This window comes from Juglans regia, chromosome 1, assembly GCF_001411555.2.
Source record: "Juglans regia cultivar Chandler chromosome 1, Walnut 2.0, whole genome shotgun sequence".
Taxonomy (NCBI): domain Eukaryota; kingdom Viridiplantae; phylum Streptophyta; class Magnoliopsida; order Fagales; family Juglandaceae; genus Juglans; species Juglans regia.
This window is the reverse complement of record NC_049901.1, coordinates 13,020,973-13,093,061: the sequence shown is the minus strand read 5'-3', so window position 1 is coordinate 13,093,061 and position 72,089 is coordinate 13,020,973. Positions and strand designations below refer to the sequence as shown.

The window sequence follows — 72,089 nt, the reverse complement described above, 5'->3', positions numbered from 1 at the left end:
CAAAAGATAAGATCCATGCATCTGCTGGGTCTTGGTTTGTGGCTTCATCTTTTGGATTGTCATACTTCCACGACCAAGCTCCCATGTGATCCTGAAAGTTTTTTTGGACTGATTTGATAAACAAAGTAGGGATTGGGTGGACTTGTTCATGGATTACTTTGTTTCTGAGATGCCAAATGGAGTCCATGGCAATGGTTGCAAAGATTTGGAAGCTACGATGCTCAGTTTCAGGAATTTTTAGGGTAGTTCCTGGATTAAGGATGATTTGGACCCAATTTGTGATATCTTGACTAGCTAACAGAGTAGTATCAATCGGCCAATTGGATTGCCTCCATAGGATTTTGGAATATAAGCACTTAAGAAAAAGATGCTGAATATCTTCTTCTTCTGAATTGCAAATAGGACAAAGGAGCTGGTCATTTTCTAGGGGATTGACCTTGTGGATCAAAGATTTTGTGGGTAGAATGTTGTGACAAATTTTCCACAGAAGGAGTTTCAGCCTGTCTTGCATTTTCAGTTTCCATAGTTTCTTCCGGTTTATAGCATTTGTCAAAGGAACGTCATCGACCCACCATGCAGTCCCGAAAATATGAATATACGAAAGGACGTCCCTGATCATGTCCCTCTAAACTTAATGCAGTAATCATTGCTAATTACCACATTAATTACTTGCTATATATATGTGTGTTACACAACTAAACTTTTGATTATAAGAAAACTTCAAACTAACGGATGGAAGAACGTACCCCATGCTAAGGGTAGTAATATGTGACATGAGTCGTGAACTTAATAAAAACATGATATAAAATTGGTGGCTTTGAGTTTGATGTTAACGGGTTTGGATCAAAACAGGTTGATCCGTTACGACACGACTTATAAACGGATCAACCTACTTAACAAGAAATCAACTCGTTTTTACAAGTTTAGAATTTATTTCAAAATTAAAATTTTATTATTGTTAAGTTGTAATATTAGTATTTCTCAGTATGCTTATGTTTTTATTATAATTTTAGACATATGCTCATAATTGTTATTGTATAATTTGTGATATTGGTTTTATTACATGTTTAAATTTGAAAAATATTGATATACATTTTTTAAAATATTGTGATTATTAATAAATATAGATTTTAACTTTTATGTTAAATTATGTGAGGTCATATGAGTTATGCGTTTTAGTTCAACTCATTTACAAGAAATAAACGGGTTTAAATGAATTTTGTTAATATATTTATAATTAAATATTAAACCAGTCAAAATGGGTAACATGACACGACCGTTATCTAAATAGTTGGATTGAGTTAGGGTTTGGAAGTTTGACACGTTTAGCTTAATGGATTGGATTCGGGTTGACCTATATAATCGAATATTCATAACTTGACACGATACGAATACGATCTAAAAATACGATTTGCCACCCCTACCCATGCGTGATGCATGTAAAATTAATAATCGATCAATCTCGTTTTAGTAAAATTGAGAAAACTCACCAATCCCCTAGTAATCTTGAAAATCCTCCTCTAGCTTATTGGCCACCCTCCAAAAATTCAAAAAACCCCATAACCCACGGTACTAGAGGTAACCCTCATAATATTTATAAAAAAAAATACATGGCGTGTTATAAAAAAAATTCTTAAATATATGTCTTTTATATAATTAATCCTGTACTGTACTTGTTATGTGCTTTTTTAATAAATAATTTTTAATCATATATTGATGGTTTCCCAGTCAAAAAATTAATTCTTTTCAACTCAATCTAAAAAAATTACAATTATTTTTAGATATAAAAAACTTAGCCCGGCCAGAAAAATCCCAGGAAACCAAAAAATATCTGCAATATATATATATATATATATATATATATATTAGATTAATTGTAGATGAAGTTATAATTAGTAATTAGAATTTATGATATTTCAGTACTAGATCAGGTTGATTTCAATCAGTTGATCTCTTGTTATGCAAATGAATGGACAATATATATAATCGATTATGGCAAATAAATAAACAAATATTGCCCGTCGTTCACATTTTAACAAGAAATATCCAGTGATTATTACTGTATGTAAGCCTAACTCATTTCTTTATGTACAAGCAAAATATGAACTATAATTCATGAATTAAATCGTATAGGTTTCTTCATTAATGCACTAGTACTACTTATTCCAAATCATGAAAATATCATTCCCTATAATATATATATATATATATATATATATCCTTCTAAATTGCATGGTATTTAGCCAAGTATTCTACCTGTAAGGGGGTTTTCCTCTTTATCGACCCATTTAGCAAGCCCACAAAAGAAGCAAGTCAAAGAACCTAGCCAAGTCCAGTCAAACCCAACGACATGCCACTAAAAGGAATTAGTGAGCTTTTGCAGAGTACTCGGCCTAAGAGCAAAACCCACCCACGAAGCAATCCACACGTAGGAAAAGCAGACGACAGGGGCATATGAGATTTGCTCCCCTGACACCACCCCGATGACACCCTACTCTTGGGAACCTGCGTAGGCAGGTGGACGAAAAATATGCAGAACCCTTGATCCCCTGACAGCAGGCATTGAGGTGCTTAACAGGGAGTGTCCATTGGGAAAAGTGAGTCAGAGAGCCACACCGCATTAATAGCGCCACTCCTCGGACTCTACGCTGCATTAATGATGTCGCCCTAGAAGCCATGCCGCATTAATGGCCCCACTCCCCAGACTCTATGTTGCATTAATGATGTCGCCTTAGAAGCTATGCTGCATTAAATGAATCTGACTAAGCGAACAGTTGAAGTGACATAGACTCCCCGAAACTAGGTGTGAGTTGTCCCCACCCAGTATAAACGCCGACCCCCAGGTACAAAGAACTCTCTCTGATTCCCTCTAAGTTTACGCACGAACCACCAAGGAGATATATTAACTTTAACTTCGGAGACTCCCTGGCCTCCACAAGGCCTCCCACTCTCCGCATTTTCTCAATTGTGCAGGTGAAAAACTCAAGACCTGAGTTGTTGGAACTCAGCCTAAAAGCGTACAAAACATGAAGTTAACAATGGCGCCGTCTGTGGGATCTCTATAGACTTCACATATCCTTCGTATGCATGTGACAATTGTTCTCAGACAACTCGGGGATAAGAAGAAGCGGCATCCACAAACATGGAAGTGAGGCTCGTTGCGATGAAACAACTGGTAGGAAAGCTAACTACCGAGGTGGAAACCCTCAGAAAAGAGAACGAGACGCTCAGAGTAGCAACCAACGAGCCAAAAAATGAAGCAGAACCAAGTAACAATAAGCACGTAAAATCCAGAAATGCAGGAGGAGGAGTGACGCGGAGGAAGAAAGAAAAAATATGCAGGACGAGCTGAGTAACCTTAAAGGGAAATACGAAGAAATGGTGAGAAAGATGGGCACACTGTCATCAATAAAGCAATTGCTTACAATACGAGCCTGCCCTACAACAAGGAGGTGATGGTTGTGCCCCTACCACCAAAGTTTCGGATTCCCCTCATAGACATGTATGATGAGACTAGAGACCCCCTTGAACACCTGGAAACCTTCAGAGCTCACATGACTCTGCATGGTTTCTCGAGAGAAGTGGCTTGCAGAGCTTTCCTACTAACTTTGAGGGGGCTGGTGAGAATATGGTTTGGGTTTTTGGCACCCCGGTCCATAGACAGCTTTAGATAGCTGGCCCACCTGTTCCTTGCTCAATTTATGGCGAGCTAGAGAAGAAGACGTCCTACGATATACCTCCTCACCATCAAGCAGGTAGAGGACAAAAGTCTGTAGACATACCTATCTAGGTTCAACAAAGAACAAATGACTACGGACGAGAAGTTAACTTTGGCGGCGCTTTTAGGAGCAGTGTGGCCCCGATCCCAGTTCATGGCAGAATTGGCAAGGAGAACTCGCGCCACTTTGCGAGAATTAATGGATCAAGTCGACAACTTTATTAATGTCGAGTACACACCTTGGGCCTTGATCGAGTCGAGGAGGAAAGAATTAGAATAGACGAAAAAGAAAAGGAAAGCACCGACAAGAGGCAGGGCTCGCGAGAATCTAGAGAAAGGGCCACATGACAACAAGAGAGAAGAGGCCCCTACGAAGGGCCTGGGGTTTTGATTTGACCAGTCGGCACTCGCCATCCCAAAAAGCGACACCAACCCGCCCAAGAAGACGACTACAAGAGCATTAGCTGCCACTATTGCACCTAACATCAGTCCAACACTCATAACATCGAATATTGCCTTTCCTTGAAAGAGGAAAAAGAGCAGGTTGGGTGGCTGAGGCCGCGATACCCTCTTGCCCGGAGGTCAGAGAGAGAGTGGAGGAGGAGATCGCAGGAAAGAAGTGCGGAGAAAGTTAGAAGGCCAAGGAAGGAAGGGAGCCTGAGGCAAAGGGTAGCAGTGAAGGGACCCCAACACGATCGCTCTCATGCGCCACATCAAGAAGGGCTACCAATGGGGGATATCAAAACCATCGTGGGAGGATTCGCTAGCGGGGGCACTACCTCATTTAGTCGGAAGGCGCATGCCAAGCGAGCGAGATATAGAGAAGTGTATTCGATAGAGTGCCGCCCCACCAAGTACAGGAGAAACGAACCGGCCCCAATCATTTCATTTAAGAGGACGAGGAGGAAGGGGTCCTCTATCCGCATGATGGCGCCCTAGTAGTGACTAAGCTGGTCACCAACGGATCCTTATAGACAATGGCAGCTCCACAAACATCCTATTTTGGAAAGCCTTTACCCGGATGGGGATAGATGCCACTCGACTCCAACCAGCACCCATGCCACTAAAAGGTCTCTCCAAAGACATGGTCCAATCGGGCAGCGCCCCCTTGACGTCCTTTGTCATGGTCTACTTCCTGGTGGTAAACGCTTCTTTATCATACAACACCATAATCAGCAGATCCACCCTCAACAATTTAAAGGCGATAACGTCGACCTACCACTTGAACTTGAAGTTCCCAACCTCTCAAGGGGTGGAAGAAATTTGAGGAGAACAAGTCCTAGTGCGGGAGTGTTATGCATAAAAAATGAAGCCAAGGGATGGTAAGGTGCACATGGTCCACGCCCATAGCATGCTGAGCATCTACGGAAGTTTTATGGCGAAAGAACTTTATGACTTGTAATTTATATTTCTATGTCGATAGTGTAAATTCTATTAATGAAAATGTGACTTTTCGAGGATAAAATACGTCTCACCTATCTCAACTCCTTACTCCAACAACGATATTTCCATCAACGTAATCGCCATCAACATAATCTCCATCGATGACTAGTTACCTCCCTGTGAGGCACCAAATGGAAGAGTTACACATAAGGCTGTTTTATCCCTCTCACGATAGAGAGCGGGCCAGCCCATGACTGCCTGACATTTATCTTTCTCATGAGCGTCAATAGGTGGGAGCGGGTCCAATCCCAAACTGCCTAGTAACTTACATGTGCCTTAAGGCCATCTCTCCCCTCCCACGACAAAGATCGGGTCCAGCCCCTCGGCTGCTATAAAACTTACCCCGACCTATGCCACGATGAAGAGTGGGATCAACATTAGCTTGACCCAACATTTACCTTCTTTGTGGTATCAACGGGCGTGAGTGGGTCCAATCCTAAACTGCCTGATTACCTAACCCCCCATTAGGGCTAAAAGTTGGGTAGGCGGCCCAACCTCCCTCACAGGGAGAGCAAATCCAGCTTCTCAACTGCCTGACAACTTACCCTGCCCCCATCACGGCAAAGAGTAGACCGACTGCTCAGTTGTCCAACACTTACCTTCCCATGATGTACCAAAAGGATGAGTTACCCCTGAAGGCTGATTTATCCCTCTCGTGGTGGAGAGCGGGCCAGCCCTCAATTGCCTAACACTTACCTTCCTCATGAGTTTCAACAGGCAGAAGCGGGTTCAGTCTCAAACTGCCTAGTAACTTACCTCCCTGTGGGAGGCAAAGGGCGATATGCGCCTTAAAGCCATCTCGTCCCTCCCTCAGCGGGAAAAGCCCATCGGCTGCCCGTCAACTTATCCCAACCACCACTATGACAAAAAGTGGGATCATCGCCGGTCTGACCCAACAATTACCTTCCCTATAACGTTAACGAGTGGGAGCAGGTCCAGTCCTTCCCGTGAGGATCAATTGGTGGGTAGGCGGCCCAAACTATCTCACATGAGAGAGCGGGTCCAGCCTCGTGGCTGTTCGACAACTTACCTCACCCTTATCACGGTGAAGAGCAGATTGACTTCTCAGCCGTCCGACAAATTACCTCCTCAAAGGACTGAAGATGCGGGTTTAGCCTAAGGCATCCCAACCCCTCCCCTGGTGGAGAGCAGGTCTAGTCCTTCGACTGCCCTACATTACGCCATCTCCAACAACGAAATGCGAAGCGAGCAATGCCTCAGACTCCTCGCCACACTCAGTCTCCACCAAACGAAACTCCAAGTGACTAGCGCCTCATAATTTTACACTCGTAGATCGAGGATGAGTTATACTAACTTATTTATTTTGTCCAAAGATATATGAGACATCTTCTACTCACCTCACGGCAAAAAGTGGACCAGCTTCTCAACCTTCCAACAAACTACCACCTCCGGGTAAAGGGGGCAAAGGGACGGGCTTGGCCTAAGGCATCCCGACCCTTCCCCCAGTGGAAAGTGGGTTTAAACCTTTGACTGCCCGACATTATGTCATCTCCAACAATGGAATACCAAACACGTAGTGCCTTAGAACCCTCGTCGAACCCCTCCTCCACCAAATGAGAATCCAGAGCGAGACAACTCATCAACTACATGTTGACTCACGCCCCTTGGGGAGATCCAAGGGGAGGGCTTAGCCTAAGGCATCTCGTCCTCTCTCCTAGCGGAATATGGGCCCGTTCTCTCCACTATCCAAGTTTATGATTGTAATAACATACAAGTATTACTAGTTGTTGATCATCACACAAGCGGTATCACCCCTACACTACTCGCTTGGTGGGCTCCCTGACGTGTGCGAATGAAATGCTAAGACCAAAGAAGAAAAATGCTAAGACCAAAGAAGAAAAATAAGAACCCAAGAGGAGAGAAAAACGTGTACGAGGAACTCCATGGATATTATTGCAAAGTACACTACAAACATAAGGAAAATAAATACATCGATACAAGATGGGAAATGCTCAATTGGCAGGGTTGTCACTGGAGGGGTGGTCTAAGAGTGCGCTCGGGAGTTCTTGCACATTTCCCTATCAAGGCACCACGCCTTAGCGCCGTTGGGTCCGGAGGGAGTTCTTGCACCTTCAGTGCCCCCTAATTGCTACGGGGATCCTGGAGTACGTAATCTCTCATTCTATCCAAACCCTCCAGATAGTCGTGATACCAAGTGAGCCAAGTGTCGTGTCTCCGAGGACTTGCCTCAGTCTACGAGGCCGATGAGAAAATCAGGGGAGCCAAGTATCGTGTCTCCACAAACTTGCTTTAACCCTTACCTCCGTCTACGAGGCCGATAAGAAGACAGGAGATCCAAGTATCATGCTTCCAAGGATTTTACTTATCCCTCGAATTAGGTCCGCCAAGCTGACAGAGGAAAAAAGTAGAAGAAAAAGAACATTAAGGAAGAAACGAACAACTAAGGCCAAGCAACAAAGAGAAAAGACAATTTTATTAATATTTAAACGTATACCAAGTGTGAGCAAAAGGCTGCAATGATGTATACTTGGTCAGAGGTCGTTACAAGGAAAGAAAATAATGTGCATAACTTTAAAAATAGAGAAACATTAAAAATAAATAAATAAGGCACGAGAGCGTAAGGATCTAGCTCAGGAGCATTGGGGTCTGGCTCAGGCGCATTAGGATCTGGCACGTCAGAGTGAGGAGGGAAGGCGTCAGGAATCATGTCTCTGCCTAGGGTGTAGCTGTGCTCGAGTGCATCAGGGTCTAGAGGGAGGTCACGAAGGTCAATGGCTCTTAAGTGTGCCTTGAAGGCTCCTTAGTCTACCTGAGGGTTCTCCTGAATGTGGTCTCACATCCTCTTGAGGCCTTCAATGTATCCATACAACCAAACCTGGTTGCGGACAAACACAGCCGACCTTAGCTACCCCTCTAAGCAGGGAACAACTTCCTGAACTTGAGATAACTCACTTCGCAAATCTTCAATGATCACCTTCTGAGCGACTAACCTTTTCTCAGCTCCCTTTAACTCTTCAGATGTTTGGTCGGCCCTCCTATTTTCTTGGTCGGCAATAGCCTGGGCAACAACCAGAGAATCTTCCCATCCTTTCAAGGCTTCAAAAAGGGACTGTCAATTTTTGTCCAACTGCTCAAGCCGCTGAGCCTCAGAGTCTCAACGGCACCTTAAGTCGGCATTCTTCCCCTGCAATTGGCTCATTGACTCCTCAAGAGTCACCACATTCATAGTTAGTTTATCAACTAACCCCTTGGCCGAGATCCTAACCTTCGACTCAGTCAAGACGTCATTGCGAGCCAACTCGGCCCGCTCCTAGCTCTTTTCATGAGCAAGCTGGGCTTTCACTAACTCCACCTCCAGACGCTCATTCTCCTCCCTTTCCCTTGGGTGCACCACAGGGCCTGTCATGCCAGTAAGCGGAAGGCCTGGTTCTCCCCTTCAACTACTTCTTGACAATCCACAATGAAAGCAACCAATAGACATGCGCCATGTTGCCAACAAATACAAACACGAGATTAGTTAGTATAGGACTCCTAATCGATAAGATGGTAGAAAAGAATAAAACAAAGCAAGAGACCTTGGAGAAGAAGTCCATCAAAGACTTGATCACCCATTCGAGGGACTCAGCCTCCCACCTCTGATCGAGGAATGGCCTCCCTTGGGCTCTCTTTGAGAGATGGTCACCTCCACACCTTCAACGGCGCCCACAACCTTCTCTATAGGGCTGATGGAGGGCAGTGAGAAAAGGTGGCCCTCAGTGGCAAAAGAAAGTTCCTCACCAAGACTTTTAGGCTCCCCTCTCTCACTGGGGCTCCGCTAGTTCTCTCCCTCGGTCCTTGCGTTCACAGCCATCTCAATTTCAACATAGGTGACCTTGCGACAGGCACGGGAGAGAGAGCATTGGTCGTCTTCTCAGCAACGAGGTCAAGAACCATGACCAACTTTGGCTCCACTCCTTCTCCTCCAGAAGCTCTCCCAATAGGTTCCTTAGTCGAGGCCACTGTGAGCTCGATGGCGGTGATGGCAAAAATAGGTCCCTCTCATGACAGTTGGGCGTGAAGGCACTCGAGGGAAGACGTCCTCTCCACGCATGGGTTGGAGCCTCATGTTAAATCCTCAGTAACACCCTCGAAGAGTTGACCTTCAATGGTGGATTGAGTTGTGGATGGTGAGGAGGGGATCATCTCCACCTTGAACTCAGGAGTAGGTTCTACCAGTGTTGACCAACGAGAAGCCGGTTCCAAGAAGGCCCCATAGAAGTGCATTAAGAGCATGTTCGCCCCCTAGGACAACTTGCGCGGGCCCCATAAAAGTGCGTTGAGAGCATATTGCACCGCAGGAACCGCGACTGTGACAGGCTAAGAAATCAAAGTGGTTGCAGAATCAAGAGCGACTGGTGCCTCTAGGATGGTATGACTCTCCCTTTTGCCTCCTTCGTGGATTAGAGGATGGATAGATGGGGCTAGCCTTGGGGTAGGCACAAATGGAGGGGGTGCATACCTTAATCAATGCCGAGGATTGCCCTAAAGGAAATCTAAAAGGGGACACTGGGCTGTTGTCGGCCCTGACAACTTTCATGTATATTTTCTTCCTTTTACTTGCGAAAGTAGGACTTCGGGAACGCTTCCAAGCAGGGGTGGCTTTGGGCTACATGGGAATGGTGTGGTAGTAAAAAGTGGTGTGACCAAGGGGAGGTAAAAAGGCCCTTATATTTTCCTCTTAAAGGAGCACCTCCAAGAGGATATTGAATCGGTGATTTTGTACCCATTCTTTGACCAAAGCAATACGATGTACTTCTTGGGAGAGGCCTTCGGCCGTATCGCTTTGTTGTTGGGAACCACCCCCATATGGCCTGAATGGGGTACTCACGGTGATTCACCTACCCGATAAAAAATTCTCACTCTCGACTAGACATGAAGAAAAATCTAGGGGTCCAATCTTTGACCTTGTGATAACACGCTTCCAAAGAAACGAGGGCATGCACCACCCTGAAATTGCAAATGTTCCCCTCACATTTTATGAGGTTGTGGGTCAGGACAAACTCGCGGCTAGTAAGGTCAACATGCTATGGGTTTGACTTCAACAAAGCTCGCCGCATGAGGACACAACAACACATCAAGATCCTTCAAGTATTTGGGTGGACTTGAGAGGAGGCCAGAGATGGTCCAGTAGGTCGTGGATAGGATGAGGGAAGGGCAACCTCAGCCCTTAAGAGAACATGCTGGGGAAAAGGGCAACCTTCGAAGCATAACCCTCATTGTCAACAGCCCCCTCCCGCGTTCCAGGAACCTCAAAAACCACATTCTCTGGGACATAGAAGGTGGAAGCCGGTGACAACAAGAACTCAGAGGTGACATTCAAATGCCAGTTGTGGCCAATACATAATTGCTCCGTTGTGCGAACCTCGGGCTGGTCTAGTTTCCCGAGAATCTTGGGTTGAACAGTCTTCTTGGGAGCCATTGAGATTAAAGTTGAGAAAAGCGATGGAGAGGAAGAGGAGTCAAGCAAAGAGAATGAGAAAATTAGAGCACAAATAGACGAGGATGTGGTAAAAAAGGAGGGCAGAACCGAGTTTATATAAAAGGGAGGTGATGGTTGGCCTTTCATACCAATCTTTCAGACAGGGGATGTGAAAGGGTTCAAATCTTGTAAAATGCGTGACATGATGCAACATGGGCTCCAACGATGAAGGGGGAAAATCAAATAGACCCCGACGACAATTAGCATCCTAAAGTCTTGGGAACAAATGTGCCCCACGAAGCTGGCAAGCCGTGCATGCATCCCGCGGCATGTACTAAACGATGCGATGTTGAGAGAAAGAGTCACCTATCACCATCAATGGTGAGGGAATTGGAAAGGCGCAATCAAGTGTAAAATCAAACTGTCAAAAAATGTGCCAATAAAGTCGAGAGGGGAACCATCGCCTAACGTCATTAAAATAACGAAAAAGTCACATGGACATAATCTAGAGCCCGAAACCTAACAAGTAGAAGAGTCGAGAGAGTAATAAGCACTCATTACTAGGGAAGAGGACCTCAACTGCAACGACTGCGAGAAAATATACAGCATAAAGATGAAGGCAAGAATGAATTCCTATCGAACTAGTCCGATCAAAATTGGCGAGGTAACTGTAAGGGGGTTCCCCCCCTCTATTGACCCGTATAGCAAGCCCACGAGGGACCACGGGGGAAGCAAGTCAGAGAACCCAAACAAGCCCATTCAAGCCTAATGATCCTCCATTAAAAGGAGTCAGAATGCCTCTGCAAGATACTCGGCCCACGAGCAAAACTCACCCAAGAAACAGCCCACGTGTAGGGAAAGCAGACGGTAGGGGCAGATAGGACTCGCTGCCTTAACACCACCCCGACGACACCCTACCCTTAGGAACCTGTGTAAGCAGGTGGGCCGAAAATATGAAGAACCCTTGATCTTCTGACAGTAGGTATGGGGGGCTTAACAGAGAACGTCCGCATGGAAAAACAAGTCAGGGAACCACGCCGCATTAATAGTGCCACTCCCCAGACTCTAAGCCGCATTAATGACGCCACCATAGAATCCACACCGCACTAAAGGACTCTGACTAAGCGAACAGTTGAACTGACATGGACTCCCCAAAGCCAGGTGTGAGTTGTCCCCATCCAGAAGCCTAGTACAAAAGCCGACCATCAGGTACAAAGAACTCTCTCTGATTCCTCTAAGCTCACAGACAAACCACTAAAGAGATATATTAACTTTAGCATCGGAGACTCCTCGGCCTCCACCAAGCTACCCCACTCTCCGTGTTTTCTCAATTGTGCAGGTGAAAAACTCAAGACCCGAGTTGCTAGAATCTGGTCCGTACGAAACACGTCATTAACACTACCCTCCGACTCTATTCTTTTGTATCAATGGCGCGCATTTTGAATTAGAAGTACTTCAATGGCTAATTGCATCCTTAGAGCATTAGCATTGGTCTATGCATATACATATGCAAAGTTATATTTGCATAATATGGTCCTAAAATCCTCCACATTGGCTTATGCATATCCAAATATTTAGCTACCTATGAATAGTGCTTATCCAAATTTGGATAACTACTATTCACCCTACAAATCATATTTTAATAATTATTTATCTCTCCTCCCACTATTTTTCACACAATCCTTTCATTTTCTCCCTCCTTCAACAACAAAACAAATATTCACTTGCACATTCATTTTATTATTATAATATATTATATTTTTTTTATTATATTTTTAATATATTATTAGAATCCGACCATTAGAATCCGATCACACTGGCTAAAACATGCATATATATATATATATATATATATATATATATATATATATAGTCATCCAAATATTCTTCTATCTGAAAAAATCATTTTACACTCAAAAAGTACTTTTCCTCGACTCCTTCCCAAACATACAAAAAGTCACCTTCTTAATTATATATATTCCTCTAATTTTTCATTAAAATATATAATTATGTTAATAAAAACAAACATTAATTAAATAATAAGCCTTATAAAAACATTAAATAAATTCATTATTTATATATATTAATTAAGGCGAGATCCACATTTACATAAATCTAATGAAAGGCCGTCATGGCACCGCCTTGTTAAAGAAGCATGAATTAATTCGTCAAAGCTAGTCACTTCAACTCGGATTAAGTCTTCCTTTTTGTTAATTTTCAAAAGGTGAAATGCAAGCTACTTTTTTATTAAGAGAAAGAGGGAAAGAAAGAACACCTATTAATTGGATGGATACTTTCTGTCATGAAAAGATAAAGCAATTTGAAAATAACTCCATTTTGAAAATCTTGATCATCATCAATTAATTCCTAATTAATTGCAAGCCACACAACATAATATGAAGAACCATAGATAGAGAGTACTGTGAAAGTAAGAATTAATATCATGGTCGCCATTGAATTTATAACCTGGCCTGCAGCTCCATCTTGTAGCTCGAAAGGAAAATACTTTTTGACTGCATTTGATGAGAAGCGCAATAAAAGAAGGAAGACTCGCTCTCGATCGATCTCTGATCACGCATTACGTACACAGCAGAACCTGCTGTCTCGATTTTCGATGCATGATACTAAATCGATCATCAATGTTTTCAAAGGATAATTATTGAATAATAAAACATTAATAATGAAGATTCCTATATATGAAGCTTTTTTAAGGTTTTCTAGTCAAACTGAAACTCTTTATCATTCCACAGCTCAGTACTCTGAACATCAGTACGTACAGCTTTGTTACAGTTATGTTAGCAAGCAAGAAAACTAATAATCCAGATTTTTCAGTAGTCCTTAAGGAAGAACATCTATCCATCCGGCCATCCTCTACTACTTCAAATTAAACTGGGATAGAGTGCTAAAGAAAAATCTATCAATCTTTCCGGCCAGGATGGTATTAATAAATCGTTCACCAAACTAATTAACTATAAAATGAAAAAAATATAGGGAAAATCGGGTGGAAAATGAAAGAAAAATAAAGATGAAATGAACTTCATCATCATCATCCCAAACCGTGAAACATAAAATGAAAAAACCTCAACGTCTGTTACTGATTATTAGGCAAAGCAAGAAATACAGTCTCCATTTTTCCTACAAAAAGTACTAAATTAGTAAAAACCATCTATACACAATTTTGTTACTGGATTAATCAATCTTCTAAACTAAAATACCATTAATGTTTCCGGTATCTAGCATTCATCGGTTTCGTCTCCGTGTAAATACTATCAAGAGTTCGATACCTCCGCTTCTTCGGCCGGCACTGCATGATGACCTCTTCTTTCCCGAAAATCTCTTCAATCACTGCCGAAGTTATATCGCTTCGGCTCTGATCAACCTCTTGATCATCATCTGCGTCCCTCTTCTTGTTGTTATTGTTGCTATCTTCGTCGCTAAGCTGCATGAGCTTCTGAGCCATGGCAATGTCCGACTCAGTCATGAGGAACTTCTTGGGATTTTTCTTACGTTTAGAAGATGATGCTTCTGCCATTGAAAATGCTGAAGGTATTGGCACAAGAAAGAGGGAGAGATGAATCAAATCTCTCTCTCTCTCTGTTCTCTCTTCTCTGTTGCTTCCCTCTTATGGTTTGAGACGGTTATCCTTCTTTAAAGGGTTTGGCGTAGAGCGCGTTTCGAGGGTACGTGTTGTTTGAGTTTTGAGAAAGAAAGAGAGAGACAGAAGAAAGAAAGGAAGAAAATACGACGTTGGTTCTGTGAAGATGGCTGGAAGATGTACCATACATATGCAAATAAATTAATCCCTTGACTCCAGTCCTACATTAAAAGATTGTTCACACGTCTTATAGTCCGTTTGATTTCCATCAGTGAATACGATCCTATGGTCCATCGTGCATGTACTTCCCGTCCTTAAGGATGGGTCCCATAATCTTGGAAATAGTCCTTCTTAAATCAGATAGCATCCATCACCTGCATCAATTGCGCCTGACAAGTAGGGCTCCACAAATCCATATGTTGGATTTTGAGCCGTTGGATATATATGAATTGTTCTTGATGCGACGAATCTGTACGGTCTGAGATCTGCAGAGGTACGTACACATGTTTCATCATTGTTGTGTCTTTGGTTTATATTTATAAAATCGACCGGTCAACAAAAATTAGGGTTGACCCAGCTCATTAATTGACATGGATATCAGTTCTATACACATTCCTCTCTATTTCAACAAGTCTTGCTTTTCCTTTTGGTCTTTTGGGAGTATGATTCCTCCGTCGTATTGTACTATTATTGAAAAGAATGGATGGCGTTTTCATCCCTTTAAACAAATCCATATTCTGCAGAAGAATGCAAGAAAATCGTGTCATCCTATTCTTTTCTCCCTTCTTTATTTTTCTTAGTGGGAAAGATTGGAAAATTGTGGACACGGACGAGCCGAAAAAGAACATTTTTATGACATTACCAAGCACTTACTTTATTATTATTTATTTATTTATTTATTAATTTATTTATATTTGTATATAATTGCAGATTCGAGGGTATTGGCCGACGTCATCTAGTTTTCATGAAGTTAGCTATAGATACTTGTAACGCCCCAATGGAAGGCCCAAGCTACATGACTTATACTTTAAAAGGACTAGTCAATAATACAATTAGAGCTCCATTAAAACCTTATAAAGAGCAAGAACTTCTCCTTCCCAAATAATGTGGGATCTCATACACCACCTACCATTATCCATATCATATGGGGTATCACAATCTACCTCCCTTAAATTCCCGACGTCCTCGTCGGGCCTGTCCATTGTAGGTGGCACGGCTCAAGTCCCATATTTCTGGTTGGGATAGGCTCTGATACCATTTGTGACGCCCCAATGGAAGGCTCAAGCCATGTGACCTATACTCTAAAAGGACTAGTCAATGATACAATTAGAGCTCCATTAAAACCTTATAAAGAGCAAAAACTTCTCATTCCCAAGCAATGTGGGATCTCATACACCACTTACCATTATCCATATCATATGGGGTATCACAATACTAATGCGAAAACCTAGAGAAAACAGTATTATGGAATTCACGTGGTGGATAAGCACGAGGATGCACCAGTACTCCTCTTGCACTGAAGCATCAAAACATGTGTATATATATAATTATATAGAATAAATATAGATAGAAGTTATTATTGAGAGAATATTCATTTTGTATACATGATATGACATCATCTAAACCATATATTTTTCCAAATAAATGTTGAGAATAATCAATTAAAAGCAACCCGCAATAAATACAAAATGTATACTATTATAATAACTTTTCTCTAATATTACTCAATTATATATAATCCCACAAGCCAGACAGAAAGGCCAAAACTCAAATTTAAAGTATTCATTGACCAGTCAACGAATGATCCTTCCTTCATTTTTCCCCCCTCTATCATCCACAAAGTTGAAAGTCTGATGAGAAGAATTAGAAATTGACTCATAGGGTCAACTCTCGTTAACATAAATATGTAGTTGACTTTAACGTAAATGATCATGTTGCAGCACCAAAATGCTAGAAAGAAAAATGATAAGGGGAAGAAGGAAAGAAAAAGGAAATCTATATCTAATGGTTTGCATATGATAACTTGATTGTTTACTGTCCATTGCGCCACAGAGTACCTAACATAGATTTTGTATTTGATGATTTTTTTTTTTTTTAACGCTCTGATCATCACACTTGCGAAGATTCTAATAAGTATCATCTACGATTGGGGTTTTCTGCCATATTGGTGAGGATTCCACATCTTCTATTGCTGAGATAACATGTTGTCCATCTTATTCCAAGGTGAAAGAATTTAGTTGAATAGAAGATGCTAGTTGTGATGCCAAGAGTGTAGCTGTGTGTTAGCAATTACGAGTATTGTGGTCTAAATTTTTTATATCCATATGTTGGTTAATGGTTATCAAGCCTTTTGAACTACAGCAAACTACTGAGGATATGGAAAACGAGTCCCTGACTACTACATCAAACGAAATGCTTCATCTATATGGGGGCGGTGGAGTCCAGACTACGATAAGATGAGTTTGAAGCTTTTGTCCCCATACTTGTTTATAGGCTTGGAAAGAGTTTTCAAATTGGGCACCAGTAGTCCACAAAGAAGGTTCTATATGATCATGGAGTATTTCATTTCTACGCTTCTAGAAAAGTCAACTGCGTTGACTCCATAAAATCTTAGAAAATGCACTTTGGTTGAAGAGATGAAACAGTGATTCTTCTTCACAAACAAAGAGGGAGCACTTCTTCATCTTGGAGATTAGTGAGAATATTACTTATCCTCTCTCTGGTTGGAAGGATTTTTCAAATGATTTTCAGATAAATAATTCGTGACGGTTGCGGATTTTTAACTTCCACATTTTTTCAGTACTTGGCTTGGAAAGTTTTGCAATGGGGCTGAAAAACTTTTTGCTTCTAAATGATTTGTTTTAACAAAGAATTTCTCAGAGTGGTTTGGAATTTCGGGAATGCTCTTTGGTTCAAACAGGGATTGCAGTTTTTGGGTATCCCATTTTCTTTAGGCAATGGAATGTCTCATTCACTTGTTGGGTCGGTCTTGGTTTAAAATTATTCAGTGTGGAAATCCAAGGATTAGATCAAATATTGACCAAAAAACCATTAAAGATTTGGTAGCATTTACCTTTTAAAGTAAATCTCTAGTCTTTAGAATCTCTTTCCATAGCCCATGTTTTTGGTTGGGTTGTCGAAAAGCTTGTGGAGTTGAGGTATTTTGAGGAGAGTAATGTGTGCCAGATGCTACCGGTTGAATGACTAAATTCCCAGCCAGTTTTTGCCAATAATGCTTTATTCATACTTTCTATCCTTCTTAAACCAATACCACTTGAACTTTTTGGTTGATAGATGGATTTCTAGGATCTCAAAGTCAAGTTTTTCTTTCGGTCTTTGGAGAAGCCCCACCAAAATTTTTTGAAACTAGTGTATAGAGACTTGCAAACTGATTTTGTTAGAAGAAAGAATGGCATTTGACAAGAGGGGGGATGGTGCTTACCACGGTTTTGATTAGCATTCCACTATCCGCTTGCGAGAGTAACTTTGATTTCCAGCCCTTTAGTTTCTTTTAAAAATTTTCCTATAATTCTTTGAATGAATCTTTTTTTCTTCTACCAAATGATGTTGGTAGTCCAAGGTGGTGTTTCGAGTGATGAAGATCGATGACTTATTTTGGTAGATCTTTTGACTTGACCATTCCTGTTATTTTCTTATACAATCCCAAGTTTCTTTTGCATTCCTTTTGTTAGCTTTCTCAAAAATAATTAGATCATCTATAAATAACAAATGTGAGATTTAGGGGCCATTTCCATGTAGACGAACCTTTCAAAGGTACCTCTCAATTCAACCCATGCTATCGTTCTAGAAAAGGCTTCCGTGCATAATATGAAGAGAATATGTGACAAAGGGTCTCCTTGTCTAAGTCCTCTTTGTGCCGTGAAAAAGCCTCAAGGTGATCCATTTATAAGAATTGAGAATGGGGCTGTGGTCACACATTCCTTTACCAAGTTCATCCAAACATTATTGAAGCCCAAATTCTTCATCATCAAAAATAGAAAATCTCACTCAATGTTGTCGAAGGCTTTTCCATATCAATTTTGATTACCATGAATCCTTTTTCCCCTGTTTTGTTTTTTCAAATGATGAAAAATTTCATAGGCAATCATTGTGTTTTAAACATTGTTTGAAGCTGGAAGATGATATTGTGGAGGGTAGATTTCAAACGAACTGCTAGGATTTTTTATATGATTTTGTATGCAACATTTCTAAGACTTATTGGGCGGTAATGATGGGGAGCACTTGGATTGGAAATTTTGGGATCAAGAGTTTTCCTCGAAGAAAAAAATTATGCACTGCGGCTATGACCTCTTTTTTTTTATGATATTCCAATAATGTTTGAAAAAAAAGAGCAATCATTCCATCCGGACCCGGGGCTTTGTGAGATGGAATTTATTTAGTGCTTCTACAATCTCACCTTCATTTGGTACAACACAGAGTTGGTCATTGTCTTCATCAGTTATTTGTCTCTCAAACTGATCTTCATGGTTTTCAGGAATAGACGGACTGCTTGTAGTATATATGGACTGAAAATTATTTATAAAAGCTGATTCAATAATATATTGGTCCATAGTCCAGTTACCTGGTCCCTGTTTGAGGGTGTCTATATCATTCATGTGCCTTCATATTGTTGTTGAGAGATGATAAAATTTTGTCTTGAGATCCGTTTTTATAAGCCAAGGGATCCTTGATTTTTGCCGCTAAAGTGCTTCCTCATTTCTAAATTGCTCCTGAAGACAGTTTTGAAGGATTTTTTTCTCCTTTTTTATTCCAAGGAGATGGAATGAGACATTGGAATTCCAACAGCTCCTTTTCTATTTTTTGGATATGGGTTTGAATTTCTCCGAAGTGGATTTTGTTCTAATATTTGAGAGCTTCTTTGGTAGCTTTGATCTTCCTACAGAAAAGATATGCAGGCGAACCACTGTAGTGCTTACTCTATGCTTCCTGAATTATGATATTGCTAAGTGGTTCCTGGGTCCAAAATTCTTCAAATTTAAAAGAGCATGGTCTTTGTTGTTGAGTAATTGTATCTAAAAGCAACGGGTGATGATCAAATGTTGAGGAAACCAAATGATGCAGCTTTGCATCCAGAAATAATATCCTCCATTGGTGATTGGTTATTCCTCCATCTAGTCTTTCTCTAATGAATGCACTTCCTTGCTGTTGTTGGACCATATAAATGAGGGACCTAAGAACCCAATATCAATTAGTCCCCTCCTACGGATGAGGACAAAATTGGACGGCCTCCGAATCTTTCCGATTGACTTAGGAGGGAGTTGAAGTCGCCTATGCAGAGGAGTAATGATACACCCACAAATATACCCCTCATTTAACACATTGTTGTACAATGTGTTGTAGCTAAATCATTTTCCTTCCAATAAAGAGATTAAATCCGGACTATATTTCCTAATATTTGCCCTTATACTACAAATTGCCTTGGGTCGAGCTAAGCTCCTACAATTCCATACAAGTACTTTCATATTGAGGGTGGAGGTTGAGTGGAGCCCGCCTCTTTAGCTTTTTTGGATTGTTCAGTGGTGGTTGTTGGAGGTGGTACCTTGTGGTATGGAGTTGGTCGGTTTTGAACTATTGCTTTCTTAACCTTGCCCGAGGAACTTAACTTTATTTCAAGGAGCATGGCTGGCTAGTGTTGATTCCTCAGAGGGATGCATGTTTGGATCGACAGCTTGCATAGGTTCATCTTCAAGTGCAATTTTTACTACAGTAGACAGTTGGGAAAAGTGTTGAAAGATTTTTTTTTTTTTTTTTTCTTGAGAGGTTTATTGTTCTCTGGTGGCAATGAGAAATTCTGCCTCTTTGTGGGTCGGTTAAGTGCTTGAGGTGTTGTTGGTTTGGACACAAGCAGGAAATTTGTTAGATTTATTAGGAACGACTTTATGGGCTTTGGCTTGTGGATGTGTTCTTCTTCACTTTTCTGTAAACAAGGTGGTGTTTGGCTCCAGATCGTCTATTAGAAAATTTTGGGTGAAATTCCATGCTGCTTTGATACTAACATGCATTGCAAATTTGTTTAAAGGACGAGAAGCTATTAGACGACCAACCAGGGTAATGTTGGATGTTTTCTGTGCTGCTTCAAATGCTGGTATGAGATTGAGATCTTGCCATGATAATGCCTTCGGTTTGTTTGTGTTATCAGAGATTCCAACTCGTGCCTATTTTGGTCCATTGAGAATGTTGGTAGTTGTTGTCTGATGTTGTAAGAGAAAGTAGCAGTGGAGAAGGTCTACTAAGAGGGATTTGGGAGTGAGTTTAACAGTCTGATGTCAGAAGAAGGAAACTGAAAGGAAAAAACTACATTGGAGGAAGTAGAGAAGAACACTAGGGAGTGATGAGAGAGACTAGAGAGAGAGAGTGGCTATTTTTTCCCACACTATTCACGAACTTCGTTTAACAATGCGAGTCCGTAAACTGAGTTTGTACCTCTCCAATGGCTTCTTAGTCCACATTGAAATTTAACTCTTAAAAGGTTGATAGTTCAAGTAATTGTTCATCCATGATGAACAAGTTTTGTGGTCAAGTAAATCCCATTCGCACATGCAGAGACTTTCTGCTGATGTGGAATTAATTTATTCAATGCCTCCATTGAGAGGAATTTAGCAAGTAGAAGTCTGGCATTATAGGCATGGAAGGAAGAAAACAAGTGAACAAAATCCACTATATACTTGGGAACTCCAAATGAAGAACATACATGATGACAGTTTACTGAGTATGATAACAACCATACAGACATTTGAACTAATTTACGACACCTATATATATATAAGAGACATTCCCACTTAAGGGAATAAATTATGATTCAGTACTCTTTTCTAATACAGATACTGAAGAATTTAACCCTCAAAGAAGCCACATGAATGTAATAAAAGAATCGATGAAACCCTATCAAACATATGTCTCTATCCAAAGAACAAATGATCTCTTCTGCAACACCGTAACTATCCTGTAAAATTGTAGCCGCTGCGAAGAAACTAAAGCTTTATTCACGTATCCTAATCACAATCCAACCCACAAACTTCTAAAACAGGACCATCTCTTGACACAAATGGATTGATTCGAACCCACATAAGAGTTAAGATTGAGGCCAGCAGAATAGACCAGACCAAAACAATGGTTGGCATCCGATCTTGTTTCCCGAGTAATCCCTTGAGGAAGGGGTAGAGGTGGAGAATGACCCATAAGGCAAAAAATAGCCTACCAAAAAGTGGACCCCAAGAATCGTACCCGTTATTGATGGCATCCGAGATCCCAACCACCACCCCAACTATATTTATAATCAACAAAGTTGTGGGCGGGATTAACAATGATGTCCACTTGAAGATGTAGAGTTCTGAAAATTCTCCATCATCTGCTGCTTTTGAGGTAACTGTGAAGTTTGTGCTGACACCGGCCAACACCTTGAGTAGACCCTGGATGAGGGCAAAAAGATGCGATGAAACACCCCCAATAACCCAGAACTGCTCATTTCTCCACCAGTCATCTATCCCAACACCACCCCACTGCATCTCGAGGATTCCAGTTGCAGCAATAGATATGAAGAGAGCGATGAATACTAGGCTTGCATAGTTGCTTATCTGTACATTGAAGTAAACGGCCCTCAGTTAGCACAAAACTGGGTAGAAAACCAGCAGTTAAATCAGCCACGTGAAGAACTTAATGTTTGATTAAAGTATATACTCAAGGGGGCTCAAATGACATGACAAACAAATCTAGTCAGCCTTAACCAAGCCAGAAGCACACTTTCCAATCCTTTTAATGAGAGACTAAAACCACAGGAACCCAGGTGGGGATGATGGTGGTAGCAATGGGGAGGACCAAGGGGAGGGAAGGGAGGGAGGTGATGTGGAGGTGGAAGAGAAATGGGGGGAAAGTGGCAAGTTGGAGCTGGTGGCAGTTTAGATTGTGGAGGGGGGAGAGCGGAGGTGGCGGTGGCAATAAGGAGTAATGAAGGAGAGGGGGGAACAGATGTAATGGTGCAAAAGGATGAGAACCAGGAGGGCAAGGTGGTGGTAGCAGTGTAGAGGAATGAGGGAGAGATCTTGGAGAGGAGATAAAATAGAAGGCCGCATTTCAGAAAATGACCGATGCTTCATCCCTTTAGATGCAATTTTCAGTTAATCAATAAAATACTTTCATTGATTAGTAAATCTCAGTAGCACTGAACATAGGAAACACAAATATTCCCTCCCAAAAAAAAAACAAAACAAGTTGAGCATTTATGTAACCCAACTGGATTGAGATCCTATACAATTCTCCAACTGGATCGAGATCCTATACAATTCTCAGTCAAAAACATTTTCTGCAATTAGGATAAACACCACATGTAGACCCCACAATATTTAATATCGTGGTCCAAGCACTGCCCATGAGAAACACCAAAAACTGTGGGTCCGCATGCTGTGATTTTCTCATCAAATTGCAGAAAATGTTTGGGGTAGATAATTGTAGAGAATTTAAGTCCAACCCAACTTCCACACCTCATTTCATAATTGCTGGTTTTTTCAACATGCTGTTAACAGTAGATGAATTACAAGTTACGGCAAATAAAGTAACAAAAATGAGCAGAGGGGCATTACCTCAGGAACGATGAATTTCCCAGTGAGAAGACAGATGGCTGGTAGAGTACAGTAAACAACCAAGGGAATGGATGTCCAAGGATAAACAACAGAGTTTATATATGAAAATCGTTCCAACCATTTCAACCCGCCGCCATAGCCATACCAGATTGGACAATGTCTGCTTAAGAAAATTTCCACGGATCCAAGGGCCCACCGAAGAACCTGGTGTAAACGATCTGAGAGGTTGATAGGAGCTGACCCCTTGAATGCTGGCCTCTTGGGTATGCAGTACACAGACCGCCAGCCATGGCAGTGCATCTTAAATCCAGTCAGGATATCCTCAGTTACAGAACCATATATCCAGCCAACCTAGTTTATATGTTAAAAAATTTAGAGGGCAATTTGTTGATGAAGGGAGAATCTAGAGAGTGCAAGTCCTGAATGACTTTTAGAGTTCTTTTTTGCTTACCTCCTTTCCCCATTCTGATTTATCCTCAAATCCACAGCTGATGACTTGGATGGCTTCTTTCAAGAGTGATGCAGGACTGACATTCTGAGGAACTCCACCATTTTCCAGAAGCGTGGAGGCTATAAAAACTGGAGACTGCCCAAACTTCTTCTCCAATTTCATTTGCGACATAATGGATGACTTTTCAGTGCTTGATTCTGCAATTGAAACATGGTTTAGTCTTACTCTCCTGAGATTTTCCTTTATTACATAACAGTTGTCACAGAGATTTTCCTTCAGACTCAAGGTGGCATATAGTTCTTAGTCCCTAATGAATCCTTACCATTCATTCCCTCTTCAATATTTTCAAGTGCATGTATCTGCTTTGATGCTTCCCTGTGCTTAGGTTTCTTCTTTTTCTCCTTTGTCTTCACATTCTTGTTCTTTCTAAAGCCACAACATAGGCAGCACCATTTTGGCAAACAGTTGCAGGTTTTGCTAGGGGGCTTCTTCTTGGCAGGTGCATCAAATCCATAAAGTGCTTGCTTTCTGAAAACACATCCAGTCCCAACATATATGGGTCCTTGTAAACCATCTAAGCCTTTCATGTTGATCTGCTTTCAGTGGAGAAGTTAGACTTTGCAATAACAAAGAAGTGCATAAAAATATATAGTTAAACAAATAGATAGATGGATGGATACAACACACAAATAAGAAGAGTACACATACATCAAAGAATACAACATTCCGGTTTGAGTATCTATCATGACGATCAATCCCGTCAAATCTTTGAGGAAACTGCACATAGCAAACCTTCTTTCCCAATGTGGGGTCCATCATGAAACACATGGCTTCTCTAAGTGCCTTGCTATTGTTAATATAATGATCACAGTCAACGTTCAGAAGATAAGGAGCATTTGAGATAACTGCTGAGACCCGTACCTTCAAAGATTATCATGAATAAACTAAAGTCAAAATTGTGGATAATGCACTATTTATTTATTAGAATGTACATGAAGGAGAAACAAGAAGAATAACCAAGAAGCATTATCATAGACATCAGCCTTACCAGAGCATTCATGGCCCCAGCCTTCTTGTGGTGTTCAAACCCAGGTCTCTTTTCACGGGAAACATAAATCAGACGAGGTAACTCGTTTCCTTCCACATCACAAACATCACTATGGCCAAGGAACACCTGCAGAAATGAGATTTCATATTAAGTGGAATACATAAACATCAGAACCCCAAATCAAACCACATCCCCTCCCTTTACCCAAGGTAACCTCTTATTAGTATTTTTACTTGGGAAGCCCGCAACTACCCTTAGACTAACTAATTGCCAGTCTATGAAAGCCCAAGGAACACTGACAATGTGGCACAAGGAGCATGCATCTTGGATGCAAAATCTATGCACATAATTAGCACCTAATAGTACCCCAGATAAATCTTTCCAAGTGTGTCAATCTCTTTTAAAGGGAATATATGTGCATAAGAGGGATGATATCACCATAAGTGGCAATTTTGAGAATTCAGATTATAAATCACCTATAAGCAGCTGGAAAATTCAAGCATAATGGTCAAACCAAGTCCCCAGAGAGAAAACATGTTGGTAAGGACATTTCATCAAGGGCCCATTTATGTTTAACATAGATACTTTACAATATAGCCAACAATTTTTGTAGAAGCCTCACCTGAATCATGCCAGGATGGTCCCGTACATTGTTTCCAGGCCATGGAGTCCCATCCTGCATTGTCCAGCCATCCTCAGGAGCCTTTTGTGCTGTGGCTACCAACGCATTTATTTTAACTTTAAATTCTTCATATTCTCTCTGTACCAACAAAATAGAAAAGTCAAATAACATCATTCATCAGACGCTAATCATATCTAACCTTTAAACCATGAAATTAAGACAAGAAAATTATTTAAAAAATTATATAAGGTCTTAAAATGATTTGGTAATCTCAATATTATTTTTGAACTAAAAGGTTTTCAATATAAGAAACTACAGGTAGAGAAGCCAATACCTTCATTGCACGCCTTTCTCTAACAAATGCTGGATGAACTTTATTCTTCAGATAGTCCATCTTCTGTGAAAAATACCACTCGGGGGCTCTTGGCTCAATATTAAATTTTTTACAGAAAGGAACCCATTTCCTTGCAAATTCAGATGTCTCAGAAAGCGCTTCAAAAGTAAGCATTGCAGCACCATCATCCGAGACATAGCAAGCAACCTTATCTACTGGATAATCAACCGCAAGAATGGAAAGAACCGTGTTTGCAGTAATTAAAGGAGGCTCTTTCATAGGATCAACTGTACTCACAAAGACGTCTACACTGGCCAACTCAGATGGCTTCCCTTCTTTTTCATACCTGAGAGAAAAATTAATGTTCAATCGAAAAACTCGATATGAAAAGTTGAAACCACAAGACTGATGATGATTAGGGCATATGAAACAAGGCACTAGATAAATTTTTAAACAAGTCCTATTTACCTCAATGATAGCCTGTCAAGGTATGTTTCTCGTTCTATTGGGTACCACTTTGGGAACTGATCCAGAATCCATGATACAGCAAACCATATTTCACAGATAACTGATGTCAGCCACAAGCCATATGCATCGTTAACTGGATGAAGAAGTCTATAATGAAAAAATAAGCCAAGGATTACAAGGCGTAGTATTATAATCATTCTGTACGGATTTATCTTGCTTGAAGGGATGGGTAATTTCCTCGAAAGGGGCTGCCTGCCTTCATCCATCCTGATATTTATATACACACATATCAAGAAAGTTAGTAAATAGTCCAAAAAGTAAATCAATAAGCCAAGAAAGGCACGGTACAGAAGTTGGAAAAAATAACACTTTCAAGCTAATTTCATACCACCATAATATAGTATATTAACACTTCCACGAAATGCATCTGCACTGAGTACTACATATCAGATAGAAAATTCATGCACAGTAACAACCCAAGATGTTTATATTAACCTAGAAATGTAGATATATAAAGAGTGTGGACGGAGAGTGATCACAACTCATGCAAGTACATAGGATTCCATAACAAATGTTATATTTCTCACTGATAACCACAGATCCAGCCCCAAAGCCGAGGCATGTAGAGTGTCAAAGCTTATCACAAGAAAACCCATATATGCACCAAGGTAGTTCTAAAAGCACACACCTGGGCACCTAGGTAAGTATATCACGGGTCAACGGGAGCATTTTTGTGAGGAGAATGTACAGAATGCAATTAATTTAAGACAATCAGCTGCCGCCTTGACTAGGTACATATAAATGCTACTTGTAAAAAACAATACTAGGTATAATTAAAGCAGTGGTCGATTTACCAGCAAGCTGGACCAATCTTCATACTTGCTCCCAAATGGCAGCCGCATGGAAGATGATTCCTTTGTGTATTGCGGCACATTTGGTTGGAAAGGAATGAGAGGTGTTTTAATAATAGGGAATGCAATGTAGATGAACTCTGGGAATTTTTTATAAGTTCTTTACTTAGTTGGTTTTCTGCTATTGTACTCAATGGAGGGGCTGTCAATTGAGTTTTTGTCGTCACTTTTTTAGTTTTAGAATGTAACTAGGTGTTTCTTTTGTATACTTCATGTGTACATGGGCTTCGCCTATTACATTTTGATGAATAAAATTTTTACTTATAAAAAAAAAAAGGTATAATTAAAAGCAAGCAACTTAGTTAGCAGAAATACTTTTTATCTCCCCTTTATTTCCATTCTCTGTTTGAAAAGGAATGGAAGAACTACGAAAGGTCTGAATACACCCAAATATATCAACAATTGAGATCTACAGTAAACAGAATGCATTTCATGGGCTCTCATGTGTGAAGGATGTCGTAGCAAGATCCTTTCTTACCATGTACATGTTTATGGGAATTTCAGATCAAAGAATGCTCCTTCTCACAATGTGAATCAACTTTATTCTTGACAAAAAGTACTCGTAATTTTTTTTTTATTTTATAGGTAATCAGGAAGAGGAAAAGTACTCATAATTGAGACAGCATTGTTGGTTTTTGGTCAAAGGATAGTAACATGCCATGAAAGGGGGACAAACAGAGAAGAGCCACTTACATGGGCAAGTCAGGATCATCATCTAGTTCATTTCCACCAAAATTTCCACCATCATTGACTCCTTGGTGCTCTACCACCTGAAGTTTATCATTTTGCCTTTTCTTCCAGTCCTCCATTCGGTCCTTCCAAGCCACACTCCCATACCCATATACTGCAAGATCTTTTTTAGGAACCATTGGTCTGGGTTGCACTGTGACACAGACGTTAAAAGGCTCTAAGCTCACTATCTAAGTAAAACTGAAATCTAAACCAATAGGAAAAAAATATGGAAAAAAGGATGCAACTACTTCAGTGAAAATTACATGGTACATATGGTTCAGTATAAGGCACTGAATGGATTCTGTTTCCATGACCCATGAATGGGGGTACAATAAGAGCATGCTGATCAGCAGAAATCTCAGAATCCTAAAACAGAAAAAAGCATCATTACAAGGTGGTCGTCACATCACGCATATCTGCACCCATGATTACATGAACATAAACATTACAAGGGCGAGGAATAAGATTTGAATTCATACTGATTTACCTCTTCGCCATAGGTCAATAGAGGGATATCAGAACTAAGGGGAGAGGTCTCATGTTCTGCGTGTGTAGGTATTCTAGATGCATTAGAGTGATAGCCACGGCCAGTGTTAAGGCGTGCAGAGAGCATTGCCTCTGAAACTTCTTGTGAACCAAGACCGTTGAGGTTTCCATAATCAAACTCATTGTCCAAATCATCAATGCCATCTTCTTCATCATCGCCTTCAACCCTAGCACTACCTGCAATTCACATCACTAATTTGAGAAATTCTAAACATTAAGTGTTCAATAGATAACTAAACAAAAAAAAAATGCAGAAATAATCTCACCTTTGATGCGCTTGAACCTAGTTTTACACTGAGGACAAGCCTGATTGCCCTCTCTTCTCTCATATTCATAGCAAGGCCTGCACACAGGGAAAGCACACTCGTTGCAGGCAACAAAGAGCTCTCCGTCTACTGTAATCTCCACCTCATCCCCACAAATCTGACATATTTGTCCACTAAATTCTTTCACAGACCTAATCTGCAATGACCCAGAAACCAAAAAATCAGTGTGACATGCACCTGATTACAGGAGGGTGCAGCTTCGGCAGGATAACGTAGATAATTAAAGGTACTGGAAGTTTAACTTGCCGCTTACCAAATCAAATAACAAAAGACAAAAGAGAGAGTTCACTTTGCTGAATCTTATTAAATTAACATGTTCCTGAATTAGACTAAATGCTTCCCAAATAAGATTCATAAGTCCAATTAGACCAAGCACGCCATCCTCCTTTCCTAGTTTTTATAAGATTATCATTTTTTATCCTTGACTTTTGATCACAGTATGTTATGAATCCGGAATAACAAATGATTCAACGTATCTTATTTGAAATATGTAAATCAGTATTTCCCACGGCATTCCCAATTATTTCACAATCCATAGTACACGACTTATCCAACAGTCACAAAGATTTTAGAGATACCGATAAAACTTGACAGTCGGGAAGGGTGAAACACCAAAAAAACCCCCACCAAATTCAAATAATTAACTTGAAGGACAGGAACCTTAAAATGCACAGATTTATCCTGGCCCATGTCAAGAAACTAACTGATTTAACAACAGAAAGTTGTTATTACTCAAGACTAGGGACTCCCTTTTGGATACAAACAGTAAATCAACATCATAGGCCAAGAATCTCATCCAAAGATAAAATTCTTGTAGGAGTCGAGTCGATATTATTTATCATAAGTGAAGCTGAGTCCAAGTTAGACAGAGATATACACTGGACTGAGTATACCTAAACCATATCAAAATGTGAGTAAGAAAAGCAAAAGGCACAAAATCAATTATCCATTAACAAGCACATCAAGCAAGTCAGAAGCAAAGAAATCCAAACTGCATCAAAATACCAGGGAAAGCCCCGCCTTTTTTCCCATTTCCAACAATCCCCAAATTGAATAAAAAAATTGAAAGAATGGTATCCCCCAAATCAAAAGAAAAATCAAAATAAGGAGTACTCTTAGAGTCTTACCCTTTCATTCTCATCTGCATTGATCAGAATGAACTCATTTCGATTATGAGAACCAGCAATGAGCCGACCCCTCGTGTCCATCACACACACAACAAGGCCAAGCAAATCTGAAACACTTCAAACCCACAAAGCACAGCTTATCATATCCCAAACCTCAACGGGGAAACCGATCTGGCACCGTTTCTCTCGCTCTAACTCGCCCAAAAGATCCAACTTTGCGCTCCACTCGACTCCGGTGAGCACCCACGACGGGAAAAGCAAACTTCGCATACAAAATGGTCAAAAGAAAAGGGTAGGGGAAAAAGATGGGAGGGAATTGCCAAGAATAATAAAGGTGGTTTCTTCTAATTTGAAGGGGAAAAAAAAATAAAAATCTTTGATCTTGATTCCTCGACAAGCCAAGTCTGCTCTATACCTGGCTGGTCTTGAATCTTGGAACTCAATGAAGGGTTTATAGAGAGGGGAAGTCCTAGGGAGGAGCGAGAGAGAGAGAGAGTAGAGTGTGTATGTCTGGAAAAGCAGACGCGTAAGAGAGAAGGGAGTGATCGAGAAAATGGGTAATGTAGAAAAAAGAAAAATGAAAAGGGGATCTATAATGAAAAGTAGGACCCAGATGGTGGTGGTGGCTCTGGGTTGTGCCCCCACCGGAGGAGTTTGTACTTTGTAACTTTGTATATATAGAATATAAGCAAAATGAAAAAAAGAAAAATTGTTAATTGATAATACACAGCATGTGTTTTAGATTTTGTAAATGGTGATCTGTGTCGTCTTCTTAAATGAGGTTGTTTTCGGAGTAAGGATTTTTGGTGGTTCCCCCCTGTAGGCAACTTTTTTATTATGTCCCTTTTCCCTCACGGTTTTGGTGCAAAGGAAAAAAATGTGTACGAGAGAGAGAGAGAGTGTAGAGAGAGAGACCTAAGAAGTAGGATCTCTGCAAGAGTCTGCACTGCTCACGCACGCTGCATAGTTGTTGTCTTTTATCGCTGTCTTTCTTGTTTTTAAGCTCTACTTCTGCTCTTTCCTTGTTACTTCGAACGCGTTTTCTTCCTTTTTACTGTGCGCGCGCACACAAACTCTTTCTCTCGGTGTGGAATTTGTTCGTATTTGTTGACTTTAATGAAGTGTTGACTGGTATTTAGCGTGATAACTGGTCTTTGTCCGTTTCATAGCTGTAAGGAATCAGGATTTTAATATCTCATTGTAATCTAATATCTGTAAAAAATTTGGAATGGAAATATATTAATCATAGATTATGATCCCGCGATGAGTTTCAGATTTTTATGTTTCTATTTTCACCAAAAATGGATATATCATGGCATTGCGTTCATCTTTGTTTCGACAAAATAGATCATCAATCAATATTATTGATTTAACATAAACTTAATTACTAATGATCGAAAAGCCAAGTGTTTTAACCGTTATTTATACTATTCAAGTTTCGTTTATTTTTATAAATGAGATGAAATGAGATAAAATTAATTAATAAATTGACTTACATTTAATAGCAAACTGATCTTAATCAATATTTTTCAATTTTTTTTTTTATTTGAAATTGTGATCTTCAAGATATTAGAATAACACGCAACATAATTATTACATTGATGAGAATGCGGTTCATCAATGCACCCATAGTATGCTAGTATCTACTTTTATTTTTTATTTATTTTTTCTCTGCATATTTGATTTTTATTTATTTTTTAATTAAAATAACAATTTATAACAATTTCAAATATACAAATATAGTACAGTCATTTATAAAGGGATAATAAATTAGAATATATTATCTTTAAAAAACTAGTTTAAATTTTGAGATGAGATAAAATAATTTTAAATGAAATATAAAAATTAAAATAAAATATTGTTAGAATATTATTTTTTAATATTATTATTATTTTAAAATTTAAGATTAAATTATTTATTATAATTTATGTAAAAATTTAAAAAATTTATAATGATAATATGAAACACAGTACACTCTTGAATCTAAAAGAGGCCTAAGTCTAACTCAATCCAAATTTCATAATTTCACGATTGGGAGTTATATAAAACATGTCCGCAAACCACGCTCGATTCTTCAAATCGGAGTACTGTACAGGAAAAAACATTCAAATATCTTAGACCCCACTCGACCATTTCATATAAACGGCTCTTAGCATGAAAGGTCTGACCATGCAGCTTGAAATTGAATATGTTTTTAAATGAGAAAATATATTTATAATTGTGAATTGTGTAATTGTTTCGTAATTATTTTAAAAACAAAATTATTTTTTTATTTTTTAAAACGATTATGCGACGTTTATACACTTCATAATTATATATAAAATTACTATTTTTAAATGTCCTCATCCAAATCCTACGTGTTCTCCATCCCCCCATTTAAGAACCCCGATATACGTTTCCATCAATATAAATATATTGTTTATTTATTTTTAGAATGTATGTAGAAATGATGTTTTTCTTGCATAAAATAAAACAAAATCGTTGAACAAATATTTATTTATTTTTTTCTTAAGAGAAATAATATTAAAATAATAAAATGAATAAATATAAAATTTACATAAAAATAATTTATTTTTAATAATAGACAATATTTTTTATAAAGAAAATATACAAAACTTATCCATATCATATCTAACATTACATAATTTTGTTAGAATTTTACTATACATAGTCTCCATGCACAATATATTGTATTTATTTTTAATTTTTTAGATATTATTTTTTAAAAAGTAATTAAATTCTTTCCACATGTGGATCAGTTGTCGGTGGATCAAATGAGTGGTTACTATAAAATAATAGAATTTTCTTATCCTTTCTCGTGAGTAGCAAAAGTTGATGAAAAGCTGACCTTTTGAATGGAAATAAAATGAAATTGACATTTGGGCTTTGGGTTGGTTAACTTGCACGATTACAATATTGAATACAAATCGCCAAATCGATGATCATATATTATAAACTTTTGGTAACTTTTAAAGCAGGCAATCAATGATTATCGACTCAGATACGTGTTCAAGTGTTATAGGTTTTCTACCACATTCTTTAATTTGACGACTCTTCCATGTCACTCTCTCTCTCTCTGCTTTTCCACAAGGCGAACTACGGTCATAATAATGCATGTGAATTGCATTTCACATCACACTTTCTGGTGTACCCACCTCCAAGTTTTTAAGATTTTATAAATGAAAAAGCATATTTAAAAAATAAAATTATTATAAAGACATTCATGTCAATCCTCTTATTGATAAGGTAAATAACTCATTAAAATATATATATATAATTATTTTTATCAATTATTATTTACTACTTCACATTTTATATCTTATAAAAAATATTTATATATTTTATAAAAAAATTATAAATATAAGACGTGAAAATGAATAATAACTGATAAATAATTTTTTAATATAGAAGAATTTTACATTAGCAGTGAGACGAATATATAAAAAATTACGAAAGTGTGTCTTGGATGAATGATTTTAATATTTTATAACAACATTGTGAAATTGAAAGAATCATAAAAATAACTTGAAATATAAATATTTGTATAGTAATTAATATGATGTTAATGTATTTTTGTATTTAATGGGTGATTGGTAAACAAGTACGTCTCATCAATAGGTCAAAGTTTGAATCGGAACCAGGTACAACCTGGATCTATAGGACTCTCATGATGGGAATTCTTTCTAATTTATTTATTTATTTATTTATCTATAATAATTTGGGTGATATGATCCAGTAATAATGTGGATGATTATCACCAAACTAGGAACTAATTATTACTTAGGAAGACTCCCAAATCCAAAAGACAAGCAGCAGCCTGGTAAACCATGTGAAGTGGGGGGGTCCAGATACGATCGAGCGAGTTTCAATCCGTATGGGTCGAGCGGGAGCCACCATTTTTGAACTACTCCAAATTTACTAATTTAGAGCACAACTTTTGTTTGATGATAGTTTTTGGACCTGGTGGGGGTAACCCAGCTCAGACAGGACACAGCTGGCGCCCTTTGTTTGCTTGGATGGAAAGTGAACTGGAAACCACAAGAAAAATTAAAAAACATTGAAGAGGGACAGGTACCTGGGAAGGTGGACAGGTGTTGTACGCTTTCAAGTTACAACATAGCTAGCGCCAGTTCACGCAATGAAATCTGTCTTAGCTTTGTACGGACGTCTTTAAAGTCTTGCACAGTGGACAGTTTGCTCTGAGTTGGGTTCCAGACTAAATCGTCCTTTCTTTCTTTTTTTCTTTTGTTTCTTTATTGTCTTTCGTCCTGTCCGTCAAAGGTTTATGGCGGGCTCAGATTGGGTTCAGATGAAAAATAGTTTCTCTCGGAGAAAATTTCAGAAGATTCTCGGAGATGAAATGAAAATTTTATAAATAATAATAAGATATTTTAAAAATAATTTAAGTTAAGTATTAATTAATTTTGGGAAATAATGGATAAAATTGTAACGAAACCAAAAGAGGGAAAGAAGCACTGACGCATGGAGAGGACTGAATTTCAATACTGTGTATTCGAATTATCTGTGGATGTATAGGGGTGCCTCGTATATATGTTTGGTCTAACAATTTAGAGCATTTGTATTGAATTAATTAAAAATTAAATTTATTGAATATTTAGTTATTAGAGAATAAAATATGCTCACAATAGATTAACTAAATTCTAAATATTTAAATTTAGTTATAATAACTTTAAAAAAAAATTTAAATTTGAATATGACGGTACATACATCAAATATATATTTTATTAATTATTTATCTATTTATTTTTTTCTATCACATATTTTATCACAATTGATATATTAATTTGAGTTAGTGATATATTAATTTAATAAGAATATAATTATTAATTAATATATATTTGTAACACCCCCTTCCTGTAGGCTAGGTGTGTCACGTATTTTTCATGAAAAATAAACCCGGCAAGCGATTCTCTAAATTTCATAATTTAAAAATAAACTGAAGTAATTTATTATGAAATAAAAGGTCTAATAAAAATGTCTTCCCAAAAACATTAAAGAAATAACTGAATAAATTCGTCATAAAAGACACATTTTATTTTAAAAAGTCTGAACAAAACTAAAATGCTCATTCTACTCCTGGCCTGCCTGCTCGTAATCATCATCTTCACCTGGGTAAATAAAAACATGAAAATAAACTAAAATGAGTCGATGACTCAGTAAGAAATCTATCATAACGAAAACGTAATAAACATAAAATTTTCATAAGAACTTTCATGCTGAACTTAAAATTCATGACTGTTCATGCTAATGCTTATGCTATGTATGACTGAATTATCTGAACTAACTGACTGATTTATCTTACTTATCTGACTGGCCAACACACTTAACCCTGTGTGCAAGGTTGTGCACCAGCCCCACATCCCGCTGCAGCAAGGGGAACTGCTGATAGTATTCTAGCATACTATGGTGGACCACGACTGAGTTCGTGGCTTGCACACCACCCTGAAACTGAACTGCATTGGTACCATGCATCTGAATGGCCATCTTATTAACTGATCTGATTTTTATCTTACACTTGAATTTAAGATGGCTTATGTGTCTTATACACATGAGATGCATGACATAATACATACATAACTATAATTTCTGAAACTAAAACATGATGCGGAATGCCATGATCATATGCTATGCTGGATGACATGCTTGCACATGAGCGGTTCATAAATAATGGCTATCAAATAACTGGCTTGAATAATACATACGTATAAGCTAACTGTAACGATCCTAATTTATGATCAAATTTACTTACCTCGCTGCGTTTCTTCTTGAATAATACTTCGTAACTTGTGACCTATATTCAATAAATAACTATCACTAAATTGTTTGGAAATAAATAAATACTAATATCTTACTTAACTAAATTCAGAATTCTAAAAGATAGTCAAACAAATATTTGTTTAACACTAAAATCAATAATTCATAGTATTTAAATTACTTAAATACAAATAACATATTAAAACTTAGTAGAAATACTTGAGCTATTTTAAATACGTCATAAAACTTAAATTCTTAAAATAACTTTCATTTATTAACATAATTATTAAATAATATGAGAAATCTAGTATATTAATATCATTTAATAAATCGTTCAAAATAAATTAACAACTCTTACTGCTGAAATATGATATCTAATCTTTCAAATATAATTTAACTGTATATATATATATACATATATATATATATATAATTCTAAAATAATTGGTGGAAACATTCGATTTAATAAAAGTAGACTTAATCATAATATTATTCAACACTCATAATTTATTCCTTAATTTATTTTTAAAATATAACATAATAATTTTATTAAAATCCGACTAAATAGACTAACTAAAATAATAGGCTTCATAATGTACTTCAAAACACATTTTAAATTCCTTAAACAATTTCTTAATAAAAAGAGCATTTGACTAATATATTTACTTAACAAAATTAAACTCAACTTGAAATATTAAACTCAACTTTAATTAAAAAGACATAACAATATTCATAATTAACCTATACTTAAACGTAAGGTTATAAATATAATTATACTTAAAAACACTGCTTCAAGATACTATATTAGAAAGGGCATACTTGTAATTTCATCTACTAACACTTAGTAAACTGAAACCTAAAGCAAAATACGTATGTATATGTTCTGCAGAAAAACAGAGAGCTCGGGAGAGAGAGACGCGCGAAGCAAGGGCTCACCGAGAGATAAGCTGACGTGCGGCGGTTCTGGGTTGCTGGCGGGGGTCACGGCGGCGCGACTGGGGGCTCGACTGTGGTGGTGCGACGCCGAAGGAAAAGAACCATGCGGCAGTGCAACCGAGAGAGAGGGAGGCGCACGTACAGAGCTGGGTGGCTGAGGGTCGAAGGCCAACCGGGATGGAGTAGATGCCACGGGGAAGAGCTGGTCGGCGGTTTCTGGCACCGTGGGTGGTGCTCCGATGTCTTCTGGGGTGGACTCCGGCAAAACAGTGGTTCGGTTGCTCTGTTTCGGAAGTGCAAAACAGAGGTGCGTCCGATGAATTCTATGGTGGCCGGTGGTGGCTTCGGCGTGATCTGGGCAGCTTGGAGTCGCCGTGGTTGATGGTGGTTCCGTCGTCGACTAGTGGCCTTTCCGGTTGCTGCGTCTCACTGAGTGGTGCCCGGTGCTATGGCATGGGCTTGCTCTGTTTCGTGAGTGTTAGACAGAGGTGAGTCCGTGTGAGTCCGTGTGGTCGTTACCGTGGAAGAGAAGCAGAGGCTTCTCCACGTCCGTTGCTGTTGCGGCGTGCCTTGGCCGCTGAGGATGGTCTGCTGTCTTCTGTGGTGGCGTCGAGTTGTCGCGGCTGGTTTCTGGACAGGGAGGCATGGTGGTTGCCGTGTGGGTGGCCAGGTTTGGGGAAGGAGGCCATTGCTGTCGTGCAGATGATTTGCATGCAGTGGCTGCGGCAACCCTAACTCTAGGTTGAAGACATTTACGTCTATAATGAACGAGTTCTCTATATAGACCCATGAAACCCTGAAAAGACGTACGTGCATCCGACGAAAATGGAACGAGTCTAACGTGGAAACTGATTCCTGACTTCATGGGCTTGGATGCCATAAAAAAATATTTCACTTAATCCAATAATATAAATAATAATCCTATTAAAAATAACAAACGTAAAATCTGATAATAATAATAACAATAATAATAACCTAATTATCAAACCTAATAAAATATCCGTGTCTCTAATGATATAGGATCGGGATGTTACAATATTTAATAAGAATATAATTATTAATTAATATATAATAGGTAGAATAGTAAAATATCTATGTGTAATAGCCTCCCGCAAGACAAAGAATCGAGATTCACCATTCCCATATTGGATAAGTGCAGATTAAGAAGATGCACAGGTAATACCTTTGTGAAGATATATGCTAATTGAGCTTGGGAGGGAACATGAGAAGTTATGATACTACATTCTTGAATCTTGTCTTGGATGAGGTGACAATCCAATTCGATATGATTTGTTCTTTCATAAAACACTAGATTGACAACGATGTGTAAAGCCGCTTGATTATCACAATAGAGCAAGGCAGCTTCTGGATGTGAGACCTGAAAATTAGTGAGTAAATATTTGATCCAAGTGAGCTTAGAACATGTGGATACTATGGAGCGATACTCAGCTTCAATTGAGGAGCGAGAGACCACAGTTTGTTTATTTGTTTTCCAAGAAATATGAGAATTTTCAAGAAAAATGCAATAACCTGTGACGGATCAACATGTGTGAGTGCATGAGGCCCAATCTAAATCACAGTAGACTCTAAGCTGTAATTGAGATGTGGAGGGCAGTAATATTCATTGACCAAGGGCTATTTTGAGATATGGACGGATCTTCTGAACTGTGGATAAATGTGAGGTTGTAGGTTGATCCATAAACTGGCTAAAAAACTGGACAGCATAACATATATCGAGTCTTGTGACTGTGAGATACAACAAACGTCCAACAAGCCTTTGATATGGACTAGGATCTGAAATAGGATGCCCATAATCCTTATTCATTTTAAAATTCTGTTCAATGGGCAATTTCAGTGGCTTGCAACCAAAAGTACCCAACTCTAAAAGTATGTCAAAGGCATACTTTCTTTGACATAGATGTATTTCTTTCGTGCAACCTCTAAACTAAGAAAGTAACGTAAGCAACCAAGGTCTTTTATCTTAAAGTGAGTGTGCAAAAACTGTTTGAGAGATGCAATGGATTTCTTATAGTTACCAACCACAATAATGTCATCAACATATACTAATAAAGTAGTGAAAGAGGCACAATTTAATTTCGTGAAAAAACTATAGTCAGTTTTAGATTGCTCAAACCCAAAAGTAATGAGAGATGAAGAAAACTTGGAGTACCATTGTCTCGAGGCCTATTTAAGACCATATAGGCTCTTAACCAGTTTGCACACTTGATGAGGTTCACCTTTAGTGTAACCTGACGGTTTTCTCATATAAGTCTCCTCCTCTGAATAACTATGGAGAAAAGGCGTTGTGGACATCAAATTGATGTAGTGATTAGCCTTGTATTGCTGCCACAGAAAGGAGGACCCAAACTGTTACCAATTTGGCAATGGGAGAGAAAGTTTCTGTGTAATCTATGCATTCTTATTGCGCGAATCCCTTTGCAACAAGCCTGACTTTTAGCCTCTCAATGGACCTATTAGAATTGAATTTAATTTTGTACACATACTTGCAGTCAATAGCTTGTTTTCCAGGAGGTAGATCAGTGATAATCCAAGTTTGCTTTTATTCTAAGGTAGTTAATTCATTTTCCATAGCTTGGCACCAGCTAGGACGTTTTATCACTTGCTTATAAGTTGTTGGTTCGGAAACAATAGAGATGGTGGTTGAAAAAGCACTAAAAGAATGATGAAATTTCTGATATGAGATATATTTATCTAGAGGATGGGAAGTACTAGATATTTCTATGCAAAACTTAGGCAAAGATTGAGCTGGTTCATGGAGGGAGGCTTGTTTGTAGTGAAAATCTTACAAGTATTGAGGTGCTCTCCTTAGTCTAGTGGACCTGCGAAGAGGAAGTGTAGGAGTAGAACCAGAAATGGGAGAAAAATGAAGATGAGGTTTTGGATGAGGGAGGAAATCATATTGTAAAATGGTTGATGAAGGAGCAGTAGAATCTGTGGATGGTTTAGGATTAAAGTTAGAGATAGAAGCTAGAAAATCAAGAAAGTCAAGTAGTGGTTTAGTAAAAACCAGATTGGGATGGTTAGTAGTGGAAGACATTGAATGGAAATGGAAGATTGATTCATGAAACACAACATCCATAGAAATGAAGGTAGTTTTGGTTTTAAGGTCAAAAAGCTTGTAACTTTTAACACCAAATGGATATCCAAGAAAAATGCATATGCGACCTCGATGATCAAACTTTTTTCTACAATGGAAAATGGTAAAAGCAAAACACAATGAGCCAAATATTCTCGTATGAGCATAGATTGGTGGAGAATTAAATAAAAACTCATATGGCCTTTAATTTTGAAGAAGTGAGCTAGGTGTCCTGTTAATAAGATAGATTGCTGTTAAAACACAATCATTCCAATATTCAAGTGGAAGACTAGCTTGAAATTTTAATGCTCGAGCCACATTCAATAAATGTTGGTGTTTTCTTTCTACAATCTCATTTTGTTGGGAGTGGCAACACAACTTTTCTGGTGAATGATGCTTTTGTTATTAAAAATGTCAATCATTTGAAATTCACCTCTATTGTCACTTCTTAAAATTTTAATTTTAAGATTAAATTGAGTCTCAACTAGATTGTAGAAAGACTCGATGCATTTTCTAGTTGTAGATTTATTTTAAAGAAGTTATAACCATGTACTTCTAGTGAAATCATCGACTATAGTTAAAAAATATCTGGACCCATCATATGCAGTTGTTGAGCACGATCCCCATAGGTCACAATGCATTATTTCAAAGGAATGAGATGTTTTATGTTGACTGTTAAGAAAAGGAAGGCGATGCAATTTAGCCATTAGACAAATGCAGCAAGGCTTACTATTAAGAGAAGAGATATTGTTCTTTACAATGGGATCAATGATCAAACTAACACAAAGAAAAAATAGATGACCTAGACGACAATGCCAAAGGTTAGTGACACCAACATTGTTCAAAACAGGAAACAGTAAAGGAAGTGTTTGAAAGCTGTGAAAGTGTTGTGGCTAAACTTGAATGAGAGACTTTAGTTTGTAGCAAGTGGTAGAGGTCATCCCTCACTTCACCCTTCCCAATCATTGTCCAAGAGAGAAGGTCCTGAATAAAGCATCAATTAGAGGAAAAAAAAAAGGCAACAAGTGAGAGAAGTGGCAAGTGTCCTAGTTGAAAGGAGATTAAAGGTGAATGATAGAACACAAAACCTTGATGAGGCAAATGGATTTGGTGATTTGAACATTACTAATATGAGTGACAGGAACTTCAGTTCCATTTGATAATTTTACATAATAGGAAACAAGTGTTGTGATTGATGTGAACAATGAGGGGCAGTGACCATGTGGTCTGTTGCACCCGTGTCTTTATCCAAGGAAAAATGTTGGATTGCAGTGTAATGTGTTTGTGGGTGGATAAACAAAGAGATATACTAGAGAAATTAGAATTGGGAGGAGGTAACTTAGACTGAATCTGATTAGCCGAATGTTGAGCAGCAATAGAAGACTCAATTGGCTGAAGTGAAGTCATTAGTTGCTAAATTTGTGCCTTAGTTAAACCAACTTTGTCATCATTGATTTCCTCATGTGGTGGAGGAGGGGATATGGTGGATTGGGTAGCAAAAATTGCAATGTTGGGAGATTTGTTGAAAAGTTTGTGGCCCGGTGGATAGCCATGCAATTTGTATTATTTTTCTACTATGTGTCCAGTCAAATGGCAATGAGAACATACAGGGGCCTCGACATTGCCTGCTTTAAAGCAAGTATCAAGGGAATGACATGTAATTCTATAGTGAATGCAATAAGGTCTTTCTTTCTTTTGGTTAGGCCGTGGTTGGGATGAGAATTTTTAAGGAGGAAAGGGCTTCTTAATGGTGAGGGCCATTGAGTTAGGGGATGGGGTATTATGAATGAGTTGATGCTGGCGTTCTTATTGTTGTATCAATGAGAAAACTTTAGTAACAGAATGTATAAGATCTAAAAGCATGATTTGATCACGGACATTAGAGTAAGTATCATGCAGACCCATTAAAAATTAAAAAACACAGTCACGTTGATAACAATCCAAAAGAGTTGTCATAGTACCACAATTACAAACGAGAATAGGATCATAAATGGAAAGCTCATCCCATAATGTTTTGAGTTTACCATAGTAAACACTTACAGAGTTGTGTTCTTGGAGAAGGCTGGCAAGAGTTTTCTTTAGTTGAAATACGCGTGGCCTATTTTGTTGAGAGAATTAGTCCTGTAGATTGAGCAAGATATCCCGTGCATCATCAACGAAAACAACACTAGATTTAATGGAAGAATTGATGGAATTTTGAATACATGAAACAACCATGTCGTTGCAGCACTCCCAAAGTTCAAGCAAGGGGCTTGCTGAGTCAGTGGGTCGTGGCATGTCATCGATGATGAAACCCACTTTATTTTTGGCACGAAGGGTGCGGCGCATGGCTCACGACCAGGTGGTGTAGTTGTCGGTTGTAAGCAAGTTAGTGACAAGAAGGATGACATGGTTGTCGTCGTTGTCTAAGCGAAATAGGTTGCTGGGATCACTGAGGTTTAGATAGCGGGCCATATTGTTGGCACGAAAGGTGTTTGGGTTTATGGTTTTATGAACTGAGGAAGAATCGGAGTGGTGGGATTCAGAATTGGCAGAGTTTTCAGGTGGGTCTTCCATGGAGGATTGCTCTTAGGCTCTCAATATCATGTAAGGAAACCAAAAGAAGGGGAGAAGCACTACGGTGCAGAGAGCATGATGCATGTAGAGAGCATGCAGGGGTGCCTCATATACACGTTTGGTCTAACAACCTAACAGAAGGTTTTTTCCTAAAATAGAATACAACTAATTATCTAAAGGTATTTACCAAGAATAAAAGGAAAATCAAGTACGGACAAAAATACAATTTAAATACAAGTGAATTCATCATTTCCACTCCTTTGTAATCTGTCTGGGCGACTTGTAGTTGCTGCAAGAGGAATGCAACTTGCAGCTTGACTGTGGGCTTTAGCATCTTGGATCTGGGCTTTTGGGACTTTGGGCTTCATGTGTACTGTGTAATAAAAATATTGAATAAAAAATATTATAAAATTAAAATATTTTTATAATATATATTATTTTTATTTTAGAATTTGAAAATTTTGGATTATTTTTTGTTTGGAAGTATGAGAAAGTTATAATAATTAGTTTAAAAATATTTACATTTAAATAATATTTGAAAATGAGATAAGATAAGATGAAATGAGACGAGTTGAAAATTATTTTCAAACATTTACTATTAGACTTTTTCACAAACTAGTATAAGTGAATTTAAAAAAAGTTCGAATTTATTTATAAATTTTTCTATTGTCATATGAAAATTAATAACACATTAGTTATGTTCGAATTTCATTTGTCGTTAATGGTCTTTATATTACTAACAAAAAATTTAGTAGATGCTAAAATCTTGGATTCGAAGTCCAAAATTTTGTTTGTTTTCCAAAAACATCTCATCTCATCTCATCTCATCTCACCTCATCATTACAACTTTCTCAAATCCCCACACAAAATAAAATAAACAATTCAACTTTTTCAAATCCCAAAACAACAATAATATTAAAAAATATATTCTAACAATATTTTATTCAACTTTTTAACTTTAATCTCAATTCATCTCATCTCATCTCTGAAAACAAACGAGCCGTTTTGATGATTAGTCTAAGCAATGACTCAAATTCGATTTGAAAGAGTGTCTACGACTTTTCTATTGTCTAATCTCCTTTTATCTCTAATTCTCAAATAGTAAAATATTATTATAATCATGTCCAAATTAGATACATATATTCTATTACTCCCTCTGGCCTCTACCCTTTCTATTCAAGGAAACAAAAGTGCCCAAATCTCATTTGCAGGCTCTCTCGATGGGCCTGTCTAGAACTCCCTTATTGAGAGTAGTGAGCTGATTTGATAATATTTTAGAAAATTTACGAATAATAATGAAATAATTTATAAATAACAGTAAAATAATTTGAAAAAAAAATTATGAAAAAAATTAAATTTGAGATTAGTTGAAAATATCCAAAAACAATTATGTTCTCAAACAGGATCTAACTCCAGCAGTTCAATTCAGAATATTTGTAAATAATAATAAAATAATTTATGAATAGAAGTAAAATAATTTAAATTAAAATATTTTATTAATTTTTTTTCTTTTTTTTTAAAAATAGAGAGTTGAATTTGAGAATAGTTGAGAATACCCAAAAACAATTGTGTTCTCAAACGGGGTCTCTAGCAGCTCAATTATATTAGTTGAATGTAGAATGAGTTGTAAAATAAATATATATAAGAATTGTAGGTGTTAATTAAATTACAACGTTTATAAATAAAAATTCTGTTAAAAAAAACCAGCCATCTCTGCTTAAATCAATGGATTTACTAAGATTTCACACAGCACACGACATAAAACGCAAAGCAGAGAATTCATTCCGGGCATAAGAACTAAAATTTATCAATAATTGATGACTTGTAGCCAGGGGATTTCGGAATGTTGGGAGCCTGTAATGGAACTTCAACAAATCATTCTGATATGGATACTTTTTTCTGGAAAACTAATTTGCAGGTGAAAGTTGTCAAACTCAAATGGCTGGCGCAAGCCGAGGACGGAGGGAGTTTAATCGCTTCCGTTCTCATGTCTTCCAAACACGAATGGTGCCATCAACAGAGGCGGTTATCATGCAGTTGTCCTTTGGATGGTAACTCACACTTGTCACCTGCATAGTGAAATCCATATGCATTAAGTTGCCAATATAATCCCCAAAAAGTATATTATTCAAGGGAGATATCATAGACATACACGACAAACTGCTTTCGACCCACAAATCAAACAAATCTAGTGTTGACCTTCTGCATGACTATTGGCTAATAAAACATAATTGCACCCTGCCATCATTTTGTTCCCATGGAGGTTGACATAGAACCAATCATAAAGCACAATACAGCTAACAGTTTTGAAGGAGGTTTTCCTAAGGTGTGGTCAAACTAAAATCTAGTTTATCAACAATAACACAGCCAAATTCGGGCGAAAAAACGATATGAGCCATTGAGAAACTACAAAACAGGAGATACTTGAAGCAAATCTCCCTATATTCATGAGATTCATTTTGTTTTTGTGAAAGTGTCTTCCTTGACAACATTAGTGTGTTTTTAGTTCCAGTCAAAGGATGCACCTAAGAACTCCAGAAAAAATTTGCTACAACAAATGGGAAATAGAGATGAACACATCATTTGTTTTTGGCATACACCGGTGATTATACTTGGTCCTGGTATTCCAAAAAACTGCATCTGATTTCTCAATTTTGATATTAAGCAAAGAATTGACAAGCTATCCAGGGAGCTGGGTACTCCTTTTGGGAAATGCCTATGGATAAGAGTCTCAATGATATTTAAGCCAACTGCAAACATGACTAAAGACAACAATACTCAAAAGCAAAAAATTCAAAATTGTGGAAACTAGTGATTATGACACATTTTGGTGTCTTATCTGATGTGATTTACAAAAGCTTCGCTCATTATTGTGAGTTTTTTTATGCTACCATACAATATTTAAATTTTTGAAGCATGTTTAACATTAGACAAATACTTCAACACATTAAACATCGCAGACATAACAACATAATACTATAAGCACATCCAGGAGGATCTTTTTTCTTTGATAGGTAATCAAGAAGTTTTATTCATAAGAAGAGAAGGCATAGCCCAAGTACACATCCAGGAGGAGTTTACCACTGACGAATGTGCTTGGAAACTTGAAACCACTGATGCATCCACCAGATCCCAGAAATAAATGAAGCCATCCTCAGATCCACCAGTTATATGGGCATCAGTGTTGGTAAGGCAGCAATCCAGTTTGTAGGACTGATATGAGAATGAAAAATATAGACTTGCAAAGCTCGTTACAGATTTCAAACATAGGTAGAAGATATGCTTCAACATGTGTGAGAATTAAATAGACTGTCTCTTGTTGGTGCACATAAAAGTAAGCAAATAATATATAACTTGTATGTAACCATTATTGATAACAGTAATCTTATAAAGATGACTACATTTCTGAATTATATAATTTCAGAAAGACACTACGTAGAAGACACAAGAACAAATAATCTACAGTCTAACCTTACAAGTATGGCCTTTATATTCTTGCAAGAGTTCACCAGTAGATCTGCCATAAGAAAGCTAGTAAGGGCAGATAACTATAGTAAATATCAATAAATGTAGAAGAATTTACCTGTCCAGAAGACGGAAAGTAGAATCTAAGCAACTGGCTAATATGCAGTTACCATCATTTGACATTGCGATACAGTTGACTGGTTGACCCAAGTTGTCTGATAATTCTCTATATTATAAAGCAGAAAAAGAACATCATCATTAGAAGAAGTGGATGATCTAAAATAGGACACTTTCCAGCAAGTAATGCGTACCAACTTTTAGGAAAGTTAGAGAAAAAAGAGAGAATTCAATGTAGCACAAAGGTCACGAAAGGGTAAAACAAAAAATATAACACAATTTGTTCACAGAAAAAAAGGTAAGAAATACGAACAATCTCTTGAATGTCTAAGATATTTCTATAACATCAACATGTGGATTTTACAAGCTTTCCACTAGAGTACTACATACCTACCAATGCGCATATCAAATGTTCGAACAGTCCCATCAACACTTCCTCCAATAATTTCAGTTTTTGTTAAACAAACAGACATTACGCTGTCTAAAAATGTGTCAATAATCTGCAAACAAAACAGCATTCTTGAAAAGATAAGCTATTATAAACTGATAAAAGGGTACCCGCAGAGATGTACTTGATTAACAAAAAATAGAGTAAACCTGAATTGGCTCGTTGCTGTGCGATCTACAGTCCCAAGCACGCAATGATCGATCATACCCTGCTGAGACTACGACAGAAGAATACTCATTGAACTTTACAGCATTGACCTGACAAAAGAAAAAAAGAAAAAGAAAGGACAGATAGTAAAATAAATTCCAAAAAATTATATGATTTGCAAGGACAACAAAAATAGGAAACAAAGGAAGACATTTGAACAAAGAAAAAACATCTTCTAGCGTCTTCACATGAGATATTGTTAATGTATATGTCAATGCCAGGTCTAGATAACAATGTTAGTTTGACAAGATCCATAACCTCACCTAAGAATTAAGAATTCAATTCATAAGCAGACAATGATAAGAAATGAAATTTCTATCTGTAAAGAAACCATACCTCTCCATCATGGCCACGGAATTTTCGAATTACACGACCTGTTGATACATCCCAATAAAAGATTTGTCGGTCACCACCACAAGAACAAAGCTTCGAGTTGTCCCTGATATAATAACCCATTATTAGCCAAATGAGGTGAAAGCTAACAGGCGCTCAAACTAACTGTTCTGAGTAGAAAAAGAAATGCCATAAAGACACAGCTACCAAGGCTTATGTTTCAAATGATAGTCTTTGGTTTTTAGCCCACCTTGTATATTCTTTTCCTAGATTTAACTCAGTTCCCAGTTTTCAATAACTTAAGGATCACAAGTCAAATATTGTTTTTTTTCTTGGATAGGTAAAAAGAGTCACAAGTCAAATATTACCTTGCTGATCCCAATTCACCTAATTTTTTTGCCAGATTTAGTCTTGTCAATTAAAGTTCCAAATGAAAATCTGCGTGCAGCATTACAAGTTGGATGATCATCAGATCAAAGATTCTTATGGTACAGAATGTATACAAATATACCAGCTAATTGTGATTTTTGTTAGATAGTAGATCAAAATTTGAAAACTTTACCTTACAAGATATTCCTTGTATCAAGGGAGAACTTGAAACTTCTTCTATACCATCTTATCACCTTATATTAAGTCGAGAAAATAGAACTTTTTTTTTGATAAGATATTAAGTTGAGAAAATAGAACTAAAACACCAATTACTTTTTTTTTCACATAAAATAAAAAAGCACAAGCACACTATGAATCTCATAACCAAAGAATGTTTTGATCAAGGAGCATGTGAGGTAAAGCTGGTTTATTACAGAGACAGAAATGGGACTTGGAGTTTCAAAAGTTCGTGTTTGTATCAAACTTAAAGGGTAAAAGGCTGGTAGCAAAGGCAGTGATGGCATAATCAAGGTACCCTTCCCTAGTATCAAAAGTAAAGTTTAAGAAACATCACTAAAACCCCCAATTCCTCGAAATGAAATAAAATTGCAAGCACAAGTGCGAAAGCAAGCAATAATCTCTAATACAAAAAGAGAAATAGAGAGAGGGAGGAAAATGGTACGGGGTGACATGGACGTCGCGGACTTCACGACCGTGGGATTTGTAGGTCTTGATGTGGATCCCACGGTGGGGGTTCCAGAGGCGAATGGTGCGATCTTTGCCGCAACTGAGGCAGTAGTTGCCGTCGCTGTTGAACCTGGCCGCTAAAACTGCACCCTCGTGCCCCCTCAGCACGTTTGCTTCCTTCCTTGGCAGAACATCAATCGCGCTCATTCTTCCCTTTCTGACTTTGCTATCGTGCGCCGTGGGGAATCCTATACCATATCGTTGAGGCTATTTGGACTTCGGAGCCCAAGTTCTCATGATTTCTGGAAGCAAGCAAACGACGGTGTCGTTTTCGTTTTCATCTAACCCACTAGAACATTGGATTACGCATCCTAGCTCAATGTTAATATTTTGCAGCATACATTGGATTAGGTAAGACTAAATAAATTTAACATTGAGTTACATTGGATTATATATGACCTGTTACTGTAGCTTGGTCATATGTTTATTTTATTTTATTTTAAGTTACAACAGTAAAAACTCTCTCTTCTCTCAAATTTTTCTCTTTTCTTCATCTCTCTCGAGACTAAATACACTCATTCCAAATCTTTGCAATGGTAACCATGGACACTGCATGGAGTATTTTGTAATTTAAGCCAACAAGAATCAAACAATCTCATCATCATTATATAGGACTAGCCACACAAATCACCCGAACATCACAAGAACATTCACAAGCTTGATTTCAAACCCAAAAAACTCAAGCAATGAAACATGGAGCCTACCACCCATCAACTTCCTAAAACTCAAATATGACACTACCGTGATCTGAGACAACTTTAATTTGCCACCATTGCATGCAGAAGTCATGTCCATAAGTCAAATAAAGCATGATAAACTTATATGTACGTATTACTTGCATGGGAAGTGTTTGGAAAGCATGATGAACTTATAAGCTTATCCGCCGTTCGTAGGTCATGCCATGAACATGATGTTTTCCCTCTTGTATGTTCAAGTTTGCCTATACGTATGATCTATAGTTGCAATAGTATTACTCATCTTATATTTTCAACGACAATGCTGTATATATAGAACACGCGCACAATATATTGACAGCCATCTCGAACTTCCAAATCTTATTCCGCCAGCATGTAAACTTGTGATTAAAATTTGTCTTTAGCAGCTTGTTGTCAACTGGCCTATTAGCTCAGCTGGTTAGAGCGTCGTGCTAATAACGCGAAGGTCGCAGGTTCGAGACCTGCATGGGCCATTTTATTTTTTTCCTTTGTTTCTCTGAACTACTCTGGGCCGGCCTAGAGCTAGAATCTATTCCTTATACTTCGTCCATCACTATTTCTATATATATTATATATATTTATATATATATATATATATATTCTAATAATTAAAGATGTTAAAAAATATTTAAAATAAAATAAAAAATAAAAAAATTTTACACTAGCAATTCGCCGACCAGCATTATCTATATATTTATAACCACCTAACAACTGTTTTGTCATCATCCATTTTTTGGGTACAATATAATATTAGATGTGTTTTCGCATTTCTTAGGGTAGGTTTGGGGGGTGAGATGAGAATTTTATGTTTTGTTTTGAAGTTTAAAATATTAAGTTTTAATATTATTATTGTTTTGGGATTTGAAAAATGTGTATTGGGATTTGAAAAAGTTGAATTGTTTATTATATTTTATATGAGAATTTGAAAAATATGTAATGATGAGATGAGATGAGATGAGAATTTTGTGTTTTAGTTTTGGTCCCAAACCTGCCCTTAATGTACGTAGTTTCTTGGATCAATTATGGTCACGGAGCCTCGTCCTAATTTATCGTGACCAAATCGATATTCGAGTACTACGAGTCAAGTTTAATTTACGTCATACGTTGTCCCAAAGCTGCACTATTTAGTAGTCTAATATCAAACGATTAATTAATCTATTGGCATCATTATTGTTAACGTCGTATTTCGCATGTTTTTAAGCCATATTTCGACAATCCAAGTTTTCATAACTTGGGTCTGCAAAAGATAAGAAAGAAGGCAACTGGGAGAGAACAACCTTGGGGCTGGGAAGTCTTTGATGCCAAAGTCAATAAATTCTCTTGGAAGTTTGTAAATAAGTGTGAGAGTCAAGGAATTAGAGAGTTTTCTCGTACCTGAGACTTGCTAATTATATCATAAGTATGGGGGACAGATCGTGTCTGCCCCCATAGAGTCTGTTTCATTTGTACTGTTCCTTTTGTTAGAGTTATTTAATGCGGCATGACTATGCAACGGTGTCATTAATGTGGCGTGTACCTTGGGTAGTGATGCTATTAATATAGTGTAGTTATCTGATTTTCCCACCCTGCTAGCATCCTTGATGGTCCATTGATGCCCCTCCTATCAGAGGATCGAGGGTCCCCTTGTACATTATGTCCACTACACAGACAAGCACTCAAAAGCTAGACACTATTCGAAGGGTTTCCAAGTCGGCGAGTCTCATCCCCTGCAGCACGTTCCTTCATAGAGGTTACGTTTAGAGGAGCCTACTCATGAGTCGGGTTGGAGACTCTACTTGTTCTAGGCTTGGCTTTTGCAACTAGTTTCCTTAATTGCCATTCTTAGGCTCAGAGGGAAAATCCCCTTACATTTGCAATCGATAATCTGACAACCTCATCTCTTAATTATTGCGATAATCTAATTTTCACATGAATAGGTTACATTCATCACGAGAATGACATCAAGTTCTAGAAGGCTAATTTGCAGCGCCATATATATATATAGTATATTATATATGAAAAATTATGCTTGCAGTCGACCGGAGAAAGCGCCCTGCAACCATGTCCTACGTGGTTAATGAAATGGTCTGTTTCATATGTTTTTGGATTCCACGAAGACAAACTGCCCAAAAGGTTCGTTTCTCCTTCTCCCCTCCACTTCGCCGTTCCCCTTCCTCCTCTGATCTTCCTTCTCCTTCTCACCCTTCTTGCTTGCAATATTTGTTTCTCGCTTTCGTGTTTCGTCCTCATAAGATCTGGTTCCCTCCACAAAGACAAGCTGCAAAAATGAAATAGCTACTAGATATAAGGCCTTAATGAGGAATAAGAACAACCCAGATCAAATTTGGGTAAGGATTTTTTTATCGAGAAATGGATTTTTTATCGATAGGGAATAAGAACAACCCAAATGTCATGTGGGTTCAAAGTCAATGATTATGTAAGGATTTTTTTTTTGCCAAGATTGTTTGGAGAAATGGGCGCACTTGGGAGCTGATTGAAGAAGACCGGGGGCAAAATATGAGGCATTTTATTTCTTTGAATGTGTTCCATTTTCCCCAATTTCTTTGATCTCGATAGAGTACTACTACAACATCCTCTTTTCCCCTTACACGTATCCTTTAGATTTCCGTTTCTTGCAACATAGTTAAGCCACATATTCTTATCGAGAAAGGAATCTACTTTTCAAACAAGAATCGATGATCTCCATAATTGGAGCTAAGCCGCATACAAGGGTGCAACTCTGACGGAAGAAGAAGAAACTTGTATTTTTCTTTACATTGGCCTTTACCTTTTTTTTTTTTAATTGTTTTCACTTCTACTTTGCCATGTACAGCCGGCGCATGCCGTTTGTATGTAGCAATTTTGATTATATATTATGATCTTGAGGGTTAAACGTTTAATCAAATTAGTATCCAATAGTCTTAGGGCTTTTGGATCAATGGTTGGGTCTTTAACAATTGATATCAGAGCAGGGATCATATCACGAGTTCAAGTCACGGATGGGACAACCTATAGATTGGATTAAAATGTCTTGATGCTATGTATTAGTATGGTGTTAAGTTATTGAATACTAATAGATAAGTGAAGTCGCCAAAAGGAAAAGAGTTACCACCAGATTAGTGTCGATTGAGTGGACTATCATGGAGGTCGGATTTGGAAGCATTGATCATGAGGCTGGTTAAAGGTTTAACCAAATTAGTATATGATAGTTTTAGAGCTTTTGGATCAATGGTTGAGTTTTTTAACATTATATGCTTGTAAATGAGAGAGAGAGAGAGAGAGAATAGGGGCATGAAATTATATGTATTGGCAGCAATATGGCCTAATAATTAATGAGTTAATAATTTAGTCTTGCTCCTTGGACAACTCATTAATAATCGGTTCAAATACAAGAGTTTCACGGACACCAAACTAGTGATCAGTCACATTTTCTTAATACTTTGATGCCTTTCCAACGAGACTCCATGCAAAGGGAGTCGTCATTTTGCGCGTAGACACCACATTTGAAGGCATGAGAGTTTCCTCCACGGCCTTCTGCCACCAATTTCAGATGCCCATCAACATAAACTCTCACTTTTGCAGCATCAACATTGTGGATGACATTCAGTCGAAACCACCTATCATAAATGTTTGGTACAAGGACTGGACCCTTATAGTACATGAGCGAACCATTATACACTCTAATCATTAGCGTTGTGGCGTGAGGAGGACTTGCTCCAAATACTTGCATGATGCACACGCCTGATGTCCCGTTTGGCACATATCCATATCCTTCAAACTGCCAAACTCCTGATGAATAACCGTAGCCCTGAGAAAATAGTTTGCATAATATTAGGAGCTATATATGCTATTTATAAACTTGATTTGTAAGTACTTATTACTTATTGTGGAACCCATTATATTCATAAAATTAAGATGTAAACTGATGTTATAGATGAATAATTCATCATCACAACAATATGATGGGATGATAGAAAGATGATAGTAAAAGAGAGAGTGGCCTGGGTATCATTACTCATTAAAGATAGGATTTGGTATGATCAGTACTTACTTGTATGGCAATCTCTGTTCGGGGTTTGGTTTGGCTCGTACGAGTGTGAGGCTTGTCTGTAGAGTAAACCCAACACTTGTGAACTCCATTGATGAAGCTATAACGCTGGTCTTCAGGCACATCATAGGGTCTCTGAATGTGATAGTGAGATTGATCTAGAGGGAGAGAAACGAAGCCTTCCGTGGTATCCACAGGTCCCCAATCCCAAGCAAAGGTTTTGGGTATAATAATGAAGGAAAGAAAGCTCAAGTAGAGATAGGCTAGACATGATTGGAAGGAAGAAGTCATTCTTTCGAACGAAGAAGAAAGGAAATAACTAGACGGGAGTAGGTGAGTATAGGGATGTGTTGTTATGGGATGTATATATAAATTTTTTGAAGCATGTCCACTAGCCAGCTTTAAGGAATATCCTGCAAAGAAGTTCGTATTTAAAGAAGAACAAACACCATTAATATATCGTAGTTTTCATGGGATCTATTGACTACAACAGAATTTATAAAGGAGAGTTGCATCGTTTCTCTCTGTGTCTGTCTTTCTCACACTTTTGCGAGGCTGGGGCATATGCTTAACTAGTCATTAATTGCAGGCCACACACCATGATCATATCCGCATATATATCGTCTCAACGGTCGCTTGTTTTCCTCCCCACATTATAAAAATACTAAATGCAAAAGAATGCGTGTATACAAATTTAATAGGTAAATTATATGTAGTTTTAACGTATACAAGTCTCATGCACTCACTTTGAAAAAGAGAAATACTCTAACCACAAAGTCGTTACACAAAAATAAATTCACAAACTAACGTGACTTGATTCGGTACATCAGATTGTACTTTTATTATAAAGTAGATATAACGGATTATATGAAGACACATCAGTTTGTAATTTAATTTTATGTAATTTCTTTGTGTCTGTAACACTTATCTTTAAAAAAATAAAATAAAAAAAGAGGAAAATCTGAAATCCTTTCATAGTGGATCTTACCTTTTAAAAAAGAGTGAGCAAAACTTTATTAGGTATCTAACATTACTTTGTATAGAATATCGAAAGATAGATAGGTTCTTAGACGATTGATAATTCGTTGTAAAAATAATTTCAAATATGATGAAAGCTATTGACATTGACTAGGTTGTCCGGCCGGTTAGACTCTTTCAAGTCATGCAAAATTCATGTATTAAAATTTCTTACATCCAACGAGATATATATATATATATATATATATTGACTGTTTCTTAGAAATTAATTATTCTAAAATCTTAAAGGCACTCCGGCTCCCTTTGCGACTGGGAAGAAGTGCAGATTAAGCCTACTGAAAAAATTAATCTTAAAAATTGATAATGCCACAACATCTTCCAGTAGTAAAGGCCTAATTGTCTATCGCTTGTGTTAGTTCTCTTACGGAAATGGGATAAGGGTGTGTTACAATCGTACCATCAGACATGAGGAAAATTTTTGCAACCACGAGTACTGCTCATCATCCAAGAAAATAGAAGTATATCTGGCCGGAAAGCACTTTAAATTTTCCCAACACTCAGCTGTTTTGAGTATGAAATGGTTAACACCACTCAGCTAGCTGTTAAACAGTGGTTATAAAATATGAAAGATCAAAGCAGGCCACTAGCAGTTATGGTAAACGTTGTAGATTAACACCAAAACATAGAATGTGAATGCGAAAAGGGGAATAGATGCCATATAGCATGGAGAAAAGTTCAATGGCGGATGCTACATGTCCAACTCAATAGTATTTTTCTATGTTTTGCCCTCAAAGTTCCATTAGATCACAGATCCGAAACTTATTCTGATATCCGCACCTCAGTTCAAGGGTGTCTAGCAGCCATGGCACACCGACTAATCTACTGTGACAAGGAGTTTGCCACATCAATAACAAATCGGTACCTCACATCAGATTTGGCAAGCCTTTCCATCGCCTTGTTGACATCTTCCATTCTGATCAACTCAATGTCTGAAGCAATACCATGCTCTGCACAGAAATCTAGCATCTCTTGTGTCTCTTTCATCCCCCCTACATCACTTCCTCCAACAAGTTTACGCCCTGTAAGTATAACATAGTTAGAAATTGTATTGACCTGAGGTAGGGTCAATCCAAAATAAGGAATAATCCATTTTGAAGTCATAGTTGGTGAAGAGGACCCACCAAACTCCTGCAAAAGGCTTCTACTTGAATAGTTACATTCACATGCACTGTCGTAATTCACATGCACTATCTACGACCAATCATATCTTAAAAAAGACTCTAATTCATTAAATTAAGAGGAATTGAAATAGTAAGGACTAAATCAAAATCAAATGACACAAGTATATATGTGTAGATCTAGAAATCCAACGTCACTTTTATTTCTATTTACTAGATAGCATCTAAAAATGAGTTTTTTTTTTTTTTTTTTTAAATATCTAAAACCAGGACCCAGTGGGCATTTGGATTCTCATTGTTTTTTTTAAAGACTCATTAGTGCTCTGCAAAGAAGGCTTATTGTGGCTTACCCAAAACTAAAGGAAAGATAGGCAGTTCTAGGGGCTTCTCAGGCAAACCAAGAGTGACTAGCTTCCCATTCACCTTCAGTAGACCAAGAAGCGGAGCCAGAGGGTGAACTGCAGACACAGTGTCAATGATGTAATCCATAGTACCCATAGCCGCCTGCAAAGTGGAAGCACAAAATAACAGGGTATTAGACTAACTGATTTCCATGAAACTTGTTTCTGATATGCCGATTATTGTGGAACAATGAGATTATCATGTTCACATCAATTTGCAGACTAATTTTAAAAGCCGCCCTAAGTTATAGCAACACTTGATCTAAATACCTGAAAGCTGGGATCATTCACCACCTCCATCAATGTTGGGCTACCCCCTTGTGTAGCCGTTACTCTCAATCAAGGGGGTAGCCGTTCCTCTTGATCAAAATTTAAAAGAACCTAGATATATTTTCATTTCCATAACTGTTTTCAAGCTACATGTACCTTCAGTTTTGCAGGGTCGCTAGAAACAAGAAAAGCATCAGCCCCAAGCCTGTTGATTGCTTCATCCTCTTTTTTTGGGGAAGTACTAATGACAGTAACTCTCAACCCAAAGGCCTTACCAAATTTCACTGCAACATGACCAAGCCCACCAAGCCCTGCAACACCCAAATGCTTGCCAGGCTCAGTCATTCCATAATATTTCATAGGGCTGTATACTGTGATCCCAGCACACAGAAGTGGAGCACCAGCATCAGGGGGTAAATTATCAGGAAAGCGGAGCACAAAGCGTTCCTCAACAACCACAACATCAGAATAACCACCATAAGTTATTGTCCCATCATGATAAAGGGAGTTATAGGTAAATATCACTTGAGGACAGTAATTCTCCAAGTCCTGTTGGCAACTGTCACATTTCTTGCAGGAGCCCACTAGGACCCCAACTCCAACTCGGTCACCCACTTTGAATTTCTTCACATTCTTCCCAGTTTTGGTCACAACACCAACAATTTCATGCCTGCAAAATAATAATCACCTACATCATCTATATAAGTTCCGACATGTTTATTCTATTAACTCCATCAAGATGGCTCTCAATAGCAAACAAAACATAATTCCAAAGATACAAATGTTCAATCAGATAGCTTAGCCAACTCTAAAAAAAACAATAACACTATTGAGCAAAAGCAACTGATTCACTTTCAAGACTTCGCATTCAAAAGAGCCATATAATGGGCACTGGACAAATATGCCAAATCCAATTAAGTAGAGTAATAGCTTTTTTGGGTTGAATTGAGTAGCACTTATGGCATCCAAATTATCTTTTGACTGAAATAATGGGAAAGTATGTGATCCATTCCTAGTTTAAATTAACTATTTGGGAAGAACATATAGATCATACATGTCCATCAAACAATAGGGTCGAAAAAGAATCTTTTCCATTTTTTATCTATGCATATACATAGAACATTCCCTCAGTTATAGTTGGCTTAGTACAAAAATCAGGGGAAAACATCGTCTGGTATATGATACCTGATTGGTTCCAGTTATTTGGAGATAAAGGAAATGAAAAATAGTGATACTGAAGGCGGTTTCATGCAAGGGATTGACAACTAAAAAAGAAACTGAAGGTCAAGCTGAAATAACTCGGGTGCAAAACTGTAACAAATCACAGTAAATATAACCTATGTAGCCAATGGTAACATTTAATCACAGACAAAAATTTACATACATACATAAATTTATACACAGATATATATATATATATATATATATATATCGATGACCAGGGAATATCCTCTGCACAAAATCCTTGAGCAAAAAGAACTACCTCTCAAATGTCAGTTGTCAAGCTTTGAATCAAAATTGTCAAATACACAAGTTGACAAATATCCAACCTCAAACCTTAGCACTGTAACCTCCAAAGCGTCTACAGGATTTCTCAGGTAGCAGAGAACAAGTTCCAATAATTTTCCAAATGAAAAAAATTTCCAGATGCATAGAGCAACACATGCAAGCATTACCACTTGCTTATTCAAAACAGGGGTCTGCAGACACCTATATAGACCTTACAGCATTTCTATCATGTACCAGAGTCTCAAGGCTAGAGCATTAAGAACTTAAATATCCACAAGCAATAGTGCTACTAGTGCACAAATGGGGCTTAGGCAATTTGATAAATGGTCAAAACGGTTATTTAAATGTGTTTTCTACCTTCAAACCAGCTCAGGGTTATACATACAGACCTCAAAGATATACTTCCAAGCAGTGAGGCATATATATTCCAGCAAATCATAAGGAACTAAACAGACCAAGACACAGTTAGACAACTGATGAAAGGGTTTCAGTGGGCAATCTAAGAGAAATAACTTAAAGTTTTGCTTTTCTGGATTGGTTGATGCATGATAGTGGAAGCTGACGGCAAGAATCACATCGCGTTCTGCATAAAATGGGTGTTAGCCTAGTGCTACTTTCCAGGAACATTTCATTTCAGCAAAAGAATAAGGTAAGAAGTTCTGGGTTTTACTCTTGTGAGATATCAAAAGTCTCTTATGCTCTGTTTGAAGGAGGCCTTGACAACAATAAGAACTCTAATCAAGCGATTTACAAGTGGCTTACAAGAAAATGATGGATAGGTTGGCTAATCACGATTTGAAAATGCAACTTCCAACAAATTTCCTTAACACAAACCATGTAGTTAAAACTTTACGATATTAGCATTGAATCTAAGCAACTATTGAGTAGTACACATCAATTATTCTGCTAATAGACACTAGGTTGGATTGTAACACAAGAATTTTTTGGATTTGTTAGATTTTATGTAAATAAACACAGCAGAAGAAATACCTCAAGGATAATTTGTGTAGTTGTTCCACAAGTGAATCCAGTGTTCAAACCTCATAATTCGCCTTCACCCGGTGTGTGAGTGTGCTATGTAGATAAATCTAGAGACACACTCAATATGCCCACAGCCTAAGAGTTTTTACTCACAGAACAATATGGAGAGACTCAAAAGATTCAAGGATAGCTATGGCAGGAATGGAAACCGTTGGCTGGCCTTTACGTTACAGTCATAACTTCAGGCATAACGCCTGGCATCCCAATATGGAAGTGGCATTATTACAGGATTAAAAGAGTTGAAACTGAATGACCCTTTTTTTTTGGGGGGGGGGGGGTTGGGGGAAAGGAAGCCTAGACAAAGAAAAAGTACAAGCACATAGACAAGGTTGTTTCCAGATGCCAACACTCTTTGTTACCTTCTACCTATAAAAAAAAAAAAAAAAAAAATACCAACACTCTCTGTACCTATACCAAAGGGAAATTTACTATTACATGCATGATACCCATGATGAGTGAGTATACGTGGTGAATGAGATTCCAAGTTGCTTGGGAGGGGGAAATTCTTATTCTTTATAATGAATCCAAGGGACTCAAATTGTAACATTGGCTAATCCTTTTCGAGTATGTCTCAATTGTAGCTAGGGCCTCTGTTTGAGCGTTACAACAAGAAAACTTGAACATCTTTATGATACTAGTTGGTTTACCCTCTTCTAAGACATATTGGTAGCACTAAAAATTTGGAAACATTCAAACTATTAGGAGTTGTACACTTTACACACCAAATAACCAAAACTGAGACATTGCACCTTTAAACTAAAAAAAAAAAGAAATGGTACCTTGCACCCTAATTGAATTAAGGTCATTTATGAGAGAAAAATACGTGACAGTGACACAATTTTGACGGTCAGATATTATTGAAGAGTACACAGTGTTGGTTTTGGTAGTTTGGAGAGCAATAGCATTGGTTTCATCAAAGTCATATCCAAAATTTAGCTAAAAGTACATGTTTTCCATGAATCTAAAACCATTCAAGCCATAACTCCATATTGGATTAGTCAAAATAATAATATAACATTATATTTTTAATAATAATTTTTAAAATTTGTTTTTTTTCATATTTTGTAACTACACTAACCATATGTTAATTAATAATTTAATTTTTACTTAAATTATTGTTTCCCAACTATTATTTTTCCTCAACCTAAATTATTGGAATAGCTATGAATAGTATTACTTCAAAGATACTTATCAAAAAAAGTATTACTTCAAAGATGGAGATGAGTTTACATATACTGTGGCTCAAATGTCAAGCTAGCAAGTTATGACTACTCCAATGCAGCAAATTTAAGAGATAAAAAGCCATAAATTTGGATGCACTGGCATTTGGCTAAGCCAATGTGCTCTCACAATGTGTCACTAGTGCTAGTATTTGTGCAAAGTACAAATTTCTTATAATTTGAGATTTGAAAGTATATTTATCCTGAAAATTTTGTCACACATACCATAACAGTCACATCAGTAGTGACTGTATGTAACATAACTCTTTTCCACCAGTGTCAAGCATCTGGAAAGTAACATACACCTCGTCCCCCGCATTGTTAATTCGCAAATATCTTAACAAAATTCACAGCTTTTCGTGAGATAAGAATCATACCCGGGAACAACAGGAAACCTTGTGAACCCCCAATCATTCTTAACAATATGCAAGTCAGAGTGGCAAACCCCGCAGTAAAGTATCTTTATCGTGACATCCTCTTCACCATTTTCCCTGCCAAAGTATAATAAGCAACAGCTTAAGTAAATAGTAATACAGGCATTACCACTCAGTCCATCTGATCTTATCCATTACAAAACTACTAAGAAGCGTTAGTAGAGAGATTTTGTTACCACGATTTTCGGGTAGAAACCCAGAATTCTGATCCGTTTGTAAGATCATAGGAACAAAAAAAAAAAAAAAAAAATCTCACTATTCCCAAGAACATCAATTATTCAGAGCGGAGCTTGTCATTTTTCATAAAAACAAGGGTTATTCACGTAATTAACTTTTTTCATTTGTTTTATTCGCTCTGTACTTTATTTATTTATTTCTTCGAAACTGTTGGACCACAAATTACAATACCGCTCCTACCTAATTCATGTTTGGGACCAGATCGAAAGATAAAAATGCCAAAACTAAGTTATCCGCCAATATTAGCACAGAATCAGCAAAAGGTCATACACTTTAGCAAATCAATAATATAATACTGTGTAACCCATTCTTTTGATGGTGAGGCAGATATATCACCTTATTCTATTAATATTTTTTTTTTATGACAAATCAAAGGCATGCAAAGGGCATTTCCCGCAAAATAATATATACCCAAATCCAAATACGTACGGAGACACGCATGAACATGTCATGAATGGCAAATCCGCCGCAAATGGTTAGAGTTCCAAGAAATCTAGACTATCTTATGGCCGAAGATGAAATATCCACTTGTTTTTCCTTTTCTTTTACGCTTCATTGGTAAACGAACGAGAAATGAAAAATGAAATAGTAACGAAGAAGAAGAAGAAAGCCTTTACCTTCTGGAGAAATGAAAAGGAGAAAGAACCCCAGAAGAATCTCTGGCAGCCCAACCAAAAACCTTTTGTGGGTGTTCTTCTTCTGGCGATTTTGCCATTCTCTCAATACTGGCGAGATGGCACTGAGCTTACCTATAAATAAGCAAAGGGAATAGTCCGGAAAATTCTATTTCTTTTTATTTTAATATAATTATTGCGAGAAGAAAAAAATTATGTACTCCAAATTAATAACAACCTGCTATGATTCTCAAAATGGAATATTATTAAAATCATTCGTTCAAAACATAGAAATATTACGTACCCATACTTGAAATTATTTAATAATAATTATTATTTTTGTGTGGGTAATTACACACTGCTGGATGGAGTGGTAAATCCAGAAAATGAAAAACAGTGTTGGAATTGGAAAGAAAGTAACCGAAGATTTGGCTTTGTTTAGACGCAAGAATTTAAGGCCCGTTTGGATTAGTTGAGATAATTTACGAATAATATTAAAAATTTTAGTTAAAATTAAATAAAATAGATGAGATGATAAGATTTAACTCTCAAATCCAAATAGGCTCTTATTGTGGGGACTTCATTTACCTGCTAAGTTGTGAATTCCCCAGTAGAGAGAAAGTGGTGATTTTTCTTATTTTAGCTTCCGTTTGGTTGTTAAATTTATTTGAGTTTAACTTAGTTTTATCTAATTTTAAAGTAAGTATATCAACTAAATATTTAATTTTTAAATTATTAAATTTATCTTAACTTAAAATATTTTTATATGTGAGACTTATAATTTTTTTAAACTTCTTATAAATACATCTAAACTCATTTTAATATTTAAATATATTTAAATTCATTTTAAATGGATCCTGTAAAATTTATTCTACTATTTTAATTCACTATTATTCATATAGTACTTAATATCTAAACGTAATCTTAATATTGATATTTTTTTTTGCAAGATAATATTGATATCAATTAGGAAACTCCTTTTTTTTTTTGTAATTTCTTGTTTGATTATTTGGTTCAGTAAACTGAATTTTGTGTCTTATTTTGAGCCGATATGTGAATGCAGTCCGACAAAAAACATATGACACAGAGAATTAATTAGTGTCCATCTTCATCTGCATTGGTGGCGTAGTGTGGTGACAGTTGGAAATATTAATGTGGTTTTTAAGGCTCAGTGCTACCCAGCCTTACAACGCATTTAGTAGGGGGGTAATTTCAAATTGAAAAATTGGAAAATTGGTCCGGGTCCAGATCAATTTTATCGGTTTTGAATCGGTTTTGTTTGGGATCAGTTCGTATAATGTAAAAATCGGCCGGTTTTGATTTTGAGATTTTTCGATCCGGACCGGACCGATTGATTAAAAATATATATATAAAAAAATAATATTTGTATTATTGTATATATAAGTTTTATACAAAATATTATATATATATATATTAATAATTAATATATATATAAGTTTTATATATTATGTATAATTATAAATTTTTATATGAAATTTTTATATATAATATATAAAATTATATATATTCATAATATCATATATGAAATAATTTATTATTATAATTTATAAATTATTACATAAAATGTTAATAACTTAATACTAAATCACTAAAAGTTTATAACTAATACTAATAGTCTAATATAGACTAATGACTATAGTTATACTTATAATTAACACTACAAGTTTTTATTGAAAGTTTATAACTAATACTAATATTAAATATATAGTTTATAACTAATACTTATATATAACTTATAACTATATCAATAATCTAATATTAAAACTATTATATAGTCTAATATATTATTTAGCTATACTAATATATAAGTCTATAACTAATAGTTATAGACTATTTAACTAATACTAATAGTCTAATATAAACTATAGATTATAGTTATACTTATAATTAATACTAAAATTTTTTACTAAAAGTTTAAAACTAATACTAATATATAACTATACTAATAGGCTAATATTAATATTATTATATAGTCTAACATATTATATAGCTATACTAATATATAAGTCTATAACTATTTAACTAATAGTCTAATACTAATAGTTTAATATAGACTATAGACTAAGACTATAGTTATACTTATACTAATATAGTTATACTAAATCACTATAACTAGTACTAATATATAACTATAATAATATGCTATATTAATATTATTATATTGTCTATTATATTATATAGCTATACTAATATATAAGTCTATAACTATTTAACTAATATTAATAGTTTAATATAGACTATAGTTATAATTATACTAATATAGTTATACTAAATCACCATAACTAATACTAATATATAACTATACTAATAGGCTAATATTAATACTATTAGACTAGTCTAATATATTATATAGCTATACTAATATATAAGTCTATAGCTATTTAACTAATACTAATAGTTTAATGTAGACTATAGTTATAGTTATAATAATATAGTTATACTAAATCGTTATAACTAATACTATTATACTAATATATAACTTATAACTATACCAATAGTCTAATATTAATACTATTATATAGTCTAATATATTATTTAGCTATGCTAATATATAAGTATATAACTAGTAGTTATAGACTATTTAACTATTTAACTAATACTAATAGTCTAATGTAGGCTATAGATTATAGTTATACTTATTATTAATACTAAAAGTTTATAACTAATACCAATATTAAATATATATTTTATAACTAATATTAATATATAACTATACTAATAGTCTAGACTATAGTTATACTTATACTAATATATTATATAGCTATACTAATATACAAGTCTATAACTATTTAACTAATATTAATAGTTTAATATATTATATAGTTATAATTATACTAATATATAAGTCTATAACTATTTAATTAATACTAATAGTTTAATATAGATTATAGACTATAGTTATACTTATACTAATATAGTTATACTAAATCACTATAACTAATACTAATATATAACTATAGTAATATGCTAATTTTAATACTATCAGACTATGGTATATTAAATGTATTACAAATATATATATATATATATATTATATAGACTAATATATAAAATGTTTGACTATAGTATATTAAATGTATTACAAATATATATATAGTTATATTAAATCAATATAATCAGTATAATCTATTAAATGTATTACAAATAAGAAATATATATAAATTTTAATTATCATTTAAAATAAAAACACATCGAAAAGAATTAAATTTGAATTAAATAGGAAAGGGCCAAAGGAAAATGGCGTCGTTTTCATCTATTTGAAAACCTATCAGTAAATCTGAAAACTTCATCTCCTTTTGCCCTCGTGAATCTGTGATTTCACTTTCCTCCGCTCGTCTTTCACTTCTCAACCCTTTGCTCTCGCAGTTAGGGTTGAGCTCCGACTCCGACGGAGTCGGAGTTTTCGTTTCTGACCTCCGACTCCGACCAGAGTTGGAGCCCAATTGTTACTCCGACTCCGACTCAGCGCTTTAGCAGAACTCATCCAGAGAGGTTCGCTCGACGTGCGCTTGAGCAGAACTCTTCCAGAGAGATTCGATCGAAGTGCGCTCGACATGGCGCTCGAACAGAACTTTTTCAGAAAGGTTCGCTCGACTTGCGCTCGACATGTCGCTCGAGCCAATGTTAAAAAAAAAAAAAAATTGGAGTCGGAGTTGGAGCTCCAAGGAGCTCCGATTCTGACTTCGACTCCGACTATCTATTCAAAGTTACTCCGAATTCCGACGACTCCGACTTCATCGGAGTAGGAGCAAAAGTTGGGCGGAGTCATAATTTTCGAAATTTTGCACACCCCTACTCGCAGCCTCGCCTCTCGCAATCGCAGCTCGCTCTCTCCATCTCTCGTCCGGTCTCTCATTTTCTCGTCTCTCACTCTCAACTCTCCAGCCTCTCAGCCGCTCGTCTCTCACTTCTCAGCCCTCTACTCTCGCAGCCTTGCCCCTCGCCTCTCGCAGCTCGCCCTCTCCGTCTCTCGTCCCGTCTCTCACTTTCAACTCTCCCGCCTCTCACTCTCTAGTCTCTCAACTCACTCTCTCGTCTCTCAACTCTTTCGTCGTCGCTCTCAATCTCTCAACTCTCTCAGCCCCTATCTCAGTCTCTTTGTCGATCTGCTCCCGGCCCCCCATGGTAAGTAATTTTTTTTTTTGAAATTACATACTAGCCTACTATGATTTTTGTAATTGAGTTTTGTGATTTTATCTATTTGTGATTGGGTTTTGTGATATTGAGATTTTTGTGAATATGTGATTGCCGATTGGATTGATTGGATTTTGTGATTGGGTTTTGTGATTTAGTATACTCCTCAAGTTCTTCAACTTCCCTTGAAGAGCCACTCTCATATACTCTTTCACTTGATGAACATGAAGCACTTGTATTGTTAACATTTACAAGAGTCCTCTTACTTTTGTTTACACCGTAATTGTCAATATGGCTGCTGCTATCACTGCTTCCATTTCTAAATTTGCCTTTACATCTATCATCCAGCTCTAGCTCTTTTTGTAGGGCTCGCCACATCTCATTCACTTCCATAGCTCGATTTGCTGTTTCAAAAACCAAAAAACAAACAAATAAATAAATAAACCTCAAGCTGAAGTACACAAATCTGAACCATAAAATGTAATTTGATGAAAGAGGCAAACAAAACCCACCCACCCACCCACACTGAAAATATAACTTACACTTCGAGTGATGGAACCAATTGTTTGTTCATTAGAATTATGTTTTCCTCAACTCTTTGCAAACACCAGTTTTTGAATCCTATTGATCTCAACCCAATATAGATTTGGTTTTTGAATCTGAAATTTATTATTGTGTTTAATGTTTATTATTGTCGATTGGGTTGATCAGGTTCTTGTTGGTTGATTGAACCATGCCCATTGCCCATTTTGAGGCCTAGATCAGTAGATGGTTAACATGAAATTGTGAAACTTACATTTAAAAAAAATCAGAAAATCAGACCGGACTGGAAACCGGTAAAACCGGAAGTATCGTTTAGGAGGGTAACTGGTGCGTAATCGGTTTTGGAAAATACAAAATCGGTACATACCGGTTCGGTCATAGATTTTGTCCAAAACCGGACCGGACTGGACCGGTTACACCCCTAGCATTTAGGAACAGTTTTTTTTTGAAATGCATTTAGGAACAGTTAAGGGTGTTGGTACACGGACAAACTGCTGAATTTCAATTATAAAATTTTAAAAAATTTATTTTTAAGTATATTTAATAAAATGTTTATATAAAATAATTTGATTTAAAATATAAATTTTAAAAATTAAATATTACAAATTAAATCTTACTATTTAAGTGATATAAATAGTACGTTCTACACGTCAACTTGAAAATAATATATCTCAAATAAAAAAAATAGTCAGACTACTTAAGATTATCCTTTCATACAAGAGTCCTTACACACACATATATAATCAATGTAATGTTAATTTTGATAAAGCAATTATTCAGTCACATCAACTATGATACACATTTTAAGTAATTTAATAAATTAATTATTTAAACAAAAATAATAATTTAAAGTGTGACATATCATATTGTACAAATTGAAATAATAAAATTCAGAATAAAAAGAAACAATACCACGAGATAAATCCACGCCCTATACCGAAAAAATATTAGTTTTTGCATATAATATATCCAAATTCAACAACTTAAAATGAGAGAGAGGATAAAGTATAAACACATAAGATCAAACTCGCATGGACAATCATAATACCATACCCTATTTCTCAATTAAAAGTACTATTGATCTGTTTTTTTATTTTTATTTTATGTGTACCAATTCTATTATCAATTGTTGCATCATTTCAAATGAGTAAAAATTTCTATAGAATCTCTTTTTTTATAAGACCTTTATAAACTCTCTATTTAGCAAAGATGTTTGAAGAATACTCTTGGAAGTTAAAACTCAAAAATAGAGAAAAATTAAAATAATTTTTTATATGAAAAGTAAAGCGGTAAACCACACTCTTATTTTATTTTCATTTTAGTATGTAAAATATTAAATTTTTATTATTATTGGATATTTTTTAATACTTTTAAAAGAAAAATCTAAAAGTTATATGGATACTTCTAAAAGAAAAATCTAAAATCTAAAAATAATCTAAAGCATCACTTGTTTTTACAGATAAGATGAGTTGAGATAAAAGTTAAAAATTAAATAAAATATTATTAAAATATATATTATTAATATTATTTTTATTTTAAGATTTGAAAAAGTTAAATTATTTATTTTATTTTATATAAAAACTTAAAATAATTATAATAATTATATAAAATAATATAAAATGAATTGAAAAAAATTATAAAAATAAACGCGACCGACAAGAAAAATCTGTTATTGCCGCCATGCATTTGACAATATCAGAAGTATTTAAGGGAGGTGGTTGAAAGTTGAATTACCAAACCTATAATTACAGCAACATTTATGGATACTTCTGACTACACATTACTCTTATCATTAATCGCTGCATTACTCATTATACTCATTTTTTGGAAAATATTATCGTTAATCTATTATTGCCATACAGCTTATAATCTCATATTAAAGATGTGCATTTACCTTATCTTCAGCAAATTATATTTGAGTAATGCTAGCGAGAAGTTATAATAGTAGTGCATATTTTATACTCACTGCGTGACTGCTTCTAGTTGATTGTTTTCAATACTCACTTGGAGAGATGTGTGGTCTACATGATACTATATCATGTATGCAAAATAGATACTTCTAATAATAACTTCTATTTATATTTATTCATTATATTTTTCTGCAAACTGCGTGATGCTAGAGGGAGCCATGGCCCCCTACCCTCTAAAAAAACATAGTAATAATTATTTTTCAAATTTAAATAAAAGTTGTTAAAAAATAATTCCCCAAAACATTTAAAAACTTTGTGAAATCGTTTCAAAAATATAAAAATTCTCTTCTAACCTCATCGGAAATTCTTGAGTTTTCTTAAAAGTATGAAAAAACAGTTTCTATATTTTCTTAAAGTCTATAATTCTTACATCAAAATATAAAAATATGCATACATAAAAAAAAAAAAAGAAAATTTAAAACATACCTCCAAAAATCTACACCGACTTATGAAAATATAGTTCATTTAATTTGCAATTAAATGCATGGATCCATGTATTAAATTTGGTTGAATATCGACTGATTTTCTTGGAGATGGTCCTTTGAAATAAAGAATATTTATTAGACGGATAGAGAGTACGTCCCCCATTACCTACAAAAAATGCTAAAAAATCTCCCTCCACAGACCCACGTGATATGTTACGATCATTTTTAGGCGAAAGTATTATTTAATAATATTATAATTTTTTTAAAAAATATTTAAAAGTATTAAAAATAATATAAAAAAATAAATAAAAAAAATCTTGAAATGGCTTAGATAAGAGCTCCAGCTGTGGATGTCGACCCATCCTTAAAGAAAAGGACACCACATGAAAATATATACTCGCATATCTATAATTATATCAGTGGTGAGTATATCTATTTGACAATGATATTTATTAATTATTAATGATATTTTTAATTTTTATTCCAATTTTTAAATGGAAAGTCATTTTCATTTAGAAAAATTAAAAAAAAATGAAAAAAAAAAGATTTTGTTGATTGTAGAATGTTTTACTAATTTTTACTTATGTGTTATCTACACCAATTTATAAATAAAATTTTTCTAATCATCTGCAAGATGGATAATCTATGTGGTGGTGGGGAGGGGTACGTACTCCGAGATGCAAGAGAGGGATTTTTTTTTTTTTTTTTTAGAGAAATGCTTTGGCTCCGAAGCTGTTTTTTGAATTTTTTATTTATTTAATAATTAAAGAAGTATTATAAATTTTTTATTTTTTAATAAAATTTATGATGATTAAAAAAATATATAAAATATATAAAATAAAATACACATTCAGAAAACATCTTCAGATTACTTTTTCAATAATCGTAACAAAGCCTTTTATTTTAAGAGAAATGATACTTGTAATTGTATGTGTAAGTGTCGTACAGTTGCTTTAAAAAAAAAAATATATACAATCTACATGAAAAGAAATTAATTTTTATGAATAAATTTTACTCTTTCTCAAAATAATTACACGATATTTACACATTTTACGACTATATATAACATTATCCAATTCCAAAATGGAAGGACAGAGCGTGCGTTAATGGAGTTTTCATGCCCCCTCTAAAGTTCTACCCTCCATTCCACAACATATATAGAAGAGTTTGTTATTCATTACGTCTACACATTATATTTATTTTTATTTATTTTTTTAAATTAATTAAAAAAATAATAAAAAATAAAAAATTATATATAATATGAAATGTATAGAAATCATCAGTAGAATATTTTTACATTCAGATTTTCAATCATCACTGTCACATTCGTTACTTTTATCAATCTAGTATTTATCCTTTACAAATAATAACTTTATAGAATACTAGTTGACATGTCATATTTTATATAATTTTTCACTTGAATAATAGATTTATAAAGCTATTTAATGTCTCACATGATCAATAATGACAAAATTCAGGATCATATGTAACATTTATTTTTTGAAGTCTTTGCAGATATTTTTTTAAAATTTTTTTAATCAACAAATATTGTTCATTCATTCATAACTGATATTTATTCATTACAAGACATCTTTCTTATTACAATAGAAGTAATCTCAGCAGGTCCCTCTTCTATCAAGCAACTTTCTCCCTCTGTATGTAAAGCTCTCTTAGCAAGTTCACGAGCTAGGCTATTTCCTTCAACGAAAATAAAGCCAAACTCCCAATTTGATCTTTTAGTTAAAATGCCTCTGATGTCTTCTACAATCTGCCCCATCCAAGCACAAATAGGAGCCTTTTTATTGATCTATTTAATCATCTACTTCAAAATTTACATTTTTGATATTCAGTTCTAAGACTAGCTCCAAGGCCCTTCCATGCTGTAGTAGCTTCAGCCAGTTTAGGGCTTCCTATAAATTGCATTGAGGCACATAATGAAATTAGGAGTTCACCTTTATGATTCCTTGCAACAATACCCATACCCATTCTGTTATTTGCCTTATCAATAGCAATATCAAAATTAACTTTAGTGAAACCTTCAACTAGTGGTTGCCATTTAGTATCCATTCTCCTTAAACTTCCTACATTCTTTTGCTCCTCTTCTGCCTTATCTGTTTTTTGGGAAACTTTAAGGTTAGATAAAGCAACCTGTATTACTTTGCTTGGATGATCAAATTTATTCTCAAATACAATTTTATTCCTTCTAGCCCATAATCATTTGAAAATGGCACCTAACTCTTCTAATTGAGTCTGCTGAAAGCATTGTTGCATTCTTTCCCATAGTCGGAAAAACTTGATCTCTACCTTGCTCCACTTCTATACGCCACTTTGCTTTTCTGCCCACACATCACTTGCTGTTAGGCATGACCATAACATATGTTCTATTGTCTCCTCTTCCCTACAGCAGATTGGACATATAGAATCTTCCACTCTTCTTCTGATACAGATTTTTCTTTGTAGGTAAAATAGAGTTTAATGCTTTTCCACATAAATTGCTTTGCTGTGTTAGGTATATTCAATCTCCAAATCCCTTCCCAAACATGTTTTTGTGACTGTCTATTGGAGCCCTCACCATAAATTTCTTTTTCTTTACTTATATCTAAATGATAAGCACTTCGAAATGAGAACTTTCCATACTTTGTATAACCCCAAATGACCTTGTCTTCATCCCCATTTTTGCTCAGAGGTATACTGCATATTTGGATGGCTTCCTCTTTGCTAAAAATGTTGAAAACCAGCTCCTCATTCCATCTGTGATTGTCTTCTAACACCATAGCATTTACTTTTGAATCAACATCCAAGATGTTCATTGGGGATCTCACCTTGAAACTTGTAGATTGAGGGAGCCACTTCTGGTTCCAAATAGAAATATTTTTACCATTGCCAACTCTTCACACTATTCATTCTTTTAATAATTCCTAAGATGCCAACATACTCCTCCACATAAAGGATGGTCTGTAGCTCAATTCTGCATCAATAAATTGAGAGTTGCTATAGTATTTTTTCTTAAACACTCTTGCTGCCAAACTATTAGGTTATGCTGTAGCATCCATCCTTGCTTAGCTAACATGACCCTATTAGACTTCAATACCATGAAATCCCAATCCACCATCTCTTTGTTTTCACCCATTCTACCCCACTTCTTACAATGAAGCCTTCTTTTGTCTTTCTTACTACTCCACCAAAACTTTGATAAAATAGAATTAATCTCACTGCACAGTCTTCTTGGCACCAGAAATACTTTCATCGTATGTGTAGGAATTCATTCTAACATAGCCTTGATAAGCACCTCCTTCCCAGTTGTGGATAGAGATGTATTTTTTCAGCCATTGATTTTCTTTCACATCCTATCTTTGATTTCCTTAAATGTCTAGTACTTTGATCTTTCAATCATAGTTGGTAGACCAAGATACTTGCCATAATCCCCACATATGATAGCTCCAGCTTCTTGTAAGATATCTTTTTGCATTAGGCCACCGGTATTAGAGTTGAGCAATATAAATATTTTTTGTCCATTAAGTGCTTGACCTGATGATTCTTCATAGAGCTTCAATATGTCATGAATTCTCTTCTAGTCTTCACTATTGTCTTTACTAAAAATCACATAATCATCTGTAAATAGTAGATGAGTGATTTTCCCTTACTACAACCACTCCACACATCTTCCCACTTTGTTATGCTTTACTTAGTAGAGAACTTAGGCCTTCTGCACGCATTATGAAGATGTAAAGAGATAATGGATCTCCTTGCCTCAAGCCTCTTGTTGGAATAAAACTCTCACTAGTCTTTCCATTAACCACCACATAGTAAGAGACATATTCCACACACTGCATTATCAGCTGAATCCATTTTTCATTGAATCCCATCCTTCTCATTATTAATTTTAAGTATTGCCACTCTATTCTATCATAGGTCTTAGACATGTCCAGCTTCAAAGTCATGCTTCCAATTCTTCCTCTTTGTCTTGTCTTCCTAGAATGTAGTAGTTCATATGCCGCCATTACATTGTCTATTATGGTTCTTCCTGGTACAAAAGCACTTTGGGAGCTAGAAATAATATGTATTAATATATTCTTAAGCCTATTAGCTAAAGACTTGGCAATAAGCTTATACAAGACATTACCTAAAGAGATAGGCCTATAGTCATTTACAGACAAGGGGGCACTAATCTTAGGAATAAGAACAATATTAGTATGATTTAGACTACTAGGCATACCTCTTGCATTAAGGAACTCCAGCACAACCTTGCATACTTTGGACCCCACTGAGCTCCAGTGTTGTTGGTAAAACTTTGCTCCAAAACCATGTAGTCTTGGAGATTTGAAAGGGCCCATTGGTTTTAATGCTTCATAGATTTCTACAGCCATGAAGGGGGCCTCCAGTCCTGCATTCATATCACGTGTCACCTTTCTACAAATACATTGAAGACATTCTTCAATAACTTCTAACTGTGGGTCTAATATGGTGTAGATATGTTGGAAGTGGTTTTTAAAAGCATTGGCAACTTCAGCCTTTTCAAACTTTGTAACGACATCTGAGTTTCTAACTTTTTTAATGAAATTCTACTTCCTTCTTTATGTGGCACAAATATAGAAGAATCTAGTGTTCCTATCACATTGTTGATACGAGTGCCTTTTTGCCCCTTGCCTCCATTCCAAATCTTCTTTATCTAATAAAGCCCCCAACTCTCTTTGTAACTTCTTCCTCCACATTGTGTTGCCATTCATCGTCTTGCATTTGCTTTATCAAATTCGACTTTTCTTTTATAAGTTTATCTGAACCAAAATTAGAAAGCTTGCTCCACCTTGCTAAAGTTGTTCTACTTTTCTTTAACCATTCTTGCACCTCCTGCAAAGACACTCCAGATACACTCACCTGTCTCCACACCTCATTTACAATTTTCTTACATTCTTCTTCAGAACCCCATACTACTTCATATCTAAATGACCTGCTTAATCTACCC

At 36.4% G+C, this 72,089-nt stretch overlaps 5 protein-coding genes and 1 non-coding gene across 6 annotated transcripts; 1 reads left to right on the top strand and 5 right to left on the bottom strand.

Moving 5' to 3' along the window:
• Positions 1–13,672: 13,672 nt before the first annotated feature.
• Positions 13,673–14,316, bottom strand: LOC118343820. The gene has a single exon (XM_035682828.1). It carries the CDS (start codon positions 14,131–14,133, stop codon positions 13,819–13,821), a length of 315 nt encoding a protein of 104 aa, XP_035538721.1. The 5' UTR covers positions 14,134–14,316; the 3' UTR covers positions 13,673–13,818.
• Positions 14,317–20,849: 6,533 nt separating this feature from the next.
• LOC108994259 (cellulose synthase A catalytic subunit 2 [UDP-forming]-like) lies at positions 20,850–29,993 on the bottom strand. The gene is made up of 14 exons (XM_018969391.2): positions 29,359–29,993; positions 28,172–28,367; positions 27,847–28,082; positions 27,623–27,725; positions 27,321–27,510; positions 25,717–25,983; positions 25,249–25,594; positions 24,915–25,052; positions 24,293–24,418; positions 23,953–24,165; positions 23,567–23,837; positions 23,245–23,441; positions 22,794–23,144; positions 20,850–21,791 (listed from the first exon to the last, which is right to left on the bottom strand). Exons 1-14 carry the CDS (start codon positions 29,437–29,439, stop codon positions 21,210–21,212), a joined length of 3,297 nt encoding a protein of 1,098 aa, XP_018824936.1. The 5' UTR covers positions 29,440–29,993; the 3' UTR covers positions 20,850–21,209.
• A 13,522-nt stretch (positions 29,994–43,515) lies between these two features.
• Positions 43,516–47,636, bottom strand: LOC108994275 (WD repeat domain-containing protein 83). Its single transcript, XM_018969414.2, has 8 exons — positions 47,344–47,636; positions 46,296–46,398; positions 45,902–46,009; positions 45,695–45,804; positions 45,306–45,413; positions 45,194–45,239; positions 44,804–44,935; positions 43,516–43,791 (listed from the first exon to the last, which is right to left on the bottom strand). The coding sequence occupies exons 1-8, from the start codon at positions 47,553–47,555 to the stop codon at positions 43,708–43,710; spliced, it is 903 nt and encodes a 300-aa protein (XP_018824959.1). The 5' UTR covers positions 47,556–47,636; the 3' UTR covers positions 43,516–43,707.
• Positions 47,637–48,523: 887 nt separating this feature from the next.
• On the top strand, positions 48,524–48,597 carry TRNAI-AAU. The gene has a single exon. It is a non-coding gene; the product is annotated as a tRNA-Ile (tRNA).
• Positions 48,598–51,378: 2,781 nt separating this feature from the next.
• LOC108994254 (citrate-binding protein-like) lies at positions 51,379–52,569 on the bottom strand. The gene is made up of 2 exons (XM_018969385.2): positions 52,155–52,569; positions 51,379–51,911 (listed from the first exon to the last, which is right to left on the bottom strand). Exons 1-2 carry the CDS (start codon positions 52,440–52,442, stop codon positions 51,522–51,524), a joined length of 678 nt encoding a protein of 225 aa, XP_018824930.1. The 5' UTR covers positions 52,443–52,569; the 3' UTR covers positions 51,379–51,521.
• Positions 52,570–53,727: 1,158 nt separating this feature from the next.
• On the bottom strand, positions 53,728–60,201 carry LOC108994266 (probable cinnamyl alcohol dehydrogenase 9). The gene is made up of 5 exons (XM_018969403.2): positions 60,037–60,201; positions 59,126–59,239; positions 55,135–55,648; positions 54,658–54,811; positions 53,728–54,208 (listed from the first exon to the last, which is right to left on the bottom strand). The coding sequence occupies exons 1-5, from the start codon at positions 60,132–60,134 to the stop codon at positions 54,009–54,011; spliced, it is 1,080 nt and encodes a 359-aa protein (XP_018824948.1). The 5' UTR covers positions 60,135–60,201; the 3' UTR covers positions 53,728–54,008.
• Between the last annotated feature and the right edge of the window lie 11,888 nt (positions 60,202–72,089).

Coding starts and splice junctions, on each gene's coding strand:
- LOC108994266 (XM_018969403.2), bottom strand. CDS start 60,134: ATGGCAAAATCGCCAGAAGAAGAACACCCACAAAAGGTTTTTGGTTGG. Junction 59,240..60,036: donor CCTTTTCATTTCTCCAGAAG/GTAAAGGCTTTC, acceptor ATACTTTGGCAG/GGAAAATGGTGAAGAGGATG. Junction 54,812..55,134: donor GCGACCCTGCAAAACTGAAG/GTACATGTAGCT, acceptor TCCACTTTGCAG/GCGGCTATGGGTACTATGGA.
- LOC108994254 (XM_018969385.2), bottom strand. CDS start 52,442: ATGACTTCTTCCTTCCAATCATGTCTAGCCTATCTCTACTTGAGCTTT. Junction 51,912..52,154: donor GAACAGAGATTGCCATACAA/GTAAGTACTGAT, acceptor CTATTTTCTCAG/GGCTACGGTTATTCATCAGG.
- LOC108994275 (XM_018969414.2), bottom strand. CDS start 47,555: ATGAGCGCGATTGATGTTCTGCCAAGGAAGGAAGCAAACGTGCTGAGG. Junction 45,414..45,694: donor TTTGATATGCGCATTGGTAG/GTATGTAGTACT, acceptor TTTATAATATAG/AGAATTATCAGACAACTTGG. Junction 43,792..44,803: donor TCCAAGCACATTCGTCAGTG/GTAAACTCCTCC, acceptor TTCACTATGCAG/GTGACAAGTGTGAGTTACCA.
- LOC118343820 (XM_035682828.1), bottom strand. CDS start 14,133: ATGGCAGAAGCATCATCTTCTAAACGTAAGAAAAATCCCAAGAAGTTC.
- LOC108994259 (XM_018969391.2), bottom strand. CDS start 29,439: ATGGACACGAGGGGTCGGCTCATTGCTGGTTCTCATAATCGAAATGAG. Junction 27,726..27,846: donor TATTGACCTATGGCGAAGAG/GTAAATCAGTAT, acceptor TTTCTGTTTTAG/GATTCTGAGATTTCTGCTGA. Junction 24,166..24,292: donor CTGGGGCCATGAATGCTCTG/GTAAGGCTGATG, acceptor TAATCTTTGAAG/GTACGGGTCTCAGCAGTTAT.